The sequence below is a fragment of the Pyrus communis genome, chromosome 15 (genome assembly GCF_963583255.1).
Source record: "Pyrus communis chromosome 15, drPyrComm1.1, whole genome shotgun sequence".
NCBI lineage: Eukaryota > Viridiplantae > Streptophyta > Magnoliopsida > Rosales > Rosaceae > Pyrus > Pyrus communis.
The window spans coordinates 3517613-3577354 of NC_084817.1; the positions used below are offsets into that span (position 1 = coordinate 3517613).

Consider the following 59742-nt stretch of genomic DNA (forward strand, 5'->3'; position numbering starts at 1 on the left):
TTCCACAAACCATGGTTGACGCCTAGCAGCATGTCATGGTTACCCAAGCTAATCAGAAGAGGTGGAGAACCTATTCAGTTTTAGGATTACAAATGCAATACGGTCTTTCTTTAATATAATACTCTTGACCACATTGTTTGGTTTGATAGTTTATGCATGTCTACTATCCAATGTGAGTCTTGTACTTATATGATTACCTTGAATGTGATTTGGAACACATTCCAACACCTCATTCATACTCTGGCCAGAGATTCTAAATCATATTATAGAGTATTCTCCCTCAAACAGTTTGAAGGTTAGAGATCCCTTGTTGCGCATTCACTTGCCTCCATGGCTAAGTGGCTTAACCCCAACGATGCCGTGGATACCCTCCTGATGGAGTGATTTTGACATAATCAAAGATTAAGGACCTAACCACAAGACAACTGTGATGCCTCAGGTCAAAAGACTAATTTGCATTATCCCAACCATGAGTTCTCATGTGACATGAATATGAGAATTCTTCGTTGATCGTGTTCAGTGAACTCATTCTCTATTGAGCACCTATGTACTTGTCTTGATGTCACACACACCAATGACTCGAGATTAGTCATTCTCCCTGAGAGAAGACATAGCACGTACTGATCTTAACGGACTGTCAATGCCCAATTGACAATCCTATGATCAGGAACGTTTAGGATGTGTCAACGAAAGAATGGTCTCATGAATCTAACTTCTTTAGATCGCATTCTTCCAATCACATATTCCTTGGACTTATCGTTTAAGCATATAACATTTATATGAGACGGCTCAAACAATAATCTTTGCCCTTAATATTAAACTAGATTAGTTTAACATGTGAATTGTCCATAAAGTATCATCATATGATTGGTTTTAGGGCACATTTCCAACATTTTCAAGCTTACCCAACATGAAAAATCTGTTCCCTTGTTCCACTGCAGCCTTGAATCACAATTTTGCTTGGGAAGCTAATTATCACACGTCATTTTTAGCTTTTCACATATTTTATTTTATATGTGACTATTAAATTAAATGATCAAACAAAAATAATGAACAATATAAAAATAGGTGTGTAAGAAAATAAAAATACAATATTTTTTTTTTCTTTTGCTTGGAACAACATTGTCTTCCTGACAAATATAAATGAGTTTGATTGATACAGTGTTACAATGTTTACTCTGTACTCTTTGGAATTTTTAAACCTTTTGTGGAAAGAGAGATACTAAAGAGATGGTTGGAGTCTTGCTCTCCTAAACCCCTAGATGAAGAAAATTGTGAAAACCTAATCATGAAAAACTAAAAATTAGATTGATTGCCAATATATTGTTCGGCTCTTAGGGTGCCAAATTTTATAAAATGCAGTTATAAATTAAAATTGGGCACTCTCAGGTCTACGGACATTTTTTTTTTACTTGTAAGTGAGAAGTCTTAGGTTTAAATATCGGAATGACGAGTTCACAACCATTATATTTATCTATCATCTTAATGTAAATGTATCGTTGTACAAAAATATTATCTAAACAATATATTTTCAGAGTTCAAATCTTCTTGTAAGAAAATGCTATTTGAAAAAGCATGAAACCTTGTGTAATGAGTCAATGTGTCGATACAGTGTGAGTGAAGTGGATCGATAGGTTAATATTAATTGTTTCGTAGTTGCAGAATGTATGGCAATTGGAGGGGATGAGAAAATATCGATGAAGAATGTATGGAGAGGTTTTAGAGGGGTGTTGGAATGTGTGGCAATTGGAGGGGTGTTGGAATGTGGGACCTCTTCCAACTTTGGTGCATTTACTGTTTGCATCATGTTCACATTTTCCCCACTATTCATTCTTGTAGGTTTTAGAGGTTTTAAATTTAAATTCACTCCTTTCTTTTCTCTTCATCTTCCCATTTCACTCCAAATCTCTCTCTTTTATTCTTTCTCTCTCTCTTTCTCTCCTCTTTTTATTTTTTATTTATTTATTTTTTTTACCTTTTTCCTCTCTTCTCCAATCTGCTTTCTTCATTATCTCGGTTCTTTCTCTCACTCATCTTCCTCACTATCTCGTTATCCTCTTTTCTTTCTCTTTCCTTCAATCATCTCTTACTTTCTTTCATCATCTCTCCTCTTTCTCCCTTTCCTGCGACCCCCTCTTTTTAGATTTCTTTATCTAGTTTAAGTCGTAAGATTTAAAATCTTTAAATCGCAAACCTATCAAGTTTTTTAGTCTGAAAGAAAATTGTTTTCAAGAAATGTTCTTAAGAAATATTTTGAGAAATAATAAAAAATTTCAAAAAGGATACCTAACAGGCTCTTAAGTTTTACGGTAAAATTAATGGGCAATAGAATAGTCCAACTCAGTACAAGCCATTCAGAGGTTTGATTACAGTATCAGCAAGGTAAATGCAATTTTTGGGTTTTGTTCAAACAATTGTAGGGCTTGTTTGGAAGTGGTCTCAAAATAATTGAGAGGGTTTTTAATGAAAATGTTTTTAGAACTATCACTGAGTAAAAATGCATATGAATCCTAAAAAGCAATTAAAGTACTTTTGAAACCCAATATTTTTTGTAGAAGTGTTTTTAGTCATTTTAAAAACACTTCCAAACAAACCAGTGATTGACAATGGCAAAAAAATGTGATAAACTGTTACTAACACAATGTCAACTAAAAGTTACCTCGACTGAAGCTTTTTATTTTGGAATAAAGGTAGCATTTTTACCATTATCTCGCCTTGAGAGGCATCTAGATTTTGCTACTACCACCTCTAAATCACGCCACAAGTAGGAGTGGGCATGGTGAGGTTCCACCCCTAAACTGGAATCGAAACCAAAAAATATCAATGGTTCGATTTGATGCGGTTCCACTTAAATTTATTACTAGAATCGTATGGTTCAGTCTACACTGGTTCCAATTCGGTTCTTGCCGATTTACAGTTCCAAATACTAAATTATTCAAACACCAAATCATCATGCATTCACATACGTATTCTAAAATGATTATATAAAGTTACATACAACACAAATAATATTTAATGCAAATGTCTTTGGCAATGACACCAAGTTAACAAAAAGAGACAATTAACATTGTTCTAAAGTAGTTGATGCGTTTGAAAATTAAGAAAGGACGTCTAGACTAGTTGATGCGCTCGCCTAGATCGCCTAGCCCATCCAGACCCATTAGGCACTTGCCTAGGTTGCGACTCACTTAGACAGAAAATAAATAACTTTCAATTTGCATTTAATTTTTTTTCAATAAATTGTAAGAGATTTGTTGAATACTTAAATGAGCACACACTATATGTTTGTTCCCTATGTTTTCATTATGTTATAATACTTTATAATACATATGTCATTTTATTTTGTAGTTTATGATGAAATTATATATTAAATATAAACAGATACTTATTTATACAAAATATAATGAATTTACTTAAATCTGCCTAGGCACCCGCCTAGACCCCGCCTAGGCGCTAGGCTCCAGTTCGCCACCCGACTAGCTCCTAGCGTCTTTTAGAACCTTAATTTAAAAGAAATATGCATTGGTCGGTCATCAAACAAAAAAAATCAAGAACTTAAGCAACATCAGTCTCCTATATTGGTCCCCTGATATTGGCAGCATCAGCAACAACAGCAAGCAAAAACATTTGAGGGTGGGTGACCCTAATTTTTAACCTATTATACCATGACACGTGTGTGTGTGTATATATGTATAATTAACTAATTAACTTATTATTAATAAACTGGTTCGGTTGGATTCCGACCAATCCTTGTTCCTTCAAAATCGAAATCGAAACTGGTTTGAATCGGTCCGGTTCAATTTTTGACTCAAAGCTGACTTTTTCGGTCAATGCGATTCTTTTTGGTTTTTTTCCATACAGTTCGATGTGGTTTTGCGGTTTGACGGTTTATGCCCACCCCTAGCCACAAGCAAAATATTCTCCTGCCATTCATTCATATTTGAGTAATTATAGTAATAGTTTCTAAATTTTAATTAAATTAAAGCAATGATCTCTCAACTCAACAAAACGTATAGCTATAGTTTCGTCAACTTTGTCAAAATGAGTTATGTTGGAAAGACCATTGTTATAATTAGGTTAAAGTTGAGGGACCATTGCTCCAATTAAATTAAAATTAAGAGACTATTTCTCCAGTTGGATTAAAGTTAAGAGACTATTGATACAATTTTTCTTATTTGATTTACTATATTTGCCCCTTAATTCAGTTTCACGTGCATGGTACTGTTTGGACCTAAAATTACACTATCGGCTCGTGCAATCGAGGCCATTTGTTGAGTATAATTCTAGATCATCGGATGGGAAAAAACGAGTTGAGTTGGAAGCGAACGAAGAATCTTTAACCCAAAAACAGTGCAATTCAAAGTAATTTTGGATACGTGGTATGTGGGCATACGGATTGGTTCCACTTGGGAAGTTTTAGGAACCGAGGGATAAAGATCATCATTTTGGGAATGATTAGCAGCACGTGGCATGCTATAATCATTATCATTTTGGTTGATATTGTTTGTTTGCCCAAGGTCGCTTGAAAGTTGCTGAAAGGATTGGGTTTTTTGGTTATTATTATTCATTTAAAAGTGGGTGATAATGATGATGGGTAAATGTTGTTATGCACGTGGCTCGGAATTGATCAAGATGGTCTGATGAGATGCATGCATGAGATGAGATTTTGATAAGAAGCCTAGATGGGATAGGATTTTGGTGGTGTTGTGATAAGCGCAGATAGGCTCAGATAGATGACACGCGGATCAGTCTCCCTTTCAAGAGTTTGAATTGCGATTGAATTCTACAAATACCATCAGGCTGCGAGCAGACACAATCACTATAAATACAAGAGGTCATGCAACATGGAGGCCCCCTCCAATTCAAGCGCAAACCTCTCAAACATCTTGAGATTTTTTTTATTTTCTTTTTCCGTCAACACATCAGTTTGGATAAACAGCACTGTGAAGGCAACCGGGGAACACTTTCAGTTTAGATAAACAGTACTACGTCGAGGCCGACTGGTTACCTATCCAAGTCTCGATCGAGAAGAGTTTCTGAATCCTTATCGGCGGAGGTCATCTTATTAGCCTTCTCGATGAAGTAAGGTGTTACAAGTTACTATATTCGGAGCATTGAACGCCGAGTGATTTTATGATTGGATACTCACAAGTGAGTTTCAGAGTTCGGCATTCTAACGGCCGAACCACATTTACCATCAAGACATACATCTCTTTTGAGTACCTGTGTCCGTATAGTTTGGAGTTTGTTCAACGTGCTTATACTCTTACGAATGTAATCACCGTGACCGAACCAAGCGTCGACAATTCGTGAACTTTGCAGAACTAGTAGTCTTGTCTTCAGGCTCGAGAACCCGAAGGCTGAGACGTGTTCCTTTCTCGGCCACAAATTCCAAGATCAAGAAATCAGCAGCGTGCTCAACGCAACATCAACAAATTTTACTCGTCGGCCGAGCTCGACTCACGAGTTGGCATGCCCGGCATCGATTGAATGACATAATTAGTTCATTAGTTACTTGGCCTACGCGCCACGTAGACTTTGTAATTTTTAAGGTCAACAGCTACGTAACTCATTTTGACGAGAGTTCTAAAAGAATTGACGAAAATGACCATAGTTGCACGTTTTGATAAATTAAGAAACCAATGTTAATGAAATTTTAATTGATAAACTATTGTTCTAATTCAGTTAAAGTTGTAACACCACTTTATGATTTACTCTTCATATTTCATAATTCGGGAATCAGACTCCTACGCTTTCCCAAAAATCGCTTCATATTTCATAATTCGGGAATCAGACTCCTACGCTTTCCCAAAAATCGCACCTGATTTACTCTTCATATTTCATAATTCGGGAATCAGACTCCTACGCTTTCCCAAAAATCGCACCTTTCATCTTCCTCTCGCGGATACAGCAATGGCAGACAAACCCAGCCGAGCTCTGGTTCTGTACGGAGATGGGTCGGCCTAGTTCGTCGACCCGTCACATACCCATCTCCACTCTCTCGTTTCCAAAGCTTCATGTGGATTCTTGAGCCTCCCCATTGCCCCTCCCTCAGGTTTTCAATCTCCATCTCTTTTTGTGCAAATTCTTACCTTTGAACAATAGATACAGTAATTGTCACTATAAAGGAATAATCCCAATTGATTTCTTATTAAAAAAACTAATTAAAAACGTAGATAATCATGGATTTTAGCTTTGCTTTTGTGGGTTTAATCAAGTTTGTTATTTTGGCATGCTTTTTACTGCTTTTTCAGCACTGGGATTTACTTGAGTTTAGATTGCAGAAAGCGAGGATGAGAGAATAGTTAGAGAGTTTGCACTGCTGTTGGATGCGTATGAAGAAGAAAGAGGGAAGAAATCTGTGATTCCCATATCAGAAAGGTACTACAATTTCGGTTTTTGCAATGTTTCGAAAACCCTGGTACAACGGCAATGTTAATATCATGGGATCAAGTCGTGGAAATAGCCTCTTTGCAAATCAAGAATAAAGTTGGGTACGACAGACATTCCCCTAACCCTCGCAAAGCAGGGACCCTTGTTGGCTTATGGTCATCCCTTTGGATTGTTGCGAAAAGTTATTAACTTTCGATAACCCAATGTCAAATAGTTAATAAGTTGTGTCTTTTATAATGCTTCAGGTTCATGGGGATGAAAGCTGCTATATTTACAAACAATTCAAAGTTTGAAATCTTTTGGTACCATACTTGGTCTCAGCGTGTTCCAAATTGACGGTTTTCTTAAAAACAGTCCAGCCGGTGCTGAACTGCCAGTTGATTTCGGGGCATCTAAATTACTTAAGCTGCTTGGATTTCAAGAAGGGAAGGCAGCGGAGTTGAGTCAGTATGAATTGGTTTTTGTTCATGTTGGGGCTGGTGAGGTGGAATATCTCAATGCTTTGGTTGGTGGTGTATCACAAATAGACCAGCGTGGATCTGAGGTCAGTTCCCGCTTGCACTTGTCTGTTGTGTTGAGCTATGGGAAGGTCTCAGAAAACGAAGATAACAACTTGTCAGTCTCGATTAGAAGAGACGATTTAAACTCTAATCTTTCGAAGCTCGTTCCTCGTCAAAGTTACACCGTGAAAGGAGAGAATCCTCGGGAGGATGTTAGGTGAGTGAAGACTTAGTGGTTTCTTGCTCCATTCGATATACCTTATAACTCCAGCATTCTTTGTGTGAACAGGGACCATTGCCCGATGTTAATTGCTCAGCGGCAATATGCCGTAACCCGCAAGGACATGGCCGAGACATTCTCGTTTAAAGACTTCAAGGAGGTACTGTTTAGCTTATCAGATGTCGAGTCTACTGCATGACAATGCTGGATTTCGTAAGGGATTTACTGATAACTAGCTTTCCATCGTCCGGTTATATTCTCACGTCGAGTTCAAAGATTTCGGCTTTCACTTAACTAGAATGGCTTAGTGCATTTTTACAAATGAATTCTGAAACTTGTTCTTTTCCAGGCAGCGTGGTGAAAATCTTGTAATACCGGCAGATAGAGAGCAGAGAAGGCATACCAGACGGTGCATGAGTTTCTTCACATAAGCACGGAAGATAAACCGGAGGGTCAGAGCTTGCTGTTGCTCGTCTCAATTGCTGCCACAGTGTTATTCAAAGCAACTCTTAACTGCGCCTTGCCTTACCGGACTCTGCGTGTAACAAGACTAGTCTGTATGTGACCTAAAACTGGATGATGTTTCGATCGCCCCACAGCAAAAGGGGCACGATGATGTATGTGACGTAAAATTATAGAGTTTTATTGATTTGAAGCAGAACTGCAACAAATACATTGTTTTCCATAACCGAAAGTTCATAAAAAGAACCTAACACTCCCCAAACATGGGTTTCCCTGACTCGTTCGGAAATCATAACTCGAGCATGTCACAGACTGCACAAAGTAGATAAGCTTTCTAAATCATTCATCTACAATTGTATAAATCGACCCAGTTGACATCAGAAGCGTTATTCACAAAAAAAAAACATTTAACAAAATTGCATCAGGAACTAGAGACATGAAGAGGAAAATTACCCCATGACATCCTGCTTACTCTCTTAAACTTTTCGACATGGTGACAGTACGAACTAGCACTCCAGCAAAGTCTTGAAACAATAACTGCCCAGTATAAACCACACCAGAAGGAGGAGTGAGAAGGAGAAAAGCGCAACGACGAATGGCCATCCAACCATGGCAACACCAAGAGTGAGCACCAATACAAAAGGGAGGAATGACCTCAAGACGGACGTGGCATCAACCCAATGCCCCTTGAGCAGTACTAAGCCTGCCACGTTGATCATGTTCCAACTCATTGATCCGCCATAGCAGAGCCGATTGAGACAGTTGGCTACAAATGAATGGCAGTTGCAAGTGAAGAGGTTGTAGGTTTTATGTTCAAAGTACCGCGAACTTGACTGCAAGGCATCATCCCATGTTAATGCAGTCCCAAACTCTGAATGCTTGTAACCATGCTTGCAAATGTGGCTACCCAGATTTGCGGGAAAACAACACTGTACGCAACAACCAAAAAGATGGTAAGAAAACAAAATTCGCCTACATCTTGTAACCGTTTGTTCATCTAGCTCGGAAAGGGCACAAAAAATTGAAGTTTAAAGTGAAACAAATCGATATAAAGCGTTCCTATAAATGCGTCTTGCGACCTCATAAGCATTGTTCTTCACGCATCGATTGACAGACAATCGACAAAAGATGCACTAAAATACTTACCGCAAACAAGTTAAGACCAAACTAACGAATATACTTAAGAGTGCGACCGTAAGCTCACAAGAATTAAGGGAGCCAGGAGGAAGGAGAACACCACGGCACATTACCTGTTTTCGGTCAATTTGGAGATATCTGGCTACGGCACCAAATGCAAAGTCATCAACATTCACAAAATTGGAACCAGAGAAATCTAAAATAGCTCCATCCTCCCTGCAAATGCCAACATGTCCGATGAATGGTGCCAACCAGGAGACTACCGGAAGCGGAGTCCAAACTATACAGCAGGGAAACTTTGCCTTCTTCGGATCAATTTCAGTGAGAGGCCACAGCTCATGCTCAATATTCTGCGTAGAGGTCAAATGCTCGATGTCATACGCTTCTTTCATCTCCATCCCACGAAATCTAAAGTGCCGCATAAACTTTGTTCAATCCTTTCTTTCAAAGCATCCCGAATGTCAAACTACACCTTCAGAATACTGATTCCGTCTCCGAATACAAATAGCATATCAGTTCAATCCGCCAGTAAACGAAAACAAAGGCACCTTCAGGACAACATAAACATTATCCAATCTAGGATGCACAAACTAAAACTTGGAAAGTACTAGGCACAAAAGATTAAAGATTATGTGGGATTATTAAGAACATTGTTAACTTCAATGGTTTGATCATTTTTTTTTCTTTTTAACAGTACGATATTATATTCTAAACTACTCTAATTTACGACGAGAGGGGAATTCTAATTTGGATGCAAGGGGCGGGCGCCAACCGGCCCAACCCACACCTACCAATAGTTTTGATCTTCTACTTCCTACAACATATATACTGCTGCCCAAAAAAGCACCTAACTGCTTTAGTTTAGCTCAAAAAATTGAAATATCAGCTTCCAAGAATGCAACTTTAGGAATTTGCTAAACAGACAAATACCCAATTGAGTTTTCCATAAAATCTACAGAAACATCGAAAGAAAACACGATCCAAACCACACAAAATGCATTTGGGTCGACAAAGGTTGCAGCTTTAAGCAAATATTTGTATGCCAACTGACCTGCAGAGGATTTCGATAGCCGGGCAGAAACTGAAGTCGGTGAGGGAACAAAGTTGGAAGTTTTGAGAAGAAAGAACAACCTGAATAAATGGATGAATTTTTTTTTATTTGTTTAATTAATTAATATTTGTTTATGGACTTTATTTTTCTTGTTTTGGAAAGGAAGGAGGAAGGAGGCAGAGGCAGGTGCATGAACCTCTCCGAGATTCATGCCCCCGGGTGGGCCCCATGACCTTCTCATTCATTTAATACTCTCTTGCCTCTTTACCATGTCTATTTTTTATTAGAATCCGGATTCTCGTCGGATCTTAACTGCGGAACCGATAACCACAACATCTTAGTCTTTTATTTTCATCTTACCTTGTTTTGCGTGAAATTTTTTTCATTATTCTTCATCACATGATCAAAAATGGAAGGATGGGATGCTGCGGTCAGCTGGCGCCGCAAGCTGGGATCCGGAGGTGATTCCAGTCCTTTTTTTTCTAATCTTCTTCTCTCACTCCGTCGCAACGTCGCTTGGTAGAAAGGGTGTCGTTTGTTTGTTGTTCAAGTCTGTTGACTGCAACCTATTTCTTCATTAATCTAGACCCGGCCAAAGCTTAGTTATAAAGGATTTTATTTCATGGCAATATTACTTGTTGTGTTCAGTGTCTAAAATATTGATATAGGTAAAAATATTATGAAAAATGACGATTATCTTCATTGGGAAATTATGAAAATTTGCAATGGATAATTATATCGATTCATTCATATTTAGTTGAAATTTCTCAAAAAAAAAAAAAATTAAAAAAAAAATTAAGTTTGGAATCTGCAATGATTTCAGACAAATTATGTAGTGAATCGGATAAATATCATTGATATTTATTGATTTTCTTGTATCTCGCCAACATAGAATGGAGTTTGCATTTTGCATCCTGTTTTCTTATCGATCATTGATTTTTCGGATGTTTCAACAAAAATATTGATAATTTTGTGGATATTTTAAACATTGGTTACACTACACCCCTTTTATGTCTGGGCCCTAAGGTTACGTTAATTATTCGTTTTTCAGTAAATAAGAAATTGTTGCATCAATTTGGATTCAAAAGTTGATATCTTTAGTATTATTTTTTATTTTGTAAGTGGACAAATTGGCGATCACAAGAGCCAATTAAGGGTTATCATGTATGAGTTAGTTTATCTAAATTACATGTTAATGAAAACCTTCTTTACGAATCAAAAGAGGGTGAAAAAAACATTTTTGTTTTCTATTACAACAACAAAGTTAAAGACAATAACATAATTTTACAAAATAAAATTTTGCTATTATTTGTTTAAACCTCACCTATATGTGATTTTATCATCTTTAATTTTGAAAAAAATAATAAAATAATAATAATAAAACAAACCTCTCTCCCTCCCTCCCCACTCTCTACCTCTCTTATTCAATTTTAAAAAACAAAAATAAAAAATTTCACGCATACTTTGTGTGTAGGCGTACACTAATAAACAATAATCGAAACTTTTCGTTTTGTTGTACTTTATCTTGAGGTCTCACTCACCATCTCTCCTCAGACCAGCCCTGTTATCGACTCCATCCGAACCCTAACTTTATTTGAAGAATGTGATGGTCATATAGTCGATGTTGTATTATTCTGATCAACTTTTGGAAGACAATGCGTGGCACTTCATTATTGCATGATGCAACAACTCCTGCACCACCACCATCATTGGCCGTACAATTTTGACTATTGTGTTTTGAGAGCATTGAGGCAGGCTGGATGGGAGGGCGATGCTCTGGGATTGGTGATTTGTAACCATCGACATTGAGGTTGGCACCGACACTAGAAACTAGAGGAAGAGAAGAGAGAGACTCAGTTTCGTAACTAAACTTTGATTTGTCTGGCATTTTAATTCATTCACTAAATTTTTCGTCACGTTTTTCGTTAAGTTATGACATGACATAATTTTGGCTCATCATATTTGTCAAAAATTAGCACTAGACACGATGTCTTGGATTTACAAGAGAATCTCTAATCCACATATTTTAGAAATTCTTGAGTACGGACGACTGAACCAGATAACGGTCTGACCACGCAAATACCATATTATGGGCCATATACAGGTGTCCAGAGTCCAGAGTCCAGATTGATGAAGTCCTCCACGTAGACACCTTTGAGTGCCAATGGGGTTCAGCGAGATGGTCATGGACTCATCCAACTGCTCTCGTTGAAAATATTTTGTTACTTACATGTAAGAAGTCTTTCGTTTTAGCAGACAAATCAGAATTTGAAATGTACATAAAAACTTCTCTTTGTGATTTTAACGAGACATTTTGATATGTGTCAAAGATTTACAATTTATATCATTACTATGTACAGCAAGGGGATTAATTCTACATCCTTGCATAGACAGTATATATACATATAGACATGTTGCGTTTTTAGCACTGCAGTTTTTCAGTGACTGAGAATTAGGGAAGACCAGGTTCACCGCAAAAGGCGTCAGGCTCGAACGATCTCGCAGAATCATCATTGTAAACTCCGGGTATAACCCTATTCCCGGCTTCTTCAATTTGGCCTCCGTCAAGGGAAACGAGGAGAAGAACACATGAAAGTATAGACGCTGCAAGAAATACGAGTGTAGTCTTTAATCTGCTCAGCACTGGCTTAACCTGTCGAACAAAATCAAGGCAACTGCGTAAGTGGCAATAATCGATCGCTCTGCAATCCAAAACAACTACCCCAGTCATTTTACTTGCTAAAAAGAACTAGCCAGTCCATTTCTTTTCGAAAGGATGCGAAAAAAATGATGACTCGACTAGCCATTTCGCGAGTTGAATGAGAACTACGGGCAAATTTGGTACCATGTTCCACCCTCTCGAGAGACTTGTAAGTTCACCAAACAGCGATGACATTAGTCCAATTTTGATTGAAATGGTCCGGTCCAAGTCGAACGACCTACGAGCCCTACAAGTTATGATCTTTATTCTCTTTTGAATATGATCACTTCAGAGTTCATGAGCCTTTCACTTGGACAGACACAGAAACATAGAAAATTCTCCCCTAATTTCATATAATTGACAACGATCTTAGCATCCAGCTGCAAAGCAATGAAATTACACTATCTGTTCGATATCAATCACTCACAGAGAATGAACCGAGTAGCCGATCCCGCGCCAAAACTTCAGCAGTCTTCACCCACATCTGCTTAGAAAAAAAAACACCTTTACAATACCAACTTCAAACTTCCAAAACAATTCCTTGTCTAAGTCTAAGAGGATACATAACATGGGCGAACCAAGTAAAAAGGCTCTCCGCTTTGCGATGGTAGGGAACGTCTATCGCTAGCCTTACGCTTTGCAAAGAGGCTGTTTCCACGACTCTAACCTTTCACTCACAAATGAGCAACCTTTCCGTTGCTTTTAAACCATTCAACTTGCTCATCTCCTCTGCTATCACAAATGAATTCTTACAATTAAATAAAACCTTAAATTAAAGTTATGTACCTGACCATCATACCATCCAGTCTCTTCATCTGCAACAAGAAAGCAAAAAGGGTATTCAAAAACAATAATTAATTAAATTAAAATTTGAATTTGAATTTTCGCAGCAATAAAATAATAAAAATTATAAACCCAATTGAAACAGAGGAATTACATTCAACGGTGGCGCTGAGCAGTCTATTGCCGACGTAAGCCCAACCCAGGTACATCCTCACGACGGCGAGAGTGACCACCAAAAACCCACTTGAAACCGCGTACAGGGACTGCCTCAGTGGGTCCGATTGGGGCCCACCCAGGGCGCCGAAGGAGGCGACCGGGAGGCCTACGAGGAGAGCGAAAGAGGACCCGGTTGCGATCAGTCGAGAGCAGTACTCGACTAGGTCGCCGGCTGCCCAGGAGAAGGGGAAGGAGGTGGAGAGATTCTGGTACTCGTTTATCGGCTGCTGCTCCGGCGGAACAGGGCAGCCTGCCTCTGCTGGGCTGTTGCTTCCTCTTCTGAAAGATGAAGATAGGGGTATCTTGGCAATTCTATATCGACGGCGGCTGCGGTGGAGTTCGGGTTTTTGGGCGGGAGTTATTGGCCGGAGGAAGTTGGGGGTGGAGGGAAAGAAATGAGCCGTTGGGGGTGGAGGGAAAGAAATGTGAAGAACTGCAGAGGCCATGGTGGCGATCTCTCTCTCTCTGTTGACTCTGTTCTGTTCCACTAGGACTCGTGCTCTCTCTATCTCAATCCAATTTACTCATATTTTCATAATATTTTATTTCTTGGTTGAAGTTTCCAAAATTAGAACTGTTATGGTGAAATATTCTTAAAAAAGAAATTATCTAACACAATAGCAAAAATTGACATCGATATTTGTAGCATGAGCTTGTAAGCAAGTAAAGACAATCAAACGGAAGGAAAAAATAGATGAACGATTCATTATAACAAGACATTAAGGTCAAATTATACGTATTCTAAGTCTCAAAGTTAGTACGTACTCTCAACATATGAGTAGGATAGTACTTTGAAAAATAATAGCAAATCGATAATATCTACAACATATTTGTGTATTGAGATGATACCAATATAATGAGAGTATCACTTCATATTTCAAGTGTTATTTTAGAACACTGCTATGATAATAAAACTCTTTTTCAAACAACAATAATAACGTTATTTTGAGAGCATTTACCCTCTCAAGTGATTTTTTTTGTATGTCTCTCTAATTGTATAATAACATGTGACGTGCTGCGCTATGTTCCAATTACATCAAAAAATCTCTTCTAATTATTATCTCAAAAAATTTACTTCAAGAGTGAAAATAATCAACAACACTAGTGCCCAAGAAATTCTTTCCTCTTCTTCCAAATGTATTTACTTTTTTCTTTCTTTTTGGCACAATATCATATGCAGAGATCATATGCTTACAATTTTCCCAAATGAGATCTCCACACTAACACAATTAACAATTATTAGTTTCTTTCTTCCCCTTTTTTTTTTTTTTTTTGCCTTTTTTCTTTCCTACAACTTTTTACTAGAGACTGATCGAACATCTTCGACGGGAAGCTCCCCAACTGCCCCTTTTGCAGTATAAATTCAAGGAGGATTTTCCCACTCTGTTCAGTATACTGGTTGTGCTGAGCTCCCACTTTGACTGAGCCAACACCTCCGAATCCGGCATTGAGAAAAAAATTACGCTGCTGCTGCCCTGGCTCTTCGAGACAAGGAGCAACTTCCGATTATTAACACGGTGGTCAGCTTTTTTTCTTTTGCTTTTTGTGTTTTGGGTTATTCAGTCATTTGATTTGTAGAGTTTGTTCTTCCAACAAAACGTTGAAGGCGTCGCAGGCGGACCATGAGTTGCGAGAATGACGGCCGTAGATTTGGCTCTCTGCAAAACCACGTGGTAATTAAAAGGAATTGAAGTTAGAGGAGTTGCCAAACCCAGTTATGGTACAAGTCAATGGAATCCTACAACTTACATTTGCCAACAATCACGTATTATCTCGGCAACCACTGGATCAATGTCCTCTGGAATTTCAAGACGTCTGTTTTGGAATCCAACAGCTCCAACAACCTGCATCGGGTTCAAACCTTTCCATGGGATACAGCAAGTAGCCAGTTCCCATAAGATAACGCCGAAGCTGTACACATCACACCTGCAAGCAACACGCAAAGCTTATGAAAACCTCCAGAAAAAAAAAATAAAAAAATAAATATTCTAAACGCATCCACCTTCCGGCAACTTACTTCTCATTAGCTGGTTCATTCCTCAAAACCTCCGGTGCCATCCATTCCGGCTGCAACCCAATAGTGTGATGAGTACATAAAACAAAAGGGTTCCATTTAAAAGATAACAGACTATAACTGGGTAGGATTGTATGAGAGGGCACAGATATTGTTTGAACATTCACATTTAACAAATATTACCGTTCCAGCGGTAGACTTAGATGACAGATAAGTATGGTGCTTCGTACGCGACAACCCAAAGTCACAAACCTGCACCATAATATAACCAATATATTTGAGAAAAAGCAAATCAATTTTTCTCCAAACAATAGAGATATCAATCTAAGTTGGAAAAAATAATAATAAAACAAAAAAGCATTATCAAGGAATAACTTAAGAATGTAAGCTTTGGATTGAGTCGACCTTCACATTCCAATTCTTATCAACAAGGAGGTTTGGAGACTTTAGGTCTCGATGCACAACAGTAGGATGGCTAGTATGCAGGTAATTCATTCCCTTGGCCTGCATAATTTTACGGAGCTCTGATTAAGAATCGAAAGGAAACCAGAAATGAAAAACTGCAAAATAAGAAATAAAAAAGTTTTTACCACATCAAGAGCCATTCGCATTCGCCTCCTTTCATCAAGTTGAGAATTGGGACGATGCAGCAATCTATATAAACTCCCCCTGTACACCAAGTGAATTGTGTAACAAGACGAGAATGAGATGAATGAGATAATGGAACAGGGTTGTAATGTAGATGTCTAGTTTGTAAAACGAATATGTTGCTTGAAAGGCCTATTAGTTGCCTAGTTATAGATTTACATCGCGCATGCACATCCATGTATTTACTTTTTTGTATGATGCAAATTACATCATATTCATTCAATTTTCAGAATTATATAAAATCTGATTAAAAAAAATAAAAAATAAAAGAAAGAAAACAAGTGATAAAGAAATAAACCTGGGAAGAAACTCTGTCAGGATAGAAAAATGTGGAGGGCGAGTAACTGCCCCCATAAAAAGGACAACATTGGGATGTCTAAGTCTCAACATAATTTCTACCTGAATGAACACACAGCAAGAATCAATTAATACAAAACCAATGTATTTGAATTTTAGGCTCATGATACATTAATAAAATCATATATAAAAGTTAAGTATTGGCACTTACTTCACATTTAAACTGAACTAATGCATCACCAGAAAAATCTTGATCTAAAAATTTTTTCACAGCTACTTCCTGTCATACAAAAAGTCAACACAGACCAATAAGCAATTTGTAATAATAGGACCCAATAGCAGACCATATTCCAGAATTATAAAAACAAGTCTCACGCCATGAACAACCAACATATGAAGCATTGATGTTCAGAAAAGTATCACACTTCAAAGTACAGACATCTCAACGAATTATTGACAAAATGTCGCTGTTTGAGAGAAATTATACATACAAAGAAAATCTGGGAAGATATAAGATAAATAATTGCTAGTCTTGGAAAGAATACTTACAGTGCCATTCCAATCTGCATGGTATACCTCGCCATAGGAACCTACAAAACCACAAATTATATTGAACCCATTTTTACACAATATACCAAATTTAACCAAAAGATGCGTGCTTACCAATGCCAATGCGTTCACCAATCTGAAGATCCTCCCACAGAATTTCCCACTCTGCCACTTCTCCCAGTGCTGGGTACCTCTCGTAGTGATTATCACAACTAGTACACAGGCCACTATTGCATGCGTCCAATGGTTTACTCACTGATTCTTTATCCTCGTTAAAAGCTTCTGAATTCATTTTTGGGGGATTAACAAGAGCAGGATCTGAATTTTTAGCACTAATCTGGGTTGTTTCACTAGTTCCACCAGTATCTGAGGGAAGCAAAAACTTGTTTGTCTCTGATTCATTTCGTTGCTCAGCTAAATCCACAGAAGATTGTTTCAGCAGGTTATTAAAATTGGCGTTGCCCACTGCAGCAGAAGTTTGAGCGGATTGCTCATTGCCTGATAATAATTGTACCAAATAATTATGAATCCCATCATCTACAAGTTTCCCATCTGCATTCATTTGACCAAGCAACTTGTCTTCATGCAGATATTGAGGATTCATATCTGAAAATAAATCTGCAGGAGGTGATGCACCACTTTCCAACAAGACAGCATGTAGTTTTTGTGCAAACTCTGGGTTCTTTGCTGCACTGATGACATACTTTGATACATTTTTCACCTTCCTTTTTTGCGCAGATGTGGCTTTTTCAGTTGTACCTGATGAACTTTCACATGATTTAGGAAGTGATGTGAAGGGAGTTCCCATAACACTGCCAGAACTCTCCATTTGGTTTTCGTCAACAATGATTCTTCTATCATCATTTGTTTCAACCCATGTATATGATGCTTCTTCTGACCGTGAGCTGCCAGCTCTAGAAACTCTGTCAAGATTGGGAGGAACTACAAACATTCCACTGCCCTCAGCTTGAGCCAAACATGCATCTTTGGGCATTTCGGTGGCATCTTGAAAGCTCCTTATTGCAAAGAAAGAATTTGGGAGCTGACTAGTGGGTACCTCGGCAGGAATCAGTGTCCCAGGTGCACCCATCAGATCAATAATATACTCACTGCACAGAGTAACAAACCCATTAATCATCATAAAATTCAGGACATATTATGGCCTGCACTAATTCGCCTTAGCAAGATGAAAAATGTGCATGGAATTATAGGAGCAAAGCAACAAACAAGAGCATGCATCTTTAATTCTAACATCCATTACTTAAACATGATAGTAAATTCAAATCCAACAGCTTAAAATGAGGGGTGCATGCGAAATGAAAAGAACTGCAGAGAATATATCGCAATGACATATCAATTTACCTTTTCCATGGGGGCAAAAACAACATAATTCCTTTCAATCCAAGACTCCAAGAAACTTCATTAAGCAACATGTCTTGCAGAAATAACATCAGCAGTTTCAAGAAGAGAAAAAAAGGTGTATGTTGAATTTTATTGTCCTACTTTAATTTGGTTCCTGTGTCTTATAGGAACAGCCAAGGACCTACAGTTTGTGGACAAATACATTGGGGGTTGGGCAACCCCAGAGTAGCCATTGAATGTTCAGACGCAAGGACACAGCTCTAACGTGTATGGATAGAATTTCATACTTCATTCACATACCAAAGCAAGTCACATAAAAAACAACCTAGATAATAGTAAATATGTCTGGGTCTCTTGGTGTTAACAGAATTTGAACGATAATAGAGTGCCTCCTACAATATCGGAATCAGACACAGGTAATCTGTCTATTAAGCCTCCAGATTTTCCATTATAAGAATAAGAGCTGTTCTAAAAAATGATGGTTGATTTAGATTGAGCTTGCAGCTCTCACCTATGGTGCTCTCCTTACCCATGGCACCCCCCACCACACCTGATAAACTGAAACCCTCGTAAACACCCCCAGGGACTTCACCACTGTTATTTGAAATCCCAATTGACCAAGCATGACGTTATGTAAAACTAACAATTCAGTGGCAAGCATAAGGCACAAAAATTGTCATCTAAAAGGAACTACATCACAAAATTTACATGCACCAAAGTTATCAGAAAACTATACATAAAAAGAGAAATTTTGAGCTGGAGGCCACTACCTTGCACTATCAATTTTAATCATATTTACAGCGCCATCATCAGTGCCAGTGTAGTAGCTACCTTTGACCAGCATACATGGAAGGTTTACCTTATCAGCCAGTACCTAGAACCAGAAATACGAAACATTAGCTATAGAAAAATTCCCCAAAAGGACAAGAAAACTTCCCAAATCTTGTCCGTAATGTCATCAATTTTTTCCAATAGAAAAACAATAGGATGAGAGTCAGATTTTGAGGAAAATCAATGAAGATGCTAGTAAGTTACATGGTGCATAATGTAGAAAGTAAGTTACGAAAACCACCACAACCTTAAAGAGCAGGGCCCTGTGGCGTGAAAGTCCAACATCAATAAGTCCGAGGGGAAGAATGATAGTTTTCATCGAACTCCGTAACTCATACCTTCTCACTTTCCACCTTCTCAAAATTTCATCAGCATCAGCAACTGGACCACCCATTCTATCAACAACAATGTCAGCAATTTTCTGAATTAAACCACTTAAAAGGACACCATGTTGAGAAATCTGTGGCTCTAGAGATACAGCATATGCTCTTTTCTCAAGTTGTTGCAGATCGGGATCAACCAAACGGTTCACTAATATGACGTCATAATCAACATTCTCTGAAACAGATACAGCTCGAAGATCCACCAACAATGGCATCTTCCCTTGTCTAAGCAAATTTGTGGTCATTCCATAAACGTCATAAAATCCATCGACAACCTTTTCATTATAATCTACAATATTGTGGCTCTGCAAGTTATAGATATACAATTAGTTAAAAACCTAAAAATCATTACAATTGACAATACTAAACAACAATACGCAACATAAAGTAATTTCAATATGAACCCAGCCGTTATCCTTGAACTGAATTTACCAATCTTACGACATTATTAGGTAACGAAACTACCAAGAAGCACCCACCTTACATAAATAACAGAATGATTCCACATGAAATTGTTACGAAAATGTCACCATAAGCAATACAAAGCATCCCAAAATTCAAGCTATCAATCACTAGTACCATCTCCCCCTAGCTAGAAAATGATCCCGAAAGAAAATGACAAACCATAGAAGCATAGAAATTGAGATCCTAATTTCACAGAAAACCTAATTCATTCCAATTCGCACAGGCGAAGTCGTTAAATGCGAGAAAATTAAGAACCCTAGAAATATTTCTGTGAGAAAAACGTACCCAGTAGCGAAGCGAGAGCATGTCGCAGGGAGCTTGAGTGTCAGTGACAGTAGAAACCGAGCAGCCGAGGCTAATCCGCTTAGCGGCGTCGATCTGAGCCGTCTCGGGGTCATCGCGCGAATCGGGATCCGAAGCGCTGATCGCCAGGGCCAACTGAACCTGAAACTCCTCCTCCAAGAAATTGAAATCCACGCCCCCGCCGCTACCGCTACCGCTAACATCACTCTCCCCCCCAGCCGTCCGATCACTCACCGATTCGACGGCGGCGATTCTCCCCATTGTAGCGGAGCCCGTGGACGAGGCCGGAGAAGAAGCAAGCGGGTTGAGATCCGTGTTCGGACTCGTCACGGGTCGGGTCTCGGCGAGTCTCTGGTGTTCATTGAGTCCGCCACCGATGTGAAGCTTTCTCAGTAGGTGCTTCATCTTCGACATCGATCATCAATGGAAATTCCGAAATCCTCCCCCCCCCCTCTCTCTCTCCCTCTCTCCCTCTCTCCCTCTCTCCTCCCTGTCGACTCGACTGGATTAAACTACGCCCACTAGGAAACAAAGCAGATTCGCTTTACCTGCGCACCCTTCTTCGTCAAGCTACCACCACTTAGAGAGAGGAGAAGGAGAGAGAGAAACAGAGAGTTAAAAATTAACCGCTCACCCCATGAAGCCAATAAACAATTTTGCTACTAATTTTTTTTTTTTTTTCCCTAAGCCCCAAGTCAAGAACTCTCCCCTCTAGTGTGAGTCACACAATTTCTTACCATGGACTTCACTCGATCCTGACCGTTGATTTTGTGTGATGAGATTTTGAATGTGGAGATGTTGGACATCCAACGGTTGGGATTGTGATGATTATGGCGGTGTTTTTATGGCTCTTTGTGACCAAAAATGGCATTGATTTATGCAAGTGGACTTTATTCTATCTTATATGTTCATTCTTCAATCACTGATAAAGACAGTAAGAAGATAAACATCTTTCCTTTTATGTTTATTGTGTATTTATGAATTAGATATTACGCGTTTAAGAAGATGACACGTAACGCATGCATGCTGAGAATAAAAATACAACGAATGTAAAGTATTTGTTTAAATGGAGAGGTGAAACAAAACATAGAAAGAAGAAAAGTGAGACTCACCGCTATTTTTTTTTTGTCTTGCGGTCTCGGTATTTACGGTCAACATATCATATAATTCAAAACTTGACAGATGTAACACAAGCAGAATTGCATACTGAAAATACGACGAGTGTAAAGTTTTTGTTTGAAAGGGAGGTGTAAGATAAAACATGCGTTTATCGTGTATTTATTGAGTTAGATATTGTGCGTTTAAGAAGATGACATACGTAACACATGCGTACTAAAAATGAGAATACAACAACTGTAAAGTATTTGTTCTAAAAATAAGAATACAACAACTGTAAAGTATTTGTTCAACTATTGTAAGATATTAGATGAGCTTTAGTGTTTACTTAAGTTTAATAATCTCTCCCACATTGTAGAGGAGATATTTAATATGGTAGCTCCCACTCTGCTTATATGATTAGTGACCTCATTAAGAGACTCATCTATAAATGGACTATTAAAAAAGCAAGGAGATGAAAAAGTTTTTGTTTGAAAGGGAGGTGTAAGATAAAACATGCGTTTATTGTGTATTTATTGAGTCAGATATTGTGCGTTTAAGAAGCTAACAGACGTAACACATGCGTACTAAAAATGAGAATATGACGACTATAAAGTATTTGTTCAACTATTATAAGATATTAGATGAGCTTTAGTGTTTACTTAAGTTTAATAATCTCTCTCACATTGTAGATAAGATATTTAATATGGTAGCTCCCACTCTACTTATGTGATTAGTATTGTCAAGGCTAAACCAAGTGTAAGACAACACATAATTCAATCATATCTCATGATATCTAATATCAACAACATAAATTATATTTCAGGAATACAGCTCAACTTCATTATAGTGACAATTTATCTCAAATGCAGAAAAACTACTCTTTTGCTCACATTTCTTGTGGTGAAAGGAAGCGATATCAAGTTCCTTCAATGTATATTCTCTGGATCCAACTCTCCAACAACTCGTCAAGAAATCGCAACCGGATGTGTTCGATGCAAAGATTGACGGGCCAATTGAGCTTGCATGTACGACCAATACTTTTGACATCAGTTTCTCAAGATCTTCAAGGAGTGGCAGATTGCATGCACGCATACGTCGCACAGCCTTGCGTTTGTTGATTACCATTGATTGTTTGTTTATTCTTGACTACTTTCAGTTAATTTTTGTGTTCGAGATTTGTTATATAAACATGTATTCAAGTTCTACGACACTCGTAACATTGTTGTAAATGTCGGCTTTTCCTTTCTCAGTCTGAGCTGAAGACTTAAGACGTGGCTGCTGCCTGTTCCTCCACCGCCTAAGGGCGCAGATGAGGTTGCCGTCACCACACATTATCAACACGCACCTCTATATACAGTAAAGGAAACGAATTTCAATCGTCACTAGAAGTAATCAGACGAATACCAAACTGTACCTGAAACTCCTCCAAGAAATTGAAATCCACGCCTGCTAGAAAATCTAAGATATAAACTCGATCTCCTACAACTGAGAGTTCCACATTTTTTTACCTAGCGACTAAGGAATGAATGGTTATCCACTCTTAAATTTGGATGTGTTTTTAGTGTTTTAATCTCAACCCTTGGTATCATATTCAAAGGTGAATGACTATGAATCTTGGTCCCCAATTAGTAACTAAGAGATCAAGACTCGTACAATCAATATTGTTTTTTATTTATCATTTTGTTCCGAATATTATGATTTTTTGGACCAACTTGGAAACCCTTGCAGATTAGTATTTGGAAACCCTTGCTGCTTTCACTGATTATATATATATATATATATATATAGACACTTTCTTAGCTTCTCAATTCTTACCTGCCAATTTCTTCTCTTCGAAACTCTCAATTTCTTCACATCCAACTAGCTCTAGCTTTCAGAAAACCCTAGTTTTTTTCTCGTCTCTCTAATCCTTACCTTCCAGTTTCTTCTCTTTCCAGTTCTCACTATACCCTAGTTTGTTTTTCCTTTAGTTTAGTCAAGGAGAAGTACAAACAATGAAACTTGCAAGCACTCTTCAAGAAAAGACGAGTCGGTTCATCAAGAAGTTGAGCAAGTCCCAATACTCCGGGAAAAGTTACACAGCTTTAAGCAATACCAGCCCCCCAAGAAAGGTTATATCAATGTGTACGTTGGACAAGAACGAAAGCCATATCAAATTGCTTTGAAGTATCTATTGGATCCAACTCTCCAACAACTCATCGAGAAGTCGCACGTTCGACGCAAAGATTGACGGGCCAATTGAGCTTGCATGTACGACCACACCTTCGATGAGTTGCTCAAGATCTTCAGAAAGTAGTAGATTGCATGCACGCACTGCCTTGTTTGATTAATATTGATTATTCGTTCATTCTTTTGCACTTTGAATTAATTTTTGTATTCCAGGTTTATTAGTTATTGATTCATATGTACCATATTTAACTTAGTTTATAGTTCAAAAAGCATACATCTCCAATTTGAGGTTCTTTATTTTTCTGAGGAAGAAATTGAGATTATTTTAAAGTTACTCACAGTACAGTTAATCCTGAAACTAATACCTTCTTACATCGCATGTGTTTTTCTTACTATTTTATATAAAAACGATACAATTTGCATTCGTTTGAATTAAATATAAGACATCCAACCCAACGGAGACAGAATGTCATTAGATCAACAAATCATATGCTCTTGCAATGTGCTCTTTAAAATTCAAGCGAGGGAACAATGATTTTGTTGTTCTTCCTAGCTATCACGTATTGACATTGACTGTCACATTAAGGGTCAGCTTTTCAAACTCTTTCTTTTGACAGTGAGGCAAAATAAGATACATGTTTTTTTTTTTTTTTTTTTTTTTTTTTTTTTTCAAATATGTTTTTAGCAAAAGGATGCCTAAACTAATCTAACATAAGAAAGAGATTTAAACTTAAGTGCAATGAGCCAACGCATTGTGGTGCTCAATGGGGAAATAACCTAATGAAGAAGGGCAATAATAATTACAACATCTGAGTTGCAATTAGCAACACTTGTACTTACCAGAAAAGATAATCGTCATCATCATAAATTGAAGAAATTATATGCAATGTGGGAGTCAGAAGAAGAAATTGATGATGATTTCATAATATATCCATGACCAGATTGTGTTGAGCTCAATGCACCGAGCCGAAGAGACTAAGCAGTGGCTGCTGCTTGTTTCTCCACTACCCTCCGGTTGAAGGGTGCAGATGAGGTTACGGTCACCATACACATTGTCAACGCGTCCTGATACAGTAGCTAACGAAATTCAATCGTTAATAAAAGCAATCAGGCAGTACCAAAATGAAAGTATAGCAAACACTTAGCAACTTCCATGCCATTGTAGTTTCTCTATTTTTGGTGTCAATTGCATACCTGCAGTAGGCCAGAACTTGGAAGAACGGAGCCAGGAAGCGGGGAAGGCTGCATATTCCCGGGAATATGGTTTTGTCCATGCATCTCCCATGAGCAGTGATGGCAGGTGAGGAGCTCCCTGCAGGAGGAGTTCAAAAACCATTTATAATTATGTAAAATGAGTAACTTATAGTTTTGGAGGAGAGAGATGAGCAGAGCTTTTACTTTAAGGACATTGTAGTTTTTCATTGTGGGCACGAAGCCATTGTTAAATGAAATTGTTGACAGTAAATCACACGAAGAGTAATCCTGCAAGAAATTGCTATAACCGGCATGAGGGTGTGTCACAACTTTATAGAAGGTAGTTCCTTGTGAAGCTTCTGTTAGAGGCAGAGGAAGGGTGTCATGACTTCGGTACACTGATAGAGTTTTGGAAACTATGCAAAATCTGATTGATGTTGGTACTAACGATACTCTTCATATGCTCCAGAATTCAGATGGGAATGATTATCATATGGAACAATCATGAAGATATAATGACACGGAGTGAATCTGAGGTGGATGAATTCAATCATCCAGAGGGATTGCAAGATTGCAGATGGTTCAACTATGTTTTGTTTTCTGGCCTTCATAACGGTAATTGTAAATGTTCGTCCAATCTCAAACTGGGTTTCCTCAATTGAGATTGAAGGGGGGAATGTTGAATATATCACTGCTAGCTCATCAAAACAGTTGTAAAGGATTGCATGATGTAATAGTTAGTGTTTGTTACTCAAAGCTTATGCGCTATGTCCTATAGTCAGCTGTATATGGCTATTTGTAAACAGATCGTAAAGTCAGTTCATTGAGATCAATAGAAAAGCTTCATTCTTTCTTCTCTCACATTTCTCCTCTCTGTAAAACTTCATTTCTTGATTTGATGATTGTTCATCTCTGCTACTTCTTCAATGTAGTTAATAAAGTCAACAATGAATTCATGGGCAACAGTTCCATTGACACCACGGCAAAGAATGGTGTAGTAATTCTGTAAGAAATGACAGAAAAATTTAGCAAAAAGAGGAAATTTAACATAGAGTATAACCGTAAGCTCAATTTGTAAAGCAAAACAAGAGTGAAGGAGCAAAGTGGAACCTCCAAGCGTTTGGCCATGCAGTTTTCAGTCAGAATTGCTATTTTTGATGCATTGTTGAGTCCCTTGGAGCCTTGGACCCCATCATGGCTATGTAAGTGTAAGTGATTGGCAAAACAAGGGCAGAGCCCCAAGGTGCAGCAGAGATGGTTCCGAGTGGCTGAGACATGTCGAGGGCAGGAAGGCCACCGGCCGCTAGATACCTTGAGTACAATGGCACAATTTTTTTTGTTTGTTTATATTTTCTTCATCCCCAAGTCAAGTGCAAGAACTCTCCCTCTAGTGTGAGCCCCACAATTTCTTACCATAGACTTCACTCGATCCTGACCGTTGATTTGGTGTGATGAGATTGAATGTGGAGGTGTTGGACATTCAACGGTTGGGATTGTCATGATGATGGTGGTGTTTCATGGCTCTTTGGGACCAAAAATGGCATTTGCCTTATGCAAGTGGACTTCACTCCATCTTATATGTTCATTCTTCAAATAGTGATAAGATAGTAAGAAGATAAACATCTTTCCTTTTGTGTTGATTGTGTATTTATAAATCATATATTGTGTGTTTAAAAAGCTGACAGACGTAACACATGTGTATTGAGAATGAGACTACGATAATTGTAAAGTATTTGTTAAATGGAGGGGTGAAACAAAACATAGAAAGAAGAGAAATGTGACTCACTACTATATTCAGTATTTATGATATGAATATCATATAATTCAAAACTTGATAGCTGTAACATATGCAGATCTGCATCTTGAAAATACGACGAGTGTAAAATGTTTGTTGGAATTGGAGGTGTAAAATAAAACATGCATTTATTGTGTATTTATGAATAAGATATTGTGCGTTTAAGAAGCTGATAGACGCAACACATGTGTATTGAAAGTGAGAACGAGAATACGATGACTGTAAAGTATTTGTTCAAATGAAGAGGTGAAATAAAACGTTCCTTTTTATTTTGTGTAGATTTTGAATTTATGATTAGTAGACAACTATTCTAAGCTATTAGATCAGCATTGGTTTTTACTTAATTTAATAAGTAACCGTTCTCACATTGTAGACAAGATATTTGATATGGTAGCTCCCACTCTGTGATTAGTGACCTTATATATAAATAGTCCATGTTACCATCCATCTACTCATTTTGTGGATTTATTTTTCATTACAAATAAGGTTTAGAGGGTCCAATTAAGCAAAGTATTGCACCCTCACAACTCACAAGGATTACAAGTTTGATTATAATTTTATTACGACTATTAAAAAAGGGCAAGGAGACAAAAAAGCTTGTTGCGTCTCAAATTTAGGACGGTGAAAAAATAAAACCCGTGTTCGGTGCGAAAAAATGAAAAAAAGAAGAAAATAAACTTCTATTGTTAAATTAATCTCGAAACTTTACAAATGTACAAGAATAATAAAAATATTATGCACTCTTCTGACACAATCTCTGTTCTTCTACCCTTCATTAATTTTGTATCGAACCTGTAAGGTCTAAAATTGATAAGGGGAGGGACATAAGTATTATATTGTCAAGACTATCAGGCAACACATAATTCTAGGGGTGGGCACGGTGCGGTTCGGTGCGGTTCCACCCCTAAATTGGAACCGGAACCGAAATATATTAACGGTTCGATTTGGTGCGGTTCCACTTAAATTTATGACTAGAACATTACGGTTCGGTCTACACCGGTTCCGATTCGGTTCTTGCCGGTTTACGGTTCCTAATAATAAATTATTTGAACACCAAATCATTATGCATTCAAATACATCTTCTAAAACTGATTACATAAAGTTGCATACAACACATCTTTTTTAATGCAAATGTCTTTGGTAGTGGCACCAAGTCAACAAAAAGAGACAACTAAAATACATATGCACTGGTCAATCAGTCAACAAACAAAAAAATGATGAAACAAATTGCAAGTTTTCAGACTTCAGAGAGCAAGCAAGAAGCAGCAGCTCCTGTACACAAATTTTCAACCTATTTTTCAACCTATTATACCATGACATGTGTGTGTGTATATAATTTATTTATTTATTATTAATAAAACGGTTCGGTTTGGTTCGACCGGTTCTTGGTCATTCGAAACCGGAACCGGAACCGGTTTGAACGGTTCGGTTCGGTTTTTTACTCAAAGTTGACTTTTCCGGTCAACACGGGTTTTTTCGGTTTTTTTTCTTACGGTTCGATGCGGTTTTGCGGTTTGACGGTTTTTATGCCCACCCCTACATAATTCAACCATATCTCATGATATCAAATATCACCAATATAAATTATATTTCATAAATACAGCTTAACTTCATTACAGTGACAATTTATCTCAAATGCTAAAAACCTGCCTTTTGCTTTTCTCACAAATGAGTAACAGTTACAATACTTTCTTTACTGTTGCTCACTTTTCTTGTAGCAAACGGAAGCGATTTCAAGTTCCTTCGAAGTATATCTCTTGGATCCAACTCTCCAACAACCCATCAAGAAGTCGCAACCGGATGTGTTCGATGCAAAGATTGACGGGCCAATTGAGCCTGCATGTACGACCAACACACCTTCGATCAGTTTGCTCAAGATCTTCAAGGAGTAGTAGATTGCATGCACGCATACGTCGCACAGCCTTGCCTTCGTTGATTGCCATCAATTATTTGTTTATTATTTAGTATTTTCAATTAATTTTTGTGTTCGAGATTTGTTATATAATATGTATTCAGGTTCTACAACATTCAGAACATTGTTGTGAATGTCGGCTTTTCCTTTCTCAATCCGAGCTAAAGACTTAAGAGGTGGCTGCCACTTGTTCCTCCACCGCCTAAGGGTAGTAATCAGAAGAATACCACACTGTACCTGAAACTTGTAAGAGTGCAGACAAACACAAAGATGAGGATTTAAGTAAAGACAACAAGTACAAAGATGAGAATCCAAGTGAAAGGAATTCAAGGGTCTAGATGATGACAAATGTCACAAGATCCAAGGGAAGTTACAAGGCTGTCAGAATTTGGTGCTAAGGTTAGATTGTTAGAATATTATCCATATCGTAGCTTATGCTACAAGCTATGTAATTAGGCTAATACATATAACTAAGGTGTAAGAAGATAACTTGTCTCTCAAGAAATACAAAGAAAACTTCTCTCAACTCTCAGTCTCTCTCTCTCTCTCTCTCTCTCTCTCTCTCTCTCTCTCTCTCTCTCTCTCTCTCTCTCTACAGTTTGGTTTTTTTGATCATCTCCATTGAAGCTACTGCTTCAATCTTCATAAAACTCCTCCAAGAAATTGAAATCTACGCTCATTAAAAAAACGTAAGACATAAACTTGGTATCCACTATTGAGAGTTCATAGTCTCATCCAAGTTTTTTACTAGTGACCAAGGAAAGAATGATCATCCATCTTTGAATTTGGATGTGTTTTTATTATTTTAATCCTAACCCTTAATATCAAATCCAAAGGTAAATGACTATGAATTCTTGGTCCCCAAGTAACACAAAATCAAGACTCCAATAATATTGTTTTCTTATTTAAAATTTTGTTCCGAATATTATGGTTTTTTGGACCAACTTGGAAACCCTTGCAGACTAGTATTTGGAAACCCTTGCCGCTTTTACTCATTATATATACACTGCTAGACTTTCTTAGTTTCTCAATTCTTACCTTCCAATTTCTTCTCTAATTCTCAATATCTTCACGTCCAACTTGCTCTAGCTTTCAGAAAACCCTAGTTTTTTTCCTCTCGTCTATAACCTTCCAGTTACTTCTGTTTCCAACTAAACCCTAGCTTTCAGAAAACCCTAGTTTTGCTTCTTTCGTTTAGTCAAGGAGAAGTACAAACAATGAGCCTTGCAAACATTCTTCAAGAAAAGACAAGTATGTTCATCAAGAAGTTGAGCAAGTCCCAATACTCCAAGAAAAGTTACACAGCTTTAAGCAAGTCCCAGCCTCCCAAGAAAGGTTGTATCAATGTGTACGTTGGACAAGAACGAAAGCTATATCAGATTCCTTTGAAGTATCTCTATGATCCAACTCTCCAACAACTCATCGAGGAGTCGCAGCCGAATGTGTTCGACGCAAAGATTGATGGGCCAATTGAGCTTGCATGTACGACCACCACTTTCTATCAGTTGCTCAAGATCTTCAAAAAGTAGTAGATTGGATGCACGCCACTGCCTTGTTTGATTAATATTGATTATTTGTTCATTCTTTTGTACTCTGAATTAATTTTTGTATTCGAGGTTTATTAGTTATTGATTCAAATGTACCGTATTCAAGTTTGATTCAAATGTACCGCGCCTTCAGTTGAAGGGTGCACATGAGGTTGCCGTCCTACACTCATTGTCAACACGCACGTCCAGATACAATATAGTTGATGAAATTCGACCGTCACTAAAAGTAATCAGATGGACACCAAACTGTACCTGAAATTCCTACAAGAAATTGAAATCCACGCCCACTAGGAAACCTAAGATATAAACTCTCCCCAAGTGAGAGTTCATAACTAGTTTCATCCACATACTTACCTATAGTGACCAAGGAATGAATGGTCATCCACCCTTGGATTTAGATGTGTTTTTAGTGTTTTAATCTCAACCCTTAATATCAAATTTAAACGTGAATGACTATGAATCCTTGGTTGCTAAGCAACCAAGAGATCAAAGACTCCTAAAACCAATATTCTTTTTTATTTATCATTTTGTCCCGAATATTATGATTTTCTGGACCAACTTGGAAACCCTTTCGGGCAGTATTTGGACACCCTTGCCTCTTTTACTGATTATATATAGACACTGCTAGACTTTCTTATTTTCTCAATTCTTACCTTCCAGTTTCTTCTCTTTCCAGTTCTCACTAAACCCTAGCTTTCAGAAAATCCTAGTTTGTTTTCTTTCGTTTAGTCAAGGAGAAGTACAAACAATGAATCTTGCATTCTTCAAGAAAAGACAAGTATGTTCATCAACAAGTTGAGCAAGTCCCAGTACTCCAAGATAAGTTACACAGCTTTAAGCAAGTCCCAGCCCCCCAGGAAAGGTTATATCAATGTGTACGTGTGTGTGTGTGTGTGTGTGTGTGTATCATCAAGTAAAATACTTACGTTGGCATCTACAGTTTGAGGTTCTTTATATTTCTGAGGAAAAAATAGAGACTCTCTTTAAAGTTACTCATAATAGAGTTAATCCTGAAGCTAATACCTTCTTCCATCGCGTGTGTTTTTCTTACTTTTTTTTTTTTGTATAGAAATGATAGGATTTTACGAAGTATTTTAATAACCAAACATTAAACAACCACAAGTCACAATGAGCCACATCTTAGTATTAACCTCAATACAAATATATATCGTATTTGCATTCGTCAGAGACATCCAAGTAAGTGGAGATGAACTGTCATTAGATCAACTCATCGTAAGGTCTTGCAATGTGATTTTTAAAGTTCAAGTGAGGGAACAATGATGTTGTAATTCTTCCTAAAATCTAGATGTCACATATTGACATTGACTGTGACATTAAAGGTCACCTTCTCAAACTCATTCGTTTGGCAGTGAGGCTATATTACATTAGATTTTTTTTTTTTTTCAAATACTTTTTTGACAAGAAGACTACTAAATTAATACAATGTAAGAAAGAGATTCAAACTTAGGTACAAGAGGATCGGTGCACTGCGGTGATCAACTGGGGAAAAAACCTATTGAAGAAGGGCAATAATTATAGAACATCTGAGTTGCAATTAGCAACACATGTTATTAGAAAAGATAATCGTCATCACCATAAATAGGAAATGAAAATGTCACCAGATATAAAGGGCTGTATTGAAGAAATTATATACAATGTGGGGAGTAAGAAGAAGAAATTATGATGATTTCTTAACACATATCCATGACCAGACTTTGTGTTGAGCTCCATGCACCGAGCTGAGGAGGCTAAGGTCTCATTTGGTATTGTTTTTTTTCATTAAAAACTGCTTAACTTTAAAGTTAAGCAGTAAAAAAATGTTCGGTAAAAGTAAAATATCATTCTTATTTTAAAAGCAATGGATTCCAGACAACATCTTTTAAAAATAGCATGTAGGTTGCTTTTAAAAGTTATTTTAATAAAAAGCAGAGTTGGTTCTTTAATAATTATTTTCAATTGTTGTAAACCTTCATTAATTTTTTTAAATGACATTGTTTAACCTTCTACACACATTCTATCCCTTAGAGAATAGGGTAAACGTTATCACCTACCACTACAAATGCTAACCTTACACCCTTGTCACCACCACCGCCATAACCACAACCTTCACCACTGTCATCACAACCATCATTGTCACCACCATTACCACAACCGCCACCATTGCCACCACAACCACAACTACCATTAGCACTATCATTGATGCCACCGCCAACACCACCATAACGGCAACCGCCACCATTGCCACCATCCTACCACCATTGTTACATTTCCACCCCAACCAACACATCATTAGCACCACCACCACCTCCACCGCAACCACCACCACCATTACCATCACTGTTGTTGTTGCCCCCACTCCTACTATTATGTCCATTTGTCATTGTTTACAATTATATCACACTTTTACATTAATTTTTACCAAACGCTTTTCCGCTGCTTTTCATACTCACAACACTTTTAAAATTCAATTAACCAAATGCTCATCAGCTTTATTTTACAGTTGATTATTCTTAAAGCACAGCAGAAGCAGTTTTTTAGAAAAGCACAACAATCCTAAACTGGCCTTAAGCAGTGGCTACTGCTTGTTCCTCCACTGCCTCCGGTTGAAGGGTGCAGATGAGGTTACGGTCACCATACACATTGTCAACGCGTCCTGATACAATAGTCAACGAAATTCAATCGTCAATAAAAGCAATCAGATAGCACCAAAATGAAAGTATAGCAAACACTTAGCAACTTCCATGCCATTGTAGTTTATCTTTGGTGTAAATTGCATACCTGTAGTAGGCCAGAACTTTGAAGAACGGAGCAAGGAAGCGGGGAAGGCTGCATATTCCCGGGAATATGGCTTTGTCCATGCATCTCCCATGAGCAGTGATGGCGGGTGAGGAGCTTTCTTCAGAAGGAGTTCAAAAACCATTTATATGTAAAATGAGTAACTGATAGTTCTTGGAGGAGAGAGATGAACAGAACTTTTACTTTAAGGACATTGTTGAGAATATCAGCTTTTCCTTTCTCAGTCTGAGCAATCTCTTCTCTGATGGAAATTAGAGCATCACAAAGCCTGTCGCAAGCAAGAAAAACTAATATACTTTAGCTCGAAGAAAAACATCAGAGAAAGAAATTAAATGAAATCTTTCTGTTGGGGTGTACCTTGCTTTCACTTTCTGTTGGCTCAATCATGCGAGTGCCAGGAACTGGCCATGACATTGTTGGTCCATGGAACCCGTAGTCCATAAGACGCTTGGGGACGTCCTCAGGCTCTATCCCACCAGTATTCTACAAGGAAAAAAAGAAGCGGCAGAGTTCAATTAGAAAGAGATTGAAAAAGCGGACAAATCAAGGCATGTGTTAAGAATATACCTTAAATCCTCTCAAATCAACGGTGAATTCATGGGCAACAGTTCCATTGACACCACGGAAAAGAATGGGGTAGTAATTCTGTAAGAAATGACAGACAAATTTAGCATACAGAGGAAATTTAACATAGAGTATAACCGTAAGCTCAATTTGTAAAGCAAATCAAGAGTGAAGAAGCAAACTGGAACCTCCAAGCGTTTGGCCATGCAGTTTGCATTCAGAATAGCTATGATGATATCTTTGATGCATCGGTGAGTCCCTTGGACCCCATCATGGCCATGTAAGTATAACACATTGGCAAAATAAGTGCAGAGCCCAAGGTGCGGCAGAGATGGTTTCGAGAGGCTGAGACTTGTCGAGGGCAGGAAGGCCACCGGTAGATACCTTGAGTACAATGGCATAATTTTTTTGTTTGTTCATATTTTCCTCATCCCCCAAGTCAAGTGCAAGAACTCTCCCTCTAGTGTGAGTCCCACAATTTCTTACCATAGAGTTCACTCGATCCTGACCGTTAGATTTTGTCTGATGAGATTGAATGTGGAGATGTTGGACAACCAAGATGGTGGTGTTTTATGGCTCTTTGGGACCAACAATGGCACTTGCCTTATGCAAGTGGACTTCACTCCATCTTATATGTTCATTCTTCAAATAGTGATAAGATTGTAAGAAGATAAACATCTTTCCCTTTGTGTTGATTGTGTATTTATGAATCAGATATTATGTGTTTAAGAAGCTGACAGACGTAACACATGTATACTGAGAATGAGAATACCATGACCGTAAAGTATTTGTTTAAATGGAGGGGTGAAACAAAACATAGAAAGAAGAAAAGTGGTCCTCACCGCTATTTTATTTGTTGTTGTGCATATTTGGTATTTATGATCTACATATCATATCATTCAAAACTTGGCAGTTGTAACACATGTAGATCTGCACACTGAAAATCTGACAAGTGTAAAGGGTTTGTTTGAATTGGAGGTGTAAAATAAAACATGCATTTATTGTGTATTTATGTATAAACATGCATTTATTGTGCGTTTAAGAAGCTGATAGACGTAACACATGTGTACTGAGAATGAGAATACGACGATCGTAAAGTATTTGTTCAAATGGAGAGGTGAAATAAAACATTCCTTTTTATGTTGTGTAGATTTTGTATTTATGATTTGCGTATTGTAGAATTTAAAACTTGATAGCTGTAACGTATGCATAGTGAGAAGACAACTATCCTAAGCTATTAGATCAGCATTGGTGTTTACTAAGTTTAATATATAATCTCTCTCGCATTGTAGACAAGATACTTGATATGGTAGCTCCCCCTCTAAAGTATTTCATTAGGATACTCATTCTATAAATGGACTATGAAAAAAAAAAAAACTATAAAAAAAGCAAGGAGATGAAAAAGCTTGTTACGTCTCGAATTTAGGACAGTGAAAAAAATAACCCCGTGTTCGGTGCGAAAAAATGAAAATAAAACGAAATTAAATTTCTCTATTGTACAATAAATTTTGAAACTTTACAAGTGTACAAGAATAATAAAAATATTATGCCGCTCTTCTAACATAGTCTCTGCTCTTTTACTCTTCATTAATGTTGTACCGTGTTCGAAATTTTGGTGATATGGATGCTGCTTCTCCTACAACAAATCACATAAGATAAACAATGTCTTGTAATCACTGTCCTTAAGAGTATATTTCCCCCCTCTAAAACAATGTCTCAGTGTAGCAGGTTATGGCGCCCTACTCTCCAGGATACAACAACCTATGATCCTTGTAAGCGTACACTCATAATACTTGGATTGGGTGAACAACTCGATTCTTTCTCTTAGTATGGAGAAAGTGAGAATATAATAAAGCTTTCAAGAATGAAGGTTCAAAAGGATAGAAGAAGAATAAGAAGAAGAAAAAAGAAGGGGAGATGATTGTAATCTTTCATTCTTGGCAATAGAGATTAACAAGTGTATATATATATATATATATATATATATATAAGGTTGAAAACGTTAGGAAATCAAACCCTCAAATTTCAATACTAATCAATAACGTTACAAAGTGATATTATCGGATGCAATATGAGTGTTGGAATGAAACGGTCCAATAGAAGTTAAAGACCTTGAATTTTATAATAAAGAGTCGATATAAACACCATTTGAATAGCAGTTAAGAAGAGGAAAATATCTATATCAATTATATTATATTAAACACTTGTATTTTGAAATATCCTTAAAATTTCCAACATACCGAACTTGCAAGGTCTAATATGTATAAGGGAAAGAATATTAAGTCTTATCAAAGATAATTGTCAAGGTTAAACCGACATGTAATTCAATCATATCTCATGATATCAAATATCACCAACATAAATTATATTTCATAAATACAGCTTAACTTCATTACAGTGACAATTTATCTCAAATGCAAAAAACCTGCCTTTTGCTTGATAATTTCTCACAAATGAGTAACACTTACAATACTTTCTTTATTGTTGCTCACATTTCTTGTAGTGAACGGAAGCGAAATCAAGTTCCTTCCAAGTATATCTCTTGGACTTCGATGCAAAGATTGACGGGCCTATTGAGCCTGCATGTACGACCAACACCTTCGATCAGTTGCTCAAGATCTTCAAGTTGTAGATTGCATGCACGCATACGTCGCACAGCCTTGCCTTCGTTGATTACAATTAATTATTTGTTTCTTATTTAGTAATTTCAATTAATTTTTGTGTTCGAGATTTGTTATATAGACATGTTTTCAAGTTCTACAACATTCAGAACATTGTTGTAAATGTCGGCTTTTCCTTTCTCAATCCGAGCTGAGGACTTAAGAGGTGGCTGCCGCTTGTTCCTCCACCGCCTAAGGGTGTAGATGAGGTTGCCGTCACCACACATATTGTCAACACGCACATCCAGATACTGTATAGCTACCAACGAAAATCGTCACAAAAAGTAATCAGAACAATACCACATTGTACGTACCTGAAACCCCTCCAAGAAATTGATATCTACGCTCACTAAAAAACCTAAGACATAAACTTGGTCTCCACTATTGAGAGTTTATAGTGGAGAACAAGAAATGAATGATCATCGTTGAATGATCATCCATCCACATTTTTTACTTAGTGACCAAGGAATGAATGATCATCGATCCTTGAATTTGGATGTGTTTTTATTATTTTAATCTCAACCCTTAATATCAAATCCAAAGGCAAATGACTATGAATTCTTGGTTCCCAAGTAATACAAGATCAATACTCCTATGATATTGTTTTCTTATTTATCATTTTGTTCCGAATATTATGGTTTTTTGGACCAACTTGGAAACCCTTGCAGACTAGTATTTGGAAACCCTTGCCGCTTTTACTCGTTATATTTACACTGCTAGACTTTCTTAGTTTCTCAATTCTTACCTTCCAGTTTCTTCCCTTCCCTATTCTCAATATCTTCTCGTCCAACTAGCTCTAGCTTTCAGAAAACCCTAGTTTTTTTCCTCTCGTCTATAACCTCCAGTTTCTTCTGTTTCCAACTAAACCCTAGCTTTCAGAAAACCCTAGTTTTGTATCTTTAGTTTACTCAAGGAGAAGTACAAACAATGAATCTTTCAAACATTCTTCAAGAAAAGACGAGTATGTTCATCAAGAAGTTGAGCAAGTCCCAGTACTCCAAGAAAAGTTACACAACTTTAAGCTAGTCCCAGCCCCCCAAGAAAGGTTATATCAATGTGTACGTTGGACAAGAACGAAAGCTATATCAGATTCCCTTGATGTATCTCTTGGATCCAACTCTCCAACAACTCATCGAGAAGTCGCAGCCGGATGTGTTCGACGCAAAGATTGACGGGCCAATTGAGCTAGCATGTACGACCAACACCTTCGACGAGTTGCTCAAGATCTTCAAAAAGTAGTAGATTGCATGCGTGCACAGCCTTGTTTGATTAATATTGAATATTTGTTCATTTTTTTGTACTTTGAATTAATTTTTGTATTCGAGGTTTATTAGTTATTGATTCAGATGTGCGCATTCAAGTTAGATTAACGTTTAGAAAGCATATATATTGATGTGACTCTAAGTTATAGGGCTTCTATCAGACCAATTGAACTATATATCTATTGTTATTGTTATCTATTAAGCTCATTACATATGTAACACCATTAGACTCATTTAGATCTCAAACCTTACCTATTTTTGGATGTATTTAAATCCTTTTTCTGATCTAGAGAAACAAGGAATGAAGATATGAATTTACTTTAATTTTTTTTCCATTTCTGCATTTACTTTCTTACAATTTCCCTTTTTTTCATGTTTGATCCTATATATATACCTATCTATGTGTGTGTGTGTGTGTGTGTGTGTGTGTGTGTGAAAACATCAATTAAAATAATTACGTTGGCATTTACAATATGAGGTTCTTGCTATTTTGTACAGAAACGATAGGATTTTACAAGGTACTTTTATAACTGAACGTTAAACAACCACAACAATTCCCAATGTACCAATTTAATTATTCAACTCAGTACAAATATATATTATATTTGCATTCGTCTTAATTAAACATAAGACATCCAACCAAGCGGAAATCAAATGTCAGTAAATCAACTCATCGTACGATCTTACAATGTGCTTTATAAAACTCAAGTGAGGGAACAATGATTTTGTTGCTCTTCCTAAAATCTAGATGTCACGTATTGATGTTGACTATCACATTAAACTAATCTAGCGAAAGAAAGAGATCCAAACTTAGGTGCAAGAGCGCCGACGCACTACGGTGCTCAACTGGGAAAAAAAACCTAAAGAAGAAGGGCAATAATAATTACAACATCTGAGTTGCAATTAGCAACATGTTATTAGAAATGATAATCGTCATCATCATAAATAGGAAACGAAAATGTCACCAGATATAAAGGGCTATATTGAAGAAATTATATACAATGTGGGAGTAAGAAGAAATTGATAATGACTTCATAACATATTCATGACCAGACTTTGTGTTGAGCTCAATGCACCGAGCCGAAGAGACTAAGCAGTGGCTGCTGCTTGTTCCTCCACTGCTTCCGGTTGAAGGGTGCAGACAAGGTTACGGTCACCATACACATTGTCAACGCGTCCTGACACAATAGTTAACGAAATTCAATCGTCAATAAAGCAATCAGACAGTACCAAAATGGAAGTATAGCAAACACTCGGCAACTTTCATGCCGTTCTAGTTTCTTTATTTTTGGTGTAAATTGCATACCTGTGGTAGGCCAGAACTTGGAAGAACGCAGCCAGGAAGCGGGGAAGGCTGCATAGTCCCGGGAATATGGCTTTGTCCATGCATCTCCCATGAGCAGTGATGGCGGGTGAGGAGCTCCCTGCAGGAGTTCAAAAACCATTTATAATTATGTAAAATGAGTAATTTATAGTCTTGGAGGAGAGAGATGAGCAGAGCTTTTACTTTAAGGACATTGTTGAGAACATCGGCTTTTCCTTTCTCAATCTGAGCAATCTCTTCTCTGATGGAAATTAGAGCATCACAAAACCTGTCTAACTCGGCCTGCAAGCAAGAAAAATAATTACTTGAACTCAAAGAAGAACATCAGAAAAAAAAAAAATCAAAGGAAATCTTTCTGTTGGGGTGTACCTTGCTTTCACTTTCAGTTGGCTCAATCATGAGAGTGCCAGGAACTGGCCATGACATTGTTGGTCCATGGAAACCGTAGTCCATAAGACGCTTGGCGACGTCCTCAGGCTCTATCCCGGCAGTATTCTACGGGAAAAAAAGAAGAAGCAGCAGAGTTCAATTAGAAAGAGATCGAAAATGCGGACAAATCAAGGCAAATGTTAAGAATATACCTTAAATCCTCTCAAATCAACAATGAATTCATGGGCAACAGTTCCATTGACACCACGGAAAAGAATGGGGTAGTAATTCTGTAAGAAATGACAGACAAAATGAGCAAACAGAGGAAATTTAACATAGAATATAACCATAAGCGCAAATTGTAAAGCAATACAAAAGTGAATAAGCAAAGTGGAACCTCCAAGCGTTTGGCCATGTAGTTTGCATTCAGAATTGCTATCTTTGATGCATCAGTGAGTCCCTTGGACCCCATCATGGCTATGTAAGTATAAGAGATTGGCAAAATAAGTGCAGAGCCCCAAGGTGCAGCAGAGATGGTTCCGAGTGGCTGAGACTTGTCGGGGACAGGAAGGCCACCGGTAGATACCTTCAGTACAATGGCACGAAACTTAGACATCCAGCATGTAAGGAATTACATTGTTTCTCATGTAAACCAAATTGATTATTTCTGAGTTTACAGAATCGGTTGAAAGCTTCAACTTAGAGAGTAGTTACCACAGGATGGGATGGTAAAAAGGGTGCCAAGTGCTTCTTCACACCGATAGGACCCATGCCAGGGCCACCACCTCCGTGTGGAATGCAAAATGTTTTGTGGAGATTGAGATGGCAAACATCAGCTCCAATCCAACCTGGGCTTGTCAGACCAACCTGCAAGAACAAAAAGCTCAACAGATTGAACACCCGCCAGCAAAAGAAAAAACAGCCTGCAGCACAGAAACTACTTGAATTTAAGGACATAACTATCAAGCAAGGATAGGATAAGATACAGACCTGTGCATTCATGTTAGCCCCATCCATGTATACTTGACCTCCATTGTCATGAATTATCCTACATATCTCATCAATACCTTCTTCATAGACTCCGTGAGTTGAAGGATATGTCACCTACAATTTGAAATATGGTCAAATCTCTCCAATCTTTTGCAAATGATATAAATCTTTTTTGATTATTACCATAAGAGCTGATAGGTTATCCTTGTTTGCTTCAGCAGCCTTCTTCAGCTCTTCAATGTTGATGTTTCCCTTGGCATCAGTTCCAATAGTTACAATCTTCATTCCACACATTGCAGCACTTGCAGGATTAGTACCATGTGCTGAGACAGGAATGATACACACATTGCGATGGCGATCCCCTCTTGCCTACAGTGGGTAACCAGTGAATGGTTTAGTTACAAGGATAAACCTTTAGCTAAAATACCTTAATTTAAAGTGCTTATTTTGAGCGTGATAGCAAAGGGCTTGCTAACAATTATTAAAAAGAGGGAAAACAAAAGAAGTAAAACTCAAGATTTCTTACGAAATGATATGCCCGAATAACCATCAGCCCAGCATACTCTCCAGCAGCTCCAGCATTGGGTTGCAAAGAGAAAGAGTCAAACCCAGTGATGGTGCACAATAGGTCACCCAAATCTCTGAACATTTCCTGAAATTTATTATTTTACAGCATATAGTATCAGATTTCCATTTACATGAAGGAAAGCAACGTAACAAAAAGAAATCCAGGGGAAAAAGTTTGAAGCTGTTTTTGTTCATTCGTAAGTAAACATTTTGAACTACCTGATAACCCTCAGCCTGTTCTGTAGGAGCAAAAGGGTGAATATCGGTGAAACTAGGCCATGTTACTGGCATCATTTCAGTTGTTGCATTCAATTTCATGGTACAAGATCCCAAGGGAATCATACTGTGGCATAGAGACAGATCCTTTGATTGCAACTTATGAATGTATCGTAGCAACTCATGCTCAGTATGATACCTAATGGAGAGAAAGAATTTAAGTCGATTTAGTTTTCAAATAGTAGGCAGTAAGAGTTCAATCATCTGGAAAGGGACATACGAGTTGAAGATCGGATGGGTAAGGAATGTGCTCTCCCTTGTTAACCCAGAAGGAATTGCAGGCTGAACTTCTGGCGCAAGAGATGCAGCGGTGAAAGGGACCTGGAAATTAAACAAATTTCTTACTAAATGGACGCACTTCATAATAAATTGCAAATATCATCTTTTATGGTAAAGATATATAATACTTACAGGTTTTCCCAAAGCAAAAGCTTTGAAAAGCTTGTCAACATCCTCCAAGGTAGTTGTTTCATCAAACGAAACAGTGATCTGAAAAGGAGTTAATATTCAGTAACATTTTTAAGTAAAAGCACTCCATCATCCGTCCTCAGAGAATATTTAGTTAAATAACTGATGCAAGAGACAGAAAAAAGAAACTCACAGTGCTCGAGTCTACTACTCTCAAATTTAATCCAAGCTTGTTAGCAGCATCAGAAATTGCATGTGTGTCAGCAACCTTAACCTTCACAGTGTCGAAGAAGGAAAGGCTCTGAACTTCCACCGTTCCTAGTTTCTTCAATCCAACTGCAAATGCCCCAGCAAGACCATGAACCCTTTGGGAAATGGTTTTAAGGCCTTCGGGTCCATGATATACAGCGTACATGGCAGCCATGTTTGCAAGTAATGCCTATAAAACAAAAAACATATCCAATCAAATTGAAATATATGATTCCATCATTTTGATAAAAAATTTCAAACTTTCATCAGTTCATCCCTAATAAAAATCATAAAACAGATCAAACAAAGCATAGTATAGTACCTGAGCAGTGCAAATGTTGCTGGTAGCCTTGTCCCTCCTGATATGCTGCTCCCTTGTCTGCATAGCCATACGCAGCGCAGGCTTCCCCGAGGAATCAACACTAACACCAATAATTCTCCCCGGCATCATCCTCTTGTACTCTTGTGAGGTAGCCAGGAAAGCCGCATGAGGACCTCCATACCCCATCGGAACACCAAACCTCTGCGCAGAACCAACAACAATATCCGCCCCAAACTCACCAGGCGGCTTCAACACTGTCAACGCTAACAGATCAGTTGCCATCACAACCTTAACCCCATTGGCATGAGCATTCTTAATAAACTCCCCGTAGTCCAAAACCTCGCCCTCAGTCCCCGGATACTGAACAAGAACACCACAAACATCACCGGAACTGTAATCAACATCCTTCAGATCCGCGGTAACAACCTTAAGATCGAAACCATCAGCTCTAGTCTTGCAAATATCAATGGTCTGGGGGTGGCAGTTGTTGGCAATGACGAAAGTCTTCTTCTTTCCCTTTTGGATGTTGTTACACATCGCCATTGCCTCCGCAGCTGCGGTTCCCTCATCGAGCAGTGATGCATTCGACATGGGAAGGCCGGTGAGGTCAGTGATCAAAGTTTGGAAATTGAGCAGAGACTCCAACCTTCCCTGGGAAATCTCAGCCTGGTAAGGTGTGTACTGAGTGTACCAAGCTGGATTTTCCATAATATTCCTCAAAATTACAGGTGGGACATGTGTGTTGTAATATCCCATCCCAATAAAACTCTTGAAAATCTGGTTTTTTGAGGCCAAATTCTTCATGTGTTCAAGCATTTGGCTCTCTGTCAACCCCTCATCAAATTTCGGAAACTTCATCGATTCAAGTCGAATCGATTTGGGCACGGTGGCGTCGATCAGCGAGTCGAGGCCATCGAACCCGCATAACTCCGCCATTTTAATCTGCTCCTCCGGGGTGGCGGAGTTATGGCGGCGGGGAAAAGTGTCGCTGCTTTTCAATGCGTCCACGGAAATCGACCGGGTTTGGAACCCGGCATTGTGGGACGCGTTTCTGGAGATGAGCGAGTCTGATCTGGGACTCGAGCGCGTGAAGGAGCATGGGGAGAGTGAGGAGACGTACCTCGACGGTGCGTAGAGAACAGGGGACGTGGAGGAGCTCAGAACAGAGCTCTCGTTCTGGCGGAACTGCTTGGCCTCCGAGACCAACCGCTTCACGAAAGCCCGGTTCGCCAGCCGCCTCGCGCGCTCCATGGAAGCTGAAAACGACTGCGTTTTGCAAAACCCAGAAAGCAGAAACTGGAAATGCAAGTGGGTTGGTGAGAAACTTGGAAAAAATATGAATTCTTTTTCAAAGTTTGTTGCTCTGTTATTCCATTGGAGTGGGTGAGGTTTGTTTTTGATAAGCGAAATAGTGGAGGTTTTCGTCAATATATAAATATATGAATATTTAAATATGAGCCAGATTAGTGACATCATTTTTTATACATTTTTTTATAGATATTTTGTAACATCTGCTTCGTAATATACTTTAATGGTTCGAACTATCTATTTTTTAGAATGTCATTCGTAGATCATTCTTGTCCAAAAAATTAGACAAATACAAAGTTATTAAGAAATTCATTTGTTGGGGAGGAAATTGACGGATAAGATCCTACGAAGAAACACTAAATTTACTCCTATAGTCATATGGTTTTGGATTTTGGTAATTTTTTGTACATATGATCTTTGACAGAAGGTCTAAAAGATACACAGTTCGAATCGTTGGAATACATTATGAATTGAACTCTAAAAAAAAATTATGCAAAAAATTGTGTAAAAAAATAGAGTTACATATTCGCCTCTTTTAATATAATAATATATATATTAAATTTGGAGAAAATGTGATGGGAGTTTCAAGATCTGGTGGTGGTGGTGGGTGGTGGATGACTGGGATGACTGGGCACCTATCGAGAAAAGGATAGAATTTTTTTGGAGGGTATGAAAAACCCACAAAAATAATGAAAATTATGGTTCATAAAATCATGAATGTGTGGGAGGGATTGGAGGAAAGGAGATTGAGTTTCAATGGATCTGAATGAATGGCTTTGTCCAGATAGTGTTGAGGGAGGAGGGGAGGGAGAAAAAACATGAACCAAAGGAGTGTTTGAATCATATCTGCTGGATTTGGAGTGAGAATTTGAGAATCTTTTCTGTAATTTGTTGGCAGATTCTCTAACACGATAGGCTTATCTTCATGTATCACCTCACACACAAGGGTTAGATTATGGGCCTTATGACTCGTGTAATATTACAAATTTCTGAATTTAAGTGTAACAAGATACATATCATTTTTTTTATGTTATGTATGCAAATATACGCACAGTTACATTCAAGATTTTTTTAAATGCAACAAGATACATATCATTCTTTTTATGTTATGTATGCAAATATACACACAGCTACACTCAAGATTTTTCCAAACGCTTTAGATCTAAGCTAATGAACAGTGATGAGAGACCTAAAAGAATTATCACATTTGTGGTAATGGAGATTTGGTTGAATATTCCAACTCCAATCTTGTGAATTATTTGCCAGATTGACTATTTGGTGGGGCCAACTGTATTTGGTGAAGTGGGGGTTGGTGGGACAGAGATTCACTCGAAATGTTATTGTCCGGAATTTAAGAATCAAACAATTTGAGTCACTCAATTGAACCTATCGTTTATTAATAGCTCATTTTATTAGCTTGCCTCACACAAATTAAAGACTTAAATCTCTCTTTCACATGAACCAAAAATTCAGATTTTCTGATCCTTAAACTTGAGGTCCGAAGAAGAACTAAATCCGGGTTTGGTGTGTAATTTTGGTAAAGAATGACAGGGGATCATCCTTGAGAGGAGAAAGATGTCTGTGGCTGACAGTGTACGTTTCAACTGAACTGAGTCAGATGCTGTTATTGTGATTATATATTTGACGTTTTTATTAGTCTGATGTATTACTGACCGTCAAACTGTCAGAATCAACGGACCAGATTGTTTTTTTGCTAAAGTTAGGAATCCTGATCGAGTAGGTGAATCTAGGACTTGGTCTCAGCCTTTTAGTTTTTAATCCCTGGGAAGTGGGAATCCACTACAAAGGGCACTATGTACATTTGAGAGTAAAATTCGGTTGCAGTGGCATCATGGTATTTGTGGAAAATGATTGGTATCTACAGATTTATCACAATATAGAATAGTTTCAATTAGCATTAAGTGGCATTATTGGATTGATTCTTAGCAAAAAAAAGTACATTAGTGTTAGTCCATTGTGAGGTTAGTGTAGATAATATCGATTGTTCAAAAAAAAAATTATGTGGTCTTTTTGTGATATATTGACATCTGATCATTCATTTAAATCTTACTTAACAATGTTAATTCTTCAACTTATCTCCTCAACAAAAAAGAAGAAATTAGTATTGGTCCGTAGTTACTAATGTTCATTGACCAAGACCTTATTAGTTTTTTTATTTTGATCGAAGTCCCAAACATTAATGTAATAATGAATTTGAACGTCAGTTGCACACTTTTTTTAAAATAAAAATTAGTAATTGAATTTGGGGTTTTAATACTCACACATTTATTAAGTTCCTAATTAATTTTCAATTCAAAACATTTCGCAAATAAAAATAATAAAATTAGAATAAGTTTGTCCCATTGGTTTATTATAAAAAGATTTTCAATTTTTAATCATAAATGTACCCATTCATATAATTTTTTTAATCTTTAATGTACCCATCCTTAAATATTTTTTTTGAACAAACGATATTAACTACACTAAAGGGAGAGTGGTGAGCTTAGCCTCACAATGGGCTAGCAATAATGTGGTTTAAATTCACCTTTGGCGAGAATCGAACGTAAGACCTCTCACTTCCAAATGAAGAGGAATAACACTAGTCCGAAGTACTAAATGGCTAAAATACCAATTTGTTATATGTAAAATGTACTATTTTTAAATATACAATGTACCCATTTTTCTTTGTATAAAATCCATTCAATTTTTTTTAATCCATTTTTAAACTTATATGGGTACTTTCTTTTTAGTTGATTAGAGAATGTATCCATGTCAAGTTTAATTGAAGAAATTTACTAATGTTATTAAGCCTAATTTTTTTTTTCCTGTGGTTTTGAAGAATGGACCCATGTTTTGGTACAATAATATTTTTTTGTTAATTTTGATTAACGTATCCATGTTTATATATATATGTATAGGGAATTGATATTAGCATTCCAAAAATCTCATTTTGTACTTTAAACTTTCTATAATTAGAAATAAAAATACACTTGTGAGGAGTATATAATGATATTTTTGGAGGGCTAATAGCACTTACACACACACAAAATATATATTAGAGAGTATAATTTATATTTTATTATTTTTAATCCCACAAAATATGGGTTTTATTCTTAATATAAACAATTACAAATTTTAATTTTAATTTTAAATTTTAAATAATATATATTAACCTACATAGAAATGCATTATTAAATTTATGTCATGACTTCGATAAAAAAATAAAAATTAACAAGATTTCAATAAAAGAATATTGATAGCTAGAGACTACATCCAAAGTATTCCTTAAAAAGTTAAGGGGACAGATTTGTGGCATTACTTTTTTTAAACAATTTTGTACACACTTTTTTGTGGGATCCACTTCTTAATGTGTACACTAAAGATAAATTAAATCAAAGTAACACATGTCATTCAGGTAGATATGTCAGAGAGAGGCCACAAAGAGTTTTGGGTGCATAAAGTTTGAACTCAAATAAAACATGAAGGAAAAAAATAACAATAGTTTATAGTTCAGTTGATTAAGAGTATTCGTTCATACACTTGAGGTCTGTGTACGAATTCACCTCCTAATAGTTTAGATGACAAAGTATCAATTGACTAAATGTGAAATTACATATGTAGGACATCCAAAATCTAGTTTTTGAGTCGGTAAAGATTGATGAATGTTCAGCAAGTTTTAGGTGATCATGATAGATGGTAGGTGAAATTAATAAACTCCCATTTTAGTTCTTAGAGTTGGTAAATGAGAAGGAGGTCACTGTCATGAGGTAGGTTCAGTTTGATCATCTTTGACCACATGAGGCGGCCATGAAGTTTCCTTTCATGTCACAACATTCACTTCTGGGCTCAATTTCATAACCTTCCCTTTGGACCTATTATTTTTCAAATTTTCTTATCCAATCAGCGCAGCCCGTTGCATATGAAAATGTTTTACTTAATTAGAATGAGAATAAGGAATCTAGAATGAAAAATTTTATTTGAACCCATCTAACATATTTCTACATACAACTTATTTTCTACACTCATATTACTTTTAATTAAATTATCGATATCTCTTTATACCCAAATTTATTACTTAAATTACCCTCACAAACCCAATTCAATTTATAAATTTATCTTTACTCCCATTTAGAAATAAAAACTCAAAAACCAGTGTTCTGCATCTTATTCAAGAATTATTTGATGAGATGAATGAAAAGGATGAGGTCACTTATGGCCCATTAGTTTCGGGGTACATTTTTCATGGGTTTGTTGACAAAGCCGTAGTTGATTTTCGAGATAGTAAGAAGCCAAAGTTAAGTAATTGGAATGCTGTGATTTCTGGTTTAGTTCAGAACAACTGGCACGAAGAGGCATTAAATTTGATTCGCGTAATGCAGGCATGCGGTAGCAGACCAAAGACCGTGGCATTTTCAAGTATTCTTCCCACAGTATCGTATTTATCAAATCTGAAAGCCAGGGAGGAAGTACATGCTTTTGCTGTTAGAAACAATTTAATTTGTCTATGCACAAAGGGATTTTGATCAAGCAAAAATCAGTGTGCTGCAAGTGCTATTATACATCGATACTCATGCAAGGTTGAGTTTTCTTTACTAGGCACAAAGGGATTTTGATCAAGCTATGTAAGAGCTTAATCATTTGGACATCAATAATCTCAGCCAATGCATCCACAAAGGTGCTGATACGTCTCTTGGCCTCCTTTATGAGATGCTGAATAGCATGGTTCAACTAGAACAAGTGACATTTACAACATTATTAACATCTTGTGCAAATCAGTGTTTTTCAAAATCATCATCCATCGGGTAGGGTTTAAAGCGACATTTAGCTAAAATGAACATAGGATAAAGATTGCATAATAGTAAGGTTTGATTATTGAATGTGAGTTTATTGATAAATTTTAATTTTATTGTTAGTTTTATCTTGTGTTTGATGGTAATTATGCAATAAAGTAAAAAAAAAAACAATTCACATTTAAAATTTAAGTTGGGTGTAGAAAGAGGTTATATGGGTTTAAATAAAATTTCTCATCGAGAATTTAAGAATAAGAGAAGTACGGAGTTCTTAATCGATTTGATTTTTAATTTTTCGGTATTAGATTATGAAACTTAAGGAAAAAGAATGAGAATTATTCTCATTCATCTTATTCCCTATAAATAAACATATTATTAATTTATGTATTCAAATATGCTAATTTTTATCATTATTTAAGGGAAGTGTTATTGGCACTCCAAAAATCTCATTTTACACTTCTCATAAGTGTATTTTTCTTTCCTAATATAAAAAGTTTGGAGTGCTAATAACAATTTTCTTAATTAATAGCTCACAGTTTAACAATGCGTAAAATAAATTACAGTTACAATTTCAACAAACTCATGTTCTTCAAGTAACTCTTTCGATTTTTTATTACTACTACACTTTAGCAAAACCACATAAAAGAGAGAGAAAAAATCCTCCTAAATAAAAGATTACGGAGAGCAAAAATGTAAATGGAAATCAAGAGTGATTAATTAGGCCACAAGACAGCTCCATAAGGAGGATTGCAGCTTCAGCAACATCCTGAGGAAACACTCGTTGAAAACCCAAACCTTTGAAACAAATCTTATTATTATTACTATTAATTTTGTTGTTGGGAGATACTGATGGAGTGTCGGTGACGATGAGCTTGCTCTTGTTCTTGCTATGGCTTCCCCGCGGTTTCTTCTCCTTGTTGGCCACCTTACCCTTGGTAGATGAAGTGTCAGTGGCGCCGACTACAAACCCATTTGCAGCAGCCGCCGCAGCCTCTGCCATGGCTCTTCTCGCTTTCCTCTGTCGGATTCCACATGCATTGCACAGCGACTGCAACAAACACATATACACACACATGAACCCAAACATGTATTTGCTTATTTATCTCTTGTCAAACAGTAAATTAATTTGAACCATTAGTCATGTTTATTTATGTGTCAGTAAGTTCGGTTCAGATTCAGTCTCACAATATAAAAATCTTAGACAGCAACTACCTTGGGGCCGCGAGGACCGCTCCTCCAAAGTGGCGTTGTGCTTGTGTTACAGTCAGAACAAACCCTAACAGCTGGAGTAGTTTTGGTGCTATTTCTGGAAAAGCTGGTTTCATCACTGTTTTCTTGATACTGAACAACTCGGAATTTATGCTCAGCTATCTCCGCAGCTGCAGGTATATGATTTCCAGTGGTACCGGCCGGCCCGAGATCCGGGTTGGTCATCTTTTCCATCAACCTCATCTTGGAGGACATCCATTTTACTGCCCTTGGCCTAATATTATTATTACTTTTACCCTCCTCTTCTCCTCCTCTACCATTGATCTCCCTTTCATGATCAGCATATGCCGACATCAATCTATGGTCCTTGTTGCTTATAACGTCCACCACATGAGGCTGAACTAAAGAAGATGACGAGGATGCTTGATCATAAATACTTGTTCCACAATCCCGTATGTGCTTATCAACCTGAGATAAAAAAATAAAAAATAAAAACAAAAAAAGAGAACAAACGTGGCTTTTGGAGTCTCGGACAGAAGTCTTTGTTAACCTACTAATTGATTAACAATTTATCTAATGTAATTATGAGTGTGTGTCGTACATGCATGTGACAATAATACAATGATACAAAACGCTAAAAATTAGAGAACGAATATGGCTTTTGGAGTCTCGGACAAAAAATCAATCTTATATATATATATATAGATGGTAGCTAATTCTGTGAGAACGAATAATTCATTTGCCTTTTAGTTTTAACTTTTATCTAAGAAAAACCCCTCAAAATTAATCAATTATGAGATCATCAGATCACAGAAGTACCAAGTTTGATCATGGACTTGTGAAGAATCAATTAAAGGAAGATCGAGCTATATGAAAATTTAATTAAGATAATTAAGTTTAATATATATGTTCGTAGCTATATAGCTAGGTTTTCTTACCTTGTGATGGTATAATAGTGATTGACCATGACCAAGAGTAGTGGTAGTAGTAGTGGTGCTAGAACTCCCAGCTCTTTGATCTTCAAAGGAGTCGAAGAAAGTAGGAAATGATGAGATCAGAGAAGAACATGATGAAGCTGCAGCTTGATTAGTATATGATGATGATATAAAAAGTTTCAGGCGTTGATCCTGATCATTTGCTTGCTCGACATGGGATAAAGGAGAGGATGGTGGGTTCAGATAGACTGGAGTCATCATGTGAGGGAGAGAGAAAGAGAGAGAGATCTAGAGAGAGAAGAGAGGGAGAGAGAGATCTAGAGAGAGAAAGAGAGGAGGGAGATCTAGGGCGAGAAAGAGAGGGGTTAAAAGGGTGTTGTGTGTCGAGTGTCCAGCAAAGGAGGACAATATGGGATAGGGTAAAGGCTGATCAAAAGGTCCTGAGATATTCTGAAGTCTTATAAGAGAGAAAGAGCAAGAATCCGAATAGAGAGAGAGACAGAGAGAGACAGAGAGAGAGAGAGAGACCTGAAAGGCTGAAAGACATTCACGTGACATCGTGTCAAGAGGACTCAGATAGATAGATAGATAGATAAACAAGCTGCTGCTGCCGCAAGAAAATGACAAATACAAAGGAGCTGTTGAACTCGCAATGGCACTCCAGTACAGTATGTATGACAAACCCTATTAATTTTCTGCGGTTTTCAACCCCCACTATTTTATACAACTTGATAATAAAAAATTCATCAAATACATACATACACGAGAGATTTTTTTAGTATAATCGGTACACGGAGTGATACACCACGTGTCACTATACAAATAGTGAGATGTGTGCTAAAAAAGTTAATAACTTAAAATATAAAATTTATCACCACTCCTATTAAAACATGTGATGTACCACTTGTATTCCCTTCATAACTAAAAATTTCTCACATACAACGCACAACATGTAAAACTTTACCGCGCGTAAAATTCTATTTATCATGTGCGTGTTGTGTGCGTGTGTGAGGTCTTAGCTAGGGTTTTAGAGGTTCAAGTATCTATACTCATCACTGTTATTCCTCTGTGCACTGTTAACATCTTCTAAGTGTTCTCTCACAAGTAGTCACCGCCAATACACTTTTTTCTTGTTTAGAGTATACGTAATAAGATCTTAATCTTTTCGTTTTTATAATACAATCTTATTCCTCTTCTCAAACTGGCAATAGCTAGAAGATCTTATATATGCTATTGTTTTTCCAATTTCGAGTTTAAATTTTGAACGTTCACAATTCAATCTAACTAATATGTGAGGACCTATAAATGTCTCACATCGATAGTCAGGAAGATTTTGTCCAATTAGATCTTTTAACAGCTTGATATATGTTCGGCAACAAAGTGAAATTTCAACTTCCTTCAATGTATAGATTAAAAAATAAGTAGTTTGAAGAATAGATTAGTACTCAGAGAAATTAAACCTAGAAAACTGTGCAGATATATATGAAGAGATTGGTATGGAATGGAATGTATATGGATAGCCTATTTGCATATGGGAGCGTCTCTCATGATCTCATCCTTAACCTTGCCAAAACTCATCAAATGCTGGCAAAGGCTACAGACAGTGACAACCTCTCCTTCTCTCTCTTTCAATTTCTGATATTTTTCTTTCATTGCTCATCTTTATATTTCGATCTCCCTCTGTCCTTTTTTTTTTTTCTCACACTGATGACCAGGTCACATGGAGCAAGTAATGATTACTTCATCTGAAGGATATATGAAGGCAATTTCATTATATTCATTTATTTAGTCGTCTCACAAGATTTATCCGTTAATTCTTGTCCGTTTCTAATTCGAAAAATCTTTGCTGCATTTTATAAGATCACATTGGTTTATACAGTGGTGCAGGACCAGGGGACCCCTTTTAAATCTAAAGCTGGCTGCGAGCACAATACCACTTGGTGAGGTTTGTTCTACAGTTTAACAATATATTGTTTTGGCTACGCCCGACTCAATAAATTTTGTTCAAAAAAGCAGTATAAACTCCACATCTACAGTACACACATATAGAAAAAAAATTACCCCAAGTTGCATGCATGTAAAAAAAATTAATTGGCAAAGAGTGGTAATATTCTTAAAATCGTGCGTTTGGATGAGGGACTTTAAAGTTCCATGAAACTTAATATATGTAAATTTGTTAGGAATGAAGTACAAAAATTTGATAGAGGGATTTGAAAATGCCAAGATGCAATACATTTGAGAAAACTTTCAAATGATTCTCATAAAGATGTCGTTCAAAAAGTTCTTTGTTTACCTTGTTTGTAGTGCATATGTAGTCTTTAGTAGAAGAATTCTAGTGATTAAGTAATTAATTAGTGCTATTACTGTTGTGCATTTTTAACAATTGAGTCTAAAATCTTTTGGTAGGTAAAAGTTTGTCATCCAAACATAAGGTCGAGAACTTATGCTAGACTTTCATCCTTGGAATCACTTGAATCTTGATCACACCCCATGAATTTATCTTGTTCGTACAATTAGTTATCGATTCCTATATCTAGTATGGCTTACTTCTTTTCCTCAACCATAACCATCCTATCGATCGGATCCCATCTTATATATTTAACACTATCTCGATCACTAAGAGAAGACGAAGAAGAATACAAATAGTGCTGTCTAGATTCCTAAATCACGACCATGAAATACCTAATCAACAACAATACCTAATCATGATCACAAAAGCTTAAAAAATCAACATCTTCGTTATAATTCATGAATATATGAGATCAAGAAACTTGCTACGTAATATGAGTTGTGTGAGTAAGTAGTGTGCACGAATGTTTGAAGTTGATTGGTTGATTAATATTGTCATGATATGGCTACAGATCTATATATTATATATTTGTGTATATAGATCTCAGTCGATCATAATATATATCATTTAGCATGCAACAAAAATATGGGGGATGATTTTATATAGGAATGTAGTTATCATCAAAATCTTGGTTTTGTAATTGGGGTGACAATTTGAGGTACGTGACACGACGACTACTTGTGTCGTTGCTTGGTGGGCATGCATGCATCGCTGTGTTTTGGCTTAACCGTGTGGTAGCTCACCAAACCACAAACTAAATATTCATCTCCAACCTCACAATTCGTTATCTTTACAAATTAGTGGAAAATTCGATTAAATTATATTATTTTTGAATTTATTCCCCCTGATTATTAGTTTTTGTTAATTTTTAGGGATTTAGTAAAAATCATCAGTATCAAAGTCACACAAATGGTAGAGTTAGGAATTTAAATAGGGGTGGGATAATTTATTTTCCTTGTACATGTAGTGAAATTTAAGCGTTGAGGGTACGCTAAAATTTTATTTCAAGCAATATTAGACCATAACATGCTTATTTTAACGACAAAATTTTTCATCGATAAAACTTGAGGTGTGCTAGAGCCCAGGGCAGCAACTGGCTGCCTTCCACACTCACTTTATCAAACTAATACTGCCTTATTCGTATCACACTCACTTAAGAGCACTTCTAGTGTAGGAAGGCCCCTTGGATAATAGGCAACTCAATCTCCTTAAATGAATAATAAGTGCCTGCAATGAACAGTAAATGTCCAAATGTATCTCCACCTCTAAATTGAATAACCCAGGCAATTCGTATTAAAATATTAATATTTTTATTTTATAAAATAATAAATGTTAACTTTGTTTTTAGTTTCGGATAATAATAAAAGATTAGTTGAAAGTATTCGAAAATATTGAAATGTAGTGTAAGGTAGAAGAACATGGTTACGTATTTATAGAAAAAAAAAATTATAATTTTTATATTTATAATTGGTTTTTTTATAATTTTTTAATAATTGACGTCATGAGATGACAGCCTTATGTCACATAGGTAGGGCACTAGGCTAGGCGATTATTGTCTAACTTCGCCATCGGGCTCACCTTGGGTCTAATTACCAGAGTGGGCTGGAGTGTTTTTGGGAGAGAGAGACTGGATTGGGTTGCCTATCCCTAAAGTAATAAGCAATGAAGTTACTCTAAATCACGGTGAAAGGCTGAAGGCCTTAGCGGGGTGTTAACTGTTCTGGTGTTTTTGGATCTCAAAGAATGGGTTCAAATTTTAAGTGTACAATCTGCAATTTCATTTCATGGCCCATACTTGGCCTTCATTCACACAAATACCAAACGAGCCTAACCAAGATTGGGCCCAGTGCCATGAGTTTATAGTACGGCTTCTGAAAACTGATGTCATTACCGACTTCAGAAACCATAACTATGGTTTTACCGTGGAGATGTAAACATGGAATTGCTTGGAGACCACTCTAAACACAGACACAAATGTTTAATTATCTAAGAGCTCATTTGTATGTACTTTCAAAATGGTTAAAAATGTTTTTAGATAAAATGTTTTTAGGTTCCAAAAACACTTAAAATTTTTTCTAGAAGAAGCACAAGTTAGCAGGAAGCACTTTAAGTGTTTTTCCATAATTTACTTGCATTTTTACTAAGAATTGGTTCTAAAACCATTTCCACCAAAAACGTTTTCAGTCATTTTAGGACCCTCCTCAGTCCTCAGTGTCCTCAACTACCCCAAGACCCTTAACCTGAAAGAAAATGATGATATATATGAAAGGAAGGAAGGAGAAGGACCACCATATGGTCCGATGGTCCTGCACCGAAACGACGACAGCGACCACTACTGGCTTTGTCTGTCGTAGTGTGGACCATCACAAACCAAATCTCTAATATTAATTTTAATTAATAACAGCAGTGCAGAATGCAGATGGAAGTTGTAATAGTCATTGTAGTAGAAACTGCTGTGCGTACTTGCTGTGTTGGAAACTCCTAAAGCTTTCTGCATAATTATTTCCAGATTTTCCATCAAAAGACTCACAGCATATATAATTTGCAATGGGGTTTGCTCTGTCACGTCCCTTTCAAATTATATGATCTCATTACATGGAGAGATAATATGTATGACACGCGTTTATCGCTACTGCGGTGTTCCGGTCCAATAATGCAATGACATGTTAGAAAAAAACGTATACACGACATTGTATTATTGAACGCTGACTCCACATGACAGTGCAACATATTTCATGCAAGTTCTTCTCCAATACTTGGCTAGAAAATGGAGGACATGTTATAAAATTGAAGAAAATAAAACTAGGTAATTGATGGTTTTGCCAGTAAAACATTTTGTGCTTTTAAATATAGAGAGAGAAATTTAAACTCGGAGGAAAGTAGAAAAACTTCGTGATCGGAGTTTAGCACAATCTTTGTTGTTACAATGGGGTCCCGAAGCAAATGAGGTTTTTCTCCTTGGTGTCAATTAGGCAGTTTGTAGACATTTTGTTGTTCTCGACAAGTCTTTTAGACTAACAGGTTTTAACTTCAATTTGAAACTTGTTGACCTGCTCAGTTGCGTTTTACTATAAGCGATTACACCTTTTTTTTTTTTTTTTTTTCTCCTTAATTTGAAGATGGATTACTAATATCTCATCCATATGTGAAGACAAGACACACTTGAGACATTATCATACATTTTAACTTTATCACATTATGCTTGAATTGACTTGAGATAGCGTCACAGCAAAAATCATTCTCGAGGGCGGTCCAACACTTGAAGAGCACTCAAAGCTAGGTTAGCTAGGTAGAGAGAGACTGATAAGGGTAAGTGACACATATAGCAAAGATTCTATCGTTTAAAGACTGCAAGGCCAAAAGCCGAAGAAAAGCAAAGCCACAATTACTACTACCTTTCATTGCAATGGGATTCAATTTTGATGGTGCAGAAAACAGGTGTTGTATTTGTAAAGCATGCAACTTTCCATTTATGTTGTGGCCACATCTCTTGCAGCAATTTAGGTGAATGCGTCCAGGCCTGTTTGGCATGCTATATAGGACAGTGGGTCAACCTCTACATATATGTACCAAAGCAATGTCACATGTACTTGGTACTGTGAGTCTGTGAAACATGAATTCAAGATGCCAATTATGCCACCATATGCTAGCTACTGCAGAGGGACAGATATCCACTTCGGATTTCACTGTCAGGAGATTAAGCAACAGGCAATTTAGACCACTCAGATTGAATCTAATAGTTCTCATTAACTCATTTTGCTTGTCTACCTCACACAAAGTAAGAACTCCAATTTATCTTTCACACACACACGAAGGGCCCAAATTTCTTGACCCTTAAGCTCTAGACACTAAAGTCCAGAGAAGATCCAAATTCACTAGAGAGTAATAAGAGCTTAAATTAATAGTTCTACTTTATTAGGGACTGCTTGAAAATGTTTTTATAGAAAACACTTTGGTTATAGACGGGCTCATTTGAGTCACTTCTGTATGAAGTACTTTTGGTCATAAACCCTTTTGCTAGAAGTTATTCTATAAACATGTTGAAATTTTTATCAAAATTTAATGCTTCTTCAAAAAGCACTTGAAAATACTTTACGAAAAAATACTTATACAACCAGAAATACTTTGAACTTTTATACCAAATGCACTCAAATGTGTTTTTCATAGTCTGAAATCACTTTTGGCCACTTCAACGGCAGTCACAAGCCCTTAATAAAGGCATAAAAACCAACATTCTTATTAGAAAAGTGAAGTGCCTTAGAGCTTAATCACTTTTTCAGATTTTTTGAGAAAAATGCTTCCCATGGAAAGCACCTTGATCAGATGATAAAAGTGCTTCTGTCGCATTCACAACCGATTACGTTTGAGATTTTCTTAGCTTCTTCCAATCAACAAAAAAGCACACATGTAGGCATGTACAACATTTTGCACAAGAGACAAGTAGATGGATTTGTTCGGAAACTGGCCTTATCAGAGGAAGTTGTTTTCAAGTTTGCTTTTACATACATGCATGTTTGGCAGTTGGCAGAGCTAAGCTAGCTCATCCGATTTAATTTTCCCATTGCTGCAAAACAGGCAAATGTAACTCATCTATTTATTTTGTCAGTCAAATAATAGAGATGGTAGACTCGCACATCTTTGCTTAGCATCTCGAAAGGAGTCAGCAAAATTTTTTTCTTAAAAGTGTCATTTGTTAATTTATTTGGCAATTTTATGCTATTTTAAAACTTTGTCATTTCAATTTAGATAATGTTAGGGAGACCCTCTATTAAACAGTATTTTGTAAACCATATAACGTGGTGATTGATGATTGAATTATTAATCAAATGCTGATTAAAGTGTTTATCTCTTATTGGTGAGACTTCGCATAATTTGTAAATATGGTCTAAAAAGTTGTTCTACATGTCATTATTCCTCCAACTCACTTTTCAACCAATTCTTCAGATTTTACTTTTCACTGTAGAATATTAATATCTTAGGTTTATCTTACCTTGTGGGGCCTAAATTTTATTTTCAAACCCTTTATTAAACAACACTTTCCAATAAAATATATTGCAGAGCTCAATTTGCTAACTTAAAAAAGTAGCTACTAATCTTGTATATTAGAAAGTCTGTTGCTACTTTTTTAGATTGCTAAGTGGGTTGTTACCTTAGTTAAAATGGAGGTTAACAAGACACTCTCGATACTGTTCACTTTTAACGGAAAAATCACATTTATACATTTCCCTAGTACTATTCACTATACTTTTAAAAATGGTTTTTCATTAAAAAGAAAGTTTTTTTGAACTTTTCGTTAATTTTCCTTAATTAAAATGACATTTTTCCTTCGCGGCATAACAATCTAATTTTGGTACTCAATTGCTATCTCCCTTAGAATAAGAAATGATTCTCGCAGGTTTCTTTCCACATCCACTCATATTTTGTTTTAAAAGTAAATAAGTTAAAAGAAAAAGGATGGAAATAGGTATCATTGTTGAAATTTCTTAAGGAAGAAGAACAATTTATATGTAACAGGTTCATCGAAGAGGCATCTCGATCTAATAATACAATGATATGTGAAGAAAAAGTTACACGTGACTATGTATTATTAAATCAAAATGCTAAGTGACGATGAATTCGTTCCATGTAAGTCTTTTTCCTAAGAAAATTGCACTGAATGCTATGTCAAGGGATAAAGATGGATTCTTCTTTCAAATGACAATAAAAATTTCAATTTCCTAAGGCCATAAAAGCAAAATGACAAACAAACCATAATAATGTTTAAGTGTTTGCTTAATTGGTGCCATAATAAAGCATAAATTAAAAAATAATAATAATTAAAAAAAAAATGATGAACTCTCCATTTCCAGAGTACTAGAAGAGACTATTACCAAAAGAAAAAGAAAAGAAAAAAGAAAAGAAGCAAAGAAAAGAAAAGAAAGAAAAGGAAAGAAGAGAAGAGAAATTAATATCTAATAAGATTTACCTTTTTTGTTTATCAACTCTAATTTACGATTAATAATTCGAATTTCAAACACAAATAAAAACGCAAATACTTTGATTAACTGACCTAACTTACACACGTAAATATTAGTAGCATATGACCATTTTTGAGTCTGGAAGCTTCCTTTCTACTCTTAATAAAACCTCACTATTTAAACTATTGATTTGATGTGTACGGACATTTTCTCAACAACAAAACATCCAGCTGAGCATCAGAACCATGGATCAAGGTCTACCGGGCCCCACGTGCTCATCAGCACTCTCTCCAGCCATTCATCATCAACCTCCCCTGCATGATCACAGCCGTCCATTCCTCCCTTCCCAACCACCAACCCATGAGTACTCCTCCCGCATTCACTCCTCCACGCCCCATTCTCCGGCGATCCACCTTTTTTTCCGGCTGGCCCCACGAACTCCATTCCAACCATCATCGTTGATGCGGAGTCAGAAACCGACGCCCCGCAGCTCTCGCTCTTCCCATTCCCGGGCACCAGCGACGGCGTCGGAAATGTCGCCGCCAGTGAAGACGGCTTGGTGCAATCAGAAGTAGCTGTAGTGGTGGTGGTAGCGGCGGGGGCGTTGGCGGTCGTTATCTCCTTGTAGAGCTCTTGCATGACCTCCTCAATCAACTCTTCTTTGATAGGAATCTCTGGCAAGAGCTCGTCACTGAGCTCAGGAAACTTTCCGGCGATGTAGACGGAGACGGCGGACTCCGGCGGAGGAAACTCTGGGGCAGCTGCTTCCATGCGGTCGGACTCTGATAAGAGCAAAACAGAGGAGAGAGCGGAGTGAGTGTGTATTGTGTGTGAAAAAGCGAGGACAAATGGATTATAAATGGGGGAGAAAAGCACGTGACACGCTGGCAGGGTCTGTGCCACGTAGGAGACGTGGACCTGCGGTGATGACGTGGATGTATTTTATGCCGTGGTGAAGTTGAAACTGAAACTGAGGAATCGGAGCTGACGTACGTACAGACAAAAGTACAGTCCTCGGTAGTCAGATTTGGGAAGGGCTCGTGATTCTGTGCGGCTGATCTGTATCGCTGGTCTTGTGTACGACCGTTGACATTTCCTTTGACCTTTTTATGTAAGCGGATCCGAAGGTCCGTGTTTGGGGTAGTTGTACGACTTTAAACTGTGGTGGTGAAACTCGGATAACAAAAATTATTTGGTGCTCCGGGTACTGTGGTTGTATTAACAGTTAGATCTTGATTTTCGCATTTTAAAACAAAAATCTAACGATTAAAACATCATGAGTACTCCAGAATTTTACCTAAGAAAAACTTAAGTAGGACAATCAGTTGATCAAGTCATTTTCACAAAGAGTGGGATAATGTGCATTTGAGATTGTA

The 59742-nt window shown here is 37.1% G+C and overlaps 5 protein-coding genes, 1 long non-coding RNA gene and 1 pseudogene across 10 annotated transcripts; 1 reads left to right on the forward strand and 6 right to left on the reverse strand.

Annotated features, from left to right (window-relative positions):
• The first annotated feature begins 5832 nt into the window (after nucleotides 1-5832).
• Nucleotides 5833-7784, forward strand: LOC137717971 (uncharacterized). 3 transcript variants are annotated; one of them, XR_011065841.1, is made up of 4 exons: nucleotides 5833-6381; nucleotides 6639-7110; nucleotides 7183-7363; nucleotides 7467-7784. It is a non-coding gene; the product is annotated as an uncharacterized lncRNA (long non-coding RNA). The 3 variants fall into 3 exon arrangements; XR_011065840.1 differs by having other exon boundaries at nucleotides 5833-6055; nucleotides 6285-6381; nucleotides 7183-7784; XR_011065839.1 differs by having other exon boundaries at nucleotides 7183-7784.
• LOC137717970 (protein REVERSION-TO-ETHYLENE SENSITIVITY1-like) lies at nucleotides 7734-9966 on the reverse strand. 3 transcript variants are annotated; one of them, XR_011065838.1, is made up of 4 exons: nucleotides 9764-9966; nucleotides 8826-9260; nucleotides 8029-8504; nucleotides 7734-7887 (listed from the first exon to the last, which is right to left on the reverse strand). XR_011065838.1 is itself a non-coding variant. In XM_068457495.1 (3 exons), exons 2-3 carry the CDS (start codon nucleotides 9132-9134, stop codon nucleotides 8082-8084), a joined length of 732 nt encoding a protein of 243 aa, XP_068313596.1. In that variant the 5' UTR covers nucleotides 9135-9194; nucleotides 9764-9966; the 3' UTR covers nucleotides 7734-8081. The 3 variants fall into 3 exon arrangements, 2 of the variants coding, with proteins under 2 accessions (XP_068313596.1, XP_068313595.1); XM_068457495.1 differs by having other exon boundaries at nucleotides 7734-8504; nucleotides 8826-9194; XM_068457494.1 differs by having other exon boundaries at nucleotides 7734-8504.
• Nucleotides 9967-12083: 2117 nt separating this feature from the next.
• On the reverse strand, nucleotides 12084-13982 carry LOC137718502 (uncharacterized protein ycf36). The gene is made up of 4 exons (XM_068458063.1): nucleotides 13402-13982; nucleotides 13251-13279; nucleotides 12892-12948; nucleotides 12084-12416 (listed from the first exon to the last, which is right to left on the reverse strand). Exons 1-4 carry the CDS (start codon nucleotides 13907-13909, stop codon nucleotides 12216-12218), a joined length of 795 nt encoding a protein of 264 aa, XP_068314164.1. The 5' UTR covers nucleotides 13910-13982; the 3' UTR covers nucleotides 12084-12215.
• A 586-nt stretch (nucleotides 13983-14568) lies between these two features.
• LOC137717628 (probable serine/threonine-protein kinase SIS8) lies at nucleotides 14569-20959 on the reverse strand. Its single transcript, XM_068457046.1, has 13 exons — nucleotides 20298-20959; nucleotides 19412-19852; nucleotides 19104-19207; nucleotides 17086-18080; nucleotides 16972-17012; nucleotides 16634-16702; nucleotides 16424-16524; nucleotides 16068-16146; nucleotides 15883-15981; nucleotides 15661-15729; nucleotides 15481-15530; nucleotides 15213-15389; nucleotides 14569-15121 (listed from the first exon to the last, which is right to left on the reverse strand). The coding sequence occupies exons 1-13, from the start codon at nucleotides 20727-20729 to the stop codon at nucleotides 15019-15021; spliced, it is 2760 nt and encodes a 919-aa protein (XP_068313147.1). The 5' UTR covers nucleotides 20730-20959; the 3' UTR covers nucleotides 14569-15018.
• A 3598-nt stretch (nucleotides 20960-24557) lies between these two features.
• LOC137718119 (glycine dehydrogenase (decarboxylating), mitochondrial-like) lies at nucleotides 24558-33879 on the reverse strand (annotated as a pseudogene).
• A 4294-nt stretch (nucleotides 33880-38173) lies between these two features.
• Nucleotides 38174-43210, reverse strand: LOC137717351 (glycine dehydrogenase (decarboxylating), mitochondrial-like). The gene is made up of 15 exons (XM_068456682.1): nucleotides 41818-43210; nucleotides 41440-41685; nucleotides 41250-41327; nucleotides 41059-41159; nucleotides 40782-40977; nucleotides 40522-40647; nucleotides 40179-40364; nucleotides 39996-40109; nucleotides 39720-39872; nucleotides 39403-39591; nucleotides 39218-39295; nucleotides 39006-39131; nucleotides 38820-38918; nucleotides 38619-38736; nucleotides 38174-38490 (listed from the first exon to the last, which is right to left on the reverse strand). The coding sequence occupies exons 1-15, from the start codon at nucleotides 43066-43068 to the stop codon at nucleotides 38402-38404; spliced, it is 3150 nt and encodes a 1049-aa protein (XP_068312783.1). The 5' UTR covers nucleotides 43069-43210; the 3' UTR covers nucleotides 38174-38401.
• A 5310-nt stretch (nucleotides 43211-48520) lies between these two features.
• LOC137716857 (putative GATA transcription factor 22) lies at nucleotides 48521-50545 on the reverse strand. The gene is made up of 3 exons (XM_068456219.1): nucleotides 50063-50545; nucleotides 49128-49592; nucleotides 48521-48963 (listed from the first exon to the last, which is right to left on the reverse strand). Exons 1-3 carry the CDS (start codon nucleotides 50318-50320, stop codon nucleotides 48619-48621), a joined length of 1068 nt encoding a protein of 355 aa, XP_068312320.1. The 5' UTR covers nucleotides 50321-50545; the 3' UTR covers nucleotides 48521-48618.
• Between the last annotated feature and the right edge of the window lie 9197 nt (nucleotides 50546-59742).

Coding starts and splice junctions, on each gene's coding strand:
- LOC137717351 (XM_068456682.1), bottom strand. CDS start 43,068: ATGGAGCGCGCGAGGCGGCTGGCGAACCGGGCTTTCGTGAAGCGGTTG. Junction 40,978..41,058: donor ACCCATCCGATCTTCAACTC/GTATGTCCCTTT, acceptor TCTCTCCATTAG/GTATCATACTGAGCATGAGT. Junction 40,648..40,781: donor AACAGGCTGAGGGTTATCAG/GTAGTTCAAAAT, acceptor AATAAATTTCAG/GAAATGTTCAGAGATTTGGG.
- LOC137717628 (XM_068457046.1), bottom strand. CDS start 20,729: ATGTCGAAGATGAAGCACCTACTGAGAAAGCTTCACATCGGTGGCGGA. Junction 19,208..19,411: donor ACAGGGCCCTGCTCTTTAAG/GTTGTGGTGGTT, acceptor TTCTGGTTCTAG/GTACTGGCTGATAAGGTAAA. Junction 15,531..15,660: donor CTAAGTCTACCGCTGGAACG/GTAATATTTGTT, acceptor ATTGGGTTGCAG/CCGGAATGGATGGCACCGGA.
- LOC137718502 (XM_068458063.1), bottom strand. CDS start 13,909: ATGGCCTCTGCAGTTCTTCACATTTCTTTCCCTCCACCCCCAACGGCT. Junction 13,280..13,401: donor GCTCAGCGCCACCGTTGAAT/GTAATTCCTCTG, acceptor TTCTTGTTGCAG/ATGAAGAGACTGGATGGTAT. Junction 12,417..12,891: donor GGCTACTCGGTTCATTCTCT/GTGAGTGATTGA, acceptor TTTGTTCGACAG/GTTAAGCCAGTGCTGAGCAG.
- LOC137717970 (XM_068457495.1), bottom strand. CDS start 9,134: ATGCGGCACTTTAGATTTCGTGGGATGGAGATGAAAGAAGCGTATGAC. Junction 8,505..8,825: donor TCCAAATTGACCGAAAACAG/GTAATGTGCCGT, acceptor TGTTGCGTACAG/TGTTGTTTTCCCGCAAATCT.
- LOC137716857 (XM_068456219.1), bottom strand. CDS start 50,320: ATGATGACTCCAGTCTATCTGAACCCACCATCCTCTCCTTTATCCCAT. Junction 49,593..50,062: donor CACTATTATACCATCACAAG/GTAAGAAAACCT, acceptor TTTTTATCTCAG/GTTGATAAGCACATACGGGA. Junction 48,964..49,127: donor GCGGTCCTCGCGGCCCCAAG/GTAGTTGCTGTC, acceptor TGTTTGTTGCAG/TCGCTGTGCAATGCATGTGG.